The sequence below is a fragment of the Peromyscus maniculatus genome, chromosome 4, assembly GCF_049852395.1.
Source record: "Peromyscus maniculatus bairdii isolate BWxNUB_F1_BW_parent chromosome 4, HU_Pman_BW_mat_3.1, whole genome shotgun sequence".
NCBI lineage: Eukaryota > Metazoa > Chordata > Mammalia > Rodentia > Cricetidae > Peromyscus > Peromyscus maniculatus.
The window spans coordinates 97,470,938-97,540,971 of NC_134855.1; the positions used below are offsets into that span (position 1 = coordinate 97,470,938).

General features: G+C 48.7%; 1 protein-coding gene across 5 annotated transcripts; it reads left to right on the forward strand.

Moving 5' to 3' along the window:
- Positions 1 to 3,596: 3,596 nt before the first annotated feature.
- On the forward strand, positions 3,597 to 23,519 carry Tyro3 (TYRO3 protein tyrosine kinase). Of its 5 annotated transcripts, none has more exons than XM_076570394.1 (19): positions 3,597 to 3,662; positions 5,807 to 5,990; positions 6,357 to 6,457; positions 7,437 to 7,607; positions 9,023 to 9,109; positions 9,847 to 9,962; positions 12,842 to 13,019; positions 13,842 to 13,987; positions 14,415 to 14,559; positions 14,898 to 15,027; positions 15,124 to 15,224; positions 15,600 to 15,695; positions 15,998 to 16,078; positions 16,703 to 16,795; positions 17,165 to 17,286; positions 17,680 to 17,789; positions 17,953 to 18,112; positions 18,286 to 18,422; positions 22,079 to 23,519. In XM_076570394.1, the coding sequence occupies exons 2-19, from the start codon at positions 5,818 to 5,820 to the stop codon at positions 22,470 to 22,472; spliced, it is 2,541 nt and encodes an 846-aa protein (XP_076426509.1). In that variant the 5' UTR covers positions 3,597 to 3,662; positions 5,807 to 5,817; the 3' UTR covers positions 22,473 to 23,519. The 5 variants fall into 5 exon arrangements, with proteins under 5 accessions (XP_076426509.1, XP_076426512.1, XP_076426508.1 ...); XM_076570397.1 differs by lacking the exon at positions 3,597 to 3,662 and adding an exon at positions 3,987 to 4,142; XM_076570393.1 differs by lacking the exon at positions 3,597 to 3,662 and adding an exon at positions 4,511 to 4,649.
- Positions 23,520 to 70,034: the final 46,515 nt, after the last annotated feature.

A 70,034-nucleotide genomic window follows, 5' to 3' on the forward strand; every position in this document is an offset into this window, starting at 1 on the left:
GCTCTGATGGCCACACAGGCTGTGCCACCAAGAGCCCCCCCCTCATATTATATACATATACACACTAATATTTTTTAAAGGACTAATAAGACACACAGTTGAACATGCAATTCTTCCAGAATCTCAAGGGCTCCCCTCCACAGTTGAAATTGTTTTCAAAACATTTATTTTTATTTCTTGTATGTATAAGTGTTTGCCTGTATGTATGTGCATGAACTACACACATACTTGGTGCCCAAGCAGGCGAGAAGAAGGTGTCTCCAGGGGGTTATGAGCTACGAAGTGGGTGCTGGGAACCAATCGGGGGCCTCCACAAGTACTCTTAACCACAGAGTCATCTCTCCTCTTTTCTTCCAGTCTGGACCCATCTGCCCTTTTAGAAAACCTAAGCTTACCTTTTTTCTTCTTATTTCTAAATCTGTTTTTGGGAGAAAACCCATCATTTGAGACTTCTCCTGTGATTCTTAGGGAAAGCGTAGTCTCCTCTGGGGAATACCTTTCTGCTTCATCTTCTATGGGGCAAGGAGTGGCATGATCTCCTGTTTAGCATTCGGTAGGCATAGCAACAGTTTCCAGCACCCTTGGAATTCAACTATAGGCATTATTTTTCCTATTAATCCCCAAAGCAAACAATGTTTGCCTGGGAAGAGATAAAGACCATAGTCTGTGGTCTTCCTCATTCCTTGAGTGGGACCTGCCAACACTCTTGAGCCAGTGGTTAGGAAAGAACTGGTCATTGGGTACAAGTCAAGGAGACTGTCATACCCCACATCTCACCTTCCTTTCTTTTCTTTTTTTCTTTTTCTTTTCTTTTCTTTTCTTTTTTTTTTTTTTTTTTTTTTTTTTTTTTTTTTTTTTTTTTTTTTTTTTTGCTTTTCAAGACAGGGTTTCTCTGTGTAGCCCTGTGCCTTTCCTGGAAATCACTCTGTAGCCCAGGCTGGCCTCAAACTCACAGAGATCCACCTGTCTCTGCCTCCCGAGTGCTGGGATTAAAGGCCTGCACCACCGCCGCCAGGTTGGTTCCTTTTCCCTGTGGGGAGAGAGGCCTCAAGTCTGAAGAAGCTGAAGTGGCTGCTTCCTGGGACCCTGGAAATTGGCATCAAGTGTCCTGCTCCTGTGGGCAGTGGTTTGTGTATGAGTGTTGCCTCCACATATGTATGTGCATCATGTGTGTGCCAGGTGCCAGAGGAAGTCAGAAGAGGATGTCGGATCCCCTGGAACTAGACTTACAGATGGTTGTGAGCCATCACGTGGGATCTGGGAATCAAACGAGGGGGTCTGCTGCTAGAGGAACACGTGCGCTGACCACCGAGGCACTTCTCTGCTCCAAATTTTTACCATTTAGCGGAGTAAGGAGATGCTGTGGTCCAACTTCAACCTGTCCACAATGTGAGGCTGCCACTGCCCCTTCCTCTCTTCCATGCTATTCCTTTACCCATGCAATAGCATGTTCCTCCCCTGAGACAGACAGAGCTGGCTCTGGTTCTGTCCTGAGGACAGGAACTCCAGGGACAGCTGCTTCTGTTAGGTCAAATACATTTCCTGTTGATTTGATTAGTTTCCCTCCAAGCAATGCATTTACAGGGGGAAGGGAACTTTTGCAGGCATATATTTGCCCAGGCAGCCTTCATCCTCCAGTTACACACACACACACACACACACACACACACACACACACACACACACGAACACACTTTCTCCCCATCCACCCACAAAGCGTCAGTCACATTTAGAATTTGCACAAATGCACACCCTCCCTCATACATCACAATGCACACCCTCTCACCCACCTACACATCTCTTCCACAAAATTCACACCTGCTCACATACCCCTAGAAGCACATTCCTATGCTATGCTGGGGTGGGGAGGATGGGGGGCAGGCTGAGTGGGTTGTGAGAACTCAGGAACTAGCCACCCTTGTGTAGGAGATGAAAAAGCAGACCAGAATCCCACAGGTTTCTCCCTGCCACTTTGGCCCTGTAAGCAGAAATACCAAGAGCCAGGAGGGACCTTGGAGTGAAATTAGGGAAAAAGCACAGAGCCAGGGCTTCCTGACCTTCAGGGAAAGTGTGCTCCTTGGCATGATTGTAATGTCTCAGGCTTGAAGCTAGGATGAAAAATTTTTGTAAGTAGAGAATAAAGCCACATCCATGACTTGCAGAAGGGTCCAGTTTGGCTGTTAATGAAGTGTAAACCCTTGGGCTAGAATTCTGTATCAGGTCTTGGAATGAAGTAGAGCTGAGTTTGCCTCTAGGTTAACATCCTCCGGGAAGATTCTTTCCAATGTCAGCTGAAATAAAGAGAGTCCCTCTTCCTGGAGAAGTCCCCTCTTGAGAAGAGAGGGGTAACCGTGCAGAAGGTGTCAGCAGCCCAGCCATTCTGGCTTCCACTCCAACTTCCAAAGCAATGGATTCTGGAAAAGAGCAGGTTTGTGTGGGCTTTCTTTTCTCTTCTTTTCTGCTTCAGGAAAGGGTCCTGGAGCCATCTAAGAGTTTCCAAGAAAATTGGCCTAGAGCTCAGCGGGAGTCGGGCCCCTGCTCTCCAATTGTTGACGTATCTTCTTGTGCTGCCGCCTGGGGGCGCCCCCAGCTGGGTCTGAGGCCGCCGCCAGCCCTGCTGTTATCATTAAGATAATTAATAAACAAGCAAGGATGGGGCCAAGTGGAGGAAGAGGGAGGCTCCTGCTGCTCAGAAGGAGAATTCCCTGGAAAGATCTAGCGAGAGTGCCGCATGGGACGTCTCACTGGTTAATTCCTTCTCCCCATCCCGGGACCTCTGCAAAGGGCCTTGTGTGTTGGCCTCCAGGGGGCAAGCAGAGATGAGGACAAGTAGGCAGGTGTGAATTGGAACCAGCTCTGCGTCTTCCCGACGGGATGACTGTGGGCAGGGCCACCTCCAGTGATTACTAGTGGTGGAGCAGGCAATTATTCACTCCTTTAATAAGGATCTGCCTATTTTTCTATGGGTGTCTACTGTGTGCAAGGTGGTCTATCAATAATAGCAGATGTTTCACTGGCTAGTATGAAGACAACGCCCGTGTTCACACTACGTCCCAGAAAGTGGGAGGTAGAAAGAGGAAGCGAGTACGAAGAATGATAGCCCCCAAATACACGGTGTTTTGGCTTTTGGCCTGTGTAGGGTAGCAGTGGGAATGGAGAGTTGACAATTCCTAAACAGATCTTGGAAAACTCTAGCCCTACAACAAATTGGAACACACCCTAGGAAGGTGGGTAGGAGAAAAAGAAAATGGTCTTTCTGATAGGAGAATACTTGGCGATAAAAGGTAGGCTACGGAGAACGAATAAAGAAAAAAAATTGGGAGAAAAGCTCAACCCTTTGGAACAGGGATGCTAGCAGATCTTGGTGGGGAGCGGTCACAGCCGTCCTGGGGGCACATGAGGGGTTCGGTGTCTAGTAGGTGCTTTATGTTCTGAGAGGGCTGTGCCGGATTCTGAGGTCAGGGTCTAGAACAGTGTTGGGGTGTGGCAGGGGCTTCCAGCCGTGGCTCTGAGGAGAGGATCCGGGGCGCCACGCTGGAGACTGAAAGTATTTGGGGGAAAGGAGGGGCGTGGCCGGCCGGGTGCCTGTCCAGGGAGCCCGGCAGGTCCTCCGCGGCGGCCGTGGAGTGGCCGGGGCGCGGGTCCCGCTGCGCCGGCTGGAGGTGGGCGGGGAGGTCGGGTGGCCGCGGCCGAGGTTAGCGCCGGGCTCTCGCCACCGGGGCTGCAGGGGGAGGAGGGGGGAGGAAGGCGGGGGGGGGCGGCACGAGCTCCGCGGAGGGCGGGCCGGGAGGAGGCGGCGGCTCGCAGAAGAACATGAATCAGCGGCGGCGGCGGCGGCTGCTGTGCAAGGAGCGCGGTGGCCCAGCCGCGGCCCCGGGGACTCCTCGCTGCTGACGGCGGTGGCCGCGGCTCGCGGCGGCCGCGGGTCCGGGACGCCCCGACCGAGCGCCGCCCCCCGCCCCTCCCGCGGGCCTCCCGCCCCTCCTCCTCCGCCGCCCTCCTCTCGGCGCTCGCGGGCCGGGCCCGGCATGGTGCGGCGTCGCCGCCGATGGCGCTGAGGCGGAGCATGGGGCGGCCGGGGCTCCCGCCGCTGCTGCTGGCGGGGCTGGCCTCTCTGCTGCTCCCCGAGTCGGCGGCCGCAGGTAGGGGTGGCCCGGGAGGCGGCGGGAAACGGGGGGCTGCTGAGCGGCACGGCTGAGCGGCGCAGCCCAGGGACGGCAGCGGGGGAGACCCGGGCCTGGGCCGGCCAGAGGTTGGGGTCGGTGGCCGGGGCTGGAAGGCCGAGGCTGGGGCGCAGCGGGTGTCGGCTGCCAGACCTCCGGCCGCAGCACCCCCCCCCCGCCCCCAACTTTCTCGCGCCCGGGGCTGGCTCGGTGCAAGGGAAGAGAGTGGGGGGTGTGGGCAGCCGGGGGTGCTTAGGACTGTATTTTCCCGCCTCTATCTTCCTAGTTGTTCGCTCCCTTTTCCCCAGTCCCGAGGACCCATTCTGCCTTCCGCACACCCCCGAAGGTCCCACTCGGAAACTACAGGGTCCGGGTTTGAGCACCCAGGGCTGTGAAGGTGCCGGATTCTAGAATACCTCTGGCCGTACTCGAGTTCCTGTGGCCCTTGGCGCTCCCGGAAACCCGAAGAGCTTGGGCTGGATGAAGGTTACTGGTCCTTGTGAAGATTAGCTTTTCGTGGCCACATAGCCACTGAGACATTTCCCCGAGGCAGGAGGGCAGCACCTTGGTTCGCAAGTTCACGCTGCACACATCTGGAACTACTGGGTGTAGAAGGGGTGTGAGGCTATTTCTCCTCGTTCCGTGTGGGTGAACGGAGTAGGGTAGAGAGGCGCAGGGCAGCAGCCATCCACCTGGCATTTCTTAAAACTGAGTTCCTTGCTATATCAGTCTCTCAAGGAGGGGAATAGGAAGAGAGAGGGTGGGAAGGATTTACGGGCTTCGAGGGGCGTATCTGGTGCTCAGAGAGCCCAGGAATTTACCTAGGGTTACACAGTAGAGCGCTGGAAGAAACAGGTCCGGATTTCATTTATGCAGATACTTCACCTGCCCATCAGTTTAAAAATATTTCAGGAGGGTGTGTGTAGGTGTGTGTGGGTGTGTGTGTGTCCCCACCCTTGCCTGAGGAGGGTAGGATTCCAGTAGGTGGTCCTTGTTATGCCCCAGTAGCTCGGGGGTCTCAGGCTCCTGCTTAGGGCCCCACCCCTCCCTTCTGCCTCCCCTTTTCCTAGCACCCGCCCCTGCACACATTCAGGTATTAATAGAGCAGGCGGCTGCCAGGAAGGCTGCCATGTGTTTGATCTGACGTGGTTTTGTAGCCATATGTTCCCCACTTCAGGGGAGCACTCCCTCCTCCCCTCCCTCAGCCGCCCTTCGTTTGGCAGGGTGGGGTGCAGGGGTGCTGGCAGCAGCTCGGGCCTTGACTGACACCCCGGGCGGGCAGAGAGCTGGCAGCCTGTTGCACTGGTTGGGTAGAGGCGTCATTCCCAGGGCAGTACCGGCTCCGGGAGATGACAAGTCTGCACTGTTCCAGCTCAGTTTGCCTTCTGGTGATTGGGGAAGAGGCCCTCAGTGCTGAAAGAACTAACTGGGCAGTGACAGAAAACTGGAGGTCTTGTCGTACCCCTTCTCCCAGCCTGGGTTCAGGCCGCCTTCCTTCTCACAGAAGCCTGTCTCTGCTCGTTGGCACCGGCGGAGAATGAGCCTTCTAGCATAGAGACTGCTTTCCAGAAGAGAATGGGGGATGTTCCCAGAGACGTGGGCCGTCTCAGTCGGACTGACGCCTGGTCTTTCCCTTCCCACAGGCCTGAAGCTCATGGGAGCCCCAGCGAAGATGACAGTGTCTCAGGGGCAGCCAGTCAAGATGAACTGCAGTGTGGAGGGGATGGAGGACCCCGACATACACTGGATGAAGGACGGGGCTGTGGTCCAGAATGCAAGCCAGGTGTCCCTCTCGATAAGCGAGCAGTACTGGATTGGCTTCCTCAGGTGCAGGACTGTGGTGTGGGATGACAGCCGGGGACACACACAGCCTGTGTCCATTTCGGGGCCTGGGAGCTGAGGCTGTGCTGGTGTCTAGAGGTCTGTGGTTTTTAAATTTGGCAAACTCTGGAACTTTCTAGAAACTGGCCACGCTAAGCCCATTAAGTTTGCCCAGCAGAGCTGCTGCCCCTCTTTTTTTTTTTTTTTTTTTTTATGTCAGGGTCTCATGTGGCACTGGATGGCTCACTGAGCTCACTCTCTGTGTATAGACAAGTCTAGCCTCAAACTCACAGTCCACTTGCCTCAGCCTCTAGGGTGCTGGGATTACTTCCCTTGACTCTGAGAAGTAACCCTGATCTCCTGTCTCCACAGCCTGAAGTCAGTGGAGCGGTCTGATGCCGGCCTGTACTGGTGCCAGGTGAAGGATGGGGAAGAAACCAAGACCTCTCAGTCAGTATGGCTCACCGTGGAAGGTGAGGAGGCTGGAGCTAGAACTGTACCTTTACAGAAGAGAACTCAGGGCAAGCTGGACTGCCTTACTGTCTCCTGTGACCTAGGCTCTAGGCCAGTGGTCCTCAACCTTCCTAACACTTCGACCCTTTAATACAGTTCCTCATGTTGTGGTGACCCCCCCAACCATAAAATTGTTTCCATTGCTACTGTGAAGGTCTAGACATACACGGGTACAGCAGCTACTTCGTAACTGTAATTTTGCTATGGATATTAATCATAATGTAAATATTTTTGAAGCCAGACGGTTGCCAAAGGGGTCCTGACCCACATGTTGAGAACCTTACTCCAGGCTCATCCAGACACCAGGGACCATACCTGCTGGAGTCTGGATGTCTAAGGACCAAGGAGGCCACTAGGCCTCACAATCCCTGACGTCCAGTCTGTTTCAGCCTTCTGAGCCACAAACTGTCAAGCATTCATCAGAAGCTGGACCTTGTTCTGCCAAGAGGACCTACCGGGAGGGGGAGGGGGAGGGGGTGGGGGAGGGGAAGGAGGCTCCACAGCTGCTGGAGCTCGGAGCTGTTCAGCCCTGGAGAACAAAGTGACTAAGGAAGTAACAAAGGGCCCTGAACGGGAGCCGGGAGCCAGCCGGGGCCTGCCAGCAGAACTCTGCTAAAGCTCCCACCCACTCCCCCTCCCGGGGTGCACCTCCCCCCACCTCCCCACCCCAGCCTCTGAAGGGCTGTCAGAGCGGGTCTGGAAGGGACTGTGGGGGCTGGCAGCGGAATCTGCCGTGCCTAAGCGGGCAGCGGAAAAGGGAGAGGATGGAAACCAAGCCCACGCTGCCCCCTCCCCACACCTGATGCCCGCTTGCGGCCGACCTCAGGGTCCTGTGGTGCTGGCCATACGGAGTACTTCAAATGGGAATGAACTTGTGATTTGAGCGGCAGGAAGCTGAGAGATGCAGGGCTAACCCCCCCTCCTTTTTTTCCTCCCTAGGTGTGCCATTCTTCACGGTGGAACCCAAAGATGTGGCGGTGCCACCCAATGCCCCCTTTCAACTGTCTTGTGAGGCCGTGGGTCCTCCGGAACCTGTGACCATTTTCTGGTGGAGAGGACCCACTAAGGTTGGGGGCCCTGCCCCCTCTCCCTCTGTTTTAAACGTGACAGGTGAGCAGCCCCAGGGGCGGGCTGTGAGCGGGGAGAGAGCTGGAGGGACCACTGTCGACTTGGGATCTGCATAAATCGGAGTTTGCTGCTTGGGCGTCCAGAGCCAACGCCAGTGTCGGGGTACGCCAGTGTCAGGGTGCGTGAGCCATGCCATTGCTGAGCTCATTAGTCAGGTGTGCTGTGCCGGCTAGGGGGGCTGATTAGGTGTGATCCTGCTGTGTGTGCTTAAAGAGGGTGCTGGGGCCTCCTTCCCTCACCCACGGCAGCCTGGTCCTTGCACAGCTGGCCCCGAGAGAGGAATTGTGTGAGATCAGGGGTACCCATCCTCCCCCCTCCCCAGGGAAGGAGCCAGAAACCAGCCCACGCAGAGCTAGGGAGGAGTGTCTGGCAAACTGGAAGAAGACTCAGGCTATAGAAAGGGGAATGGGGGAGGGTAAAGGGAAGAGGGAGGCCAGCGTAAAAATACAGGGCCTCCTCACTTGATGGTCCTTTCTAGAAAAATTACCCGTCTGTTCATATCCCATATACAGTTATCCCCGAAGCAGTCACACCTGCACACTCTCCCAGACCCTCAAGATATATCCTGGGCATATACATCGCATGTTTGTGAGACTTGCCAGTCTGTGAAACTAAGTGTACTTTTCCCAGTTAAGGCTTGAACTGTGCAAAACAGATGAGTCTGAGCATGAAAGGGAAGTCCCCAGGAACCTGAATCTTGATGGAGGGACTAGGGACCTGCTGGTGCCAGGGCAGGACCTGTTCAGAGCAGAGGAGGCTGGGTTCGCAGCTTCCAGCTCTCCTCCAGATGTGCGTGGTTAGGCGCCTCAGGCAGCCAGCCCTGTGATAATAAGCACTCAGTGGATCGCCTGAACTACTGCACACACCACACTGTGCTGGGCACAGAGGGGGCAGGAGGAAAACAAAAGGATAGAAGCCACCTTTCCAGCCTCCAGAGAACTGAGGACGCTTGGGTAGACAGGACACATGCAGGAGGAGCTAAGACTCTCCGAATGTGACAGCGACGGGCAGAGAACAAACAAAAGGCTCTGGTATGCACAATCAAGGAGTTGCCAGAGAAGGGAGGTGCCCTGTGCTGTTTGTGGGAGATGAGATTGAGGTGGGAGGCACGGTTATATCATTTCTCTGAGCTCTCGCCGTGTACTGTGCACTTTAAAATCAATTACCTGATTCTTAACATTCTCCCATTCGGCAGATGGGGAGACAGAGTACCATCCAAGCCTTTTAGACTGCAAAGCCCTTGTTCCGCACTACCATACCCCACTGTCCAACCCCTTCCCTTGGCTGGAGGGACTGCTAAGATGTTCTGGGGAGAACCTGGATTGAAGACCCTTCTTCCTAAACTCACTCAGTGGGGGTTGCTGCTTGGGGGACTGACTAAGGTTTTTTGGCCCCAGGAGTGACCCAGCGCACAGAGTTTTCTTGTGAAGCTCACAACATAAAAGGCTTGGCCACTTCCAGACCAGCTATTGTTCGCCTTCAAGGTAGGGGGACACAGGCTGGGATGGGGGGGTGGGGTGGGGTGGGGAGGACAGGGGCAGTCTCAGCCAGCTGTCTAGCAGTAGAACTGGCTGGCTAGCCAGCTTGCGTCCGCTCTGCAGGAATCTCCAGGTGAGGGGTAATTGGCGCAGCTCCCATGCCTAGTGGGAGCACCTGAGACCCTGCTACAGCAGAGACAAGAATAGAATCCTGACGTCACAGCAGATTTCCCATCACGAAGCAGAGTCCCTGGGAGGGAGGGAAGGATGGAGCCAGCAGGAGGTGGTCAAGGCTTTTATTCAACCTTGTTTCTGTCTCGGGTGTGGAGGGAAAGGGGGTGGGGGCAGCAGCCTCGCCGATGGCAAAGGGGACCCAGGTGTTGGTGCAGAGGGGGAGGAGAGAGGGAGGAGAGGAGCCAGTATGCAAAGGTTCTCATCTGGAGAAGCCGGGCAGTTGCCTGTTTCACCTTTTTGTCGCCCCAGAACACCCCTCCCCCGCCTTGTTCTTTGGTCAGTGTCCTTGATTCCGGTAGGCAGCTTCTGCCCCCAGCCTAGGCCCTCTCCCAGGTGTGAATAATAGTGCTCTCCTGGAAGCTGGTTTATGCACCCCTGTGCCTCGGACATGCTGAGGAGCCATCTTTAGGGGGTGCTCCATGCCCTGGGACAAATCCAAGGCTTGACTGCTGGTCTTCTTCCCTCCCGAATCTTTTTCCTGGGCGCTGACATGAAGTCTCTATCCACAGCTCCCCCTGCAGCCCCCTTCAACGTCACAATGACAACGATCTCCAGCCGCAATGCTAGTGTGGCCTGGGTGCCAGGTGCTGACGGTTTAGCCCTCCTCCATTCCTGTACCGTGCAGGTAGGCTGAGATGACCACACAGGCTCTCGCTGACGGCTCGTTTTGGCCGCACTGTGTGACAGCGCTGTCACACTTCTAGGCTTGTCTGGGACTCTGGGTCTGAAGCACTATTCAGATGCTGCTGCTTGGTAGGAAGAACCCAGGCTATTTATTGTCTCTCTGTCCTTTACTTTTGTAACAGAGGGGCTCAAAGCTTGGGCCTTCTTTATGCTAGAAAGCAGGTCCACAGCAGACTTGGGTATCTGGAAGATTCTTTTCTTCTTTTTTGTTGTTGGGTTTTTTTTTTCTTCATTCCTTTGTTTTTTGTTTTTGGACACAGGGTTTCTCTGTGTAACAGCTTTGGCTGTCTTGGAACTAGCTCTGTAGACTAGGCTGGTCCCAAACTCGAGATCTGCTTCTTGCCCACTACCGCCCAGCTGGAAGATTATTCTTTCTTTCAATTTATTCCTCCCTTTCAGTGCTAGGGATCACACCTGGGCTTCTCACATACTAGGCAAGCCCTATACCACCAAGCTCTAAGAGTTTTTCTTTTAACATATCTGATAGTCTTCCCTCTCACGTCCTGCTACTGCCCCGAAAGAGAACAAGAGGACCAGAAGGGGTCCTGAACCCTGCTGACTAGAAAAGGTGGGCAGGGTTGATACCACAACTAAGAGCCAGGGCAGGCTTGCTTGCTTTTGTATTTACTCAAAGGGGATTTATTATTTTTATTATTTATTATTATTGTTTGTTTATTTTTCCTGTGCTGGGGACAAACCCAGGGCCTTGTACAGGCTAGGCAAACACTCTGTGACTATGTGTTCCCTGTCCTTTAGTGAGAACCTTTGAAACTCTTCTAATTATGTCTCCAAGCCAGGATGGGCTCTCCCCTGGCTTCACCCTGGCCACAGCCCTTTGTCCCTGGGCAGAGTCTGCAGGGCCAAGGGAGCAATCTTATCTGGGTCATCCTTACTGCCATATAACACTCTATACATTCAGAATGTCCTGCCCTGGCTGCCCTGGGACTGAGTCCAGGGTGTGTGTAGGCTTCTCCTCTGGCCCATCCTTCCAAAGGTAGACCTTTGCTTGTGATGTGTGTGTCTAATGGTAGCCACTGGGAGGAGGTGGGTGGGAGCAGCCAGCATTGTCCATAACCATGCGTTGGAAGGCCCTCATGGTGTAGACTCATTTCTGAGGTCCAACTCTTCCAGTGCTACCATACTCAGGGATTTGGAGAATTATAACCGGGAACCCAACCTTCCAGGTGGTTTTGAAGATTTGTTTATCAAGACGGCAACATAGAACCAGGCATGGTGTTACACACCTGTAATCCTAGCTCTTGGGAGGTACAGTCAGGAGTTCAAGGACCAGCCTGGGCTATGTAAGACCTGGTCCCTGCCCCCCCCCCCAAAGGTAGTGGGGAGTGGGGGAATGCCGGGAGATGTAGCTCGGTTGGTAGAGGAAGTCCTGCACCCCCTCCCTAGCACCACCTAAACTAAATCAGGCATTATGCCACCCTGTACTCCTGATCCCAGCACTCGGGAGGTTCAAGGATATTCTCTTTTTATTTTTTGTTGTTTGTTTTGGTTTGGTTTTTCAATACAGGGTTTCTCTGTGTAACGGCTCCCGCTGTCCTGGATCTCGCTCTGTAGACCAGGGGCCTGGAACTCACAGAGATCCACCTGCCTCTGCCTCCTGAGTGCTGGGATCACAGGCATGCACCACCACTGCCCGCCTCAAGGGTATTCTTGGCTACAGAATGAATTCGGGGCTGGCTTCAGCTACTTGAGGCCTTCTCGGAGGAAGGGGAGGGAGGGAGAGAGAGAATATGACAATGAAAAAAAACGGCTAGGGATGTGGTACAATAAACGGCACTTGTTTACATACATGAGGGCCTGCATTTGATCCCCAACACTTCTAAATAAATAAGTAAACGGATGGATTGGGTGATTTTTTTTTTAATGTTTAAGGATTTAACCATGTTGTACATGAATTGTGTATATGTGTGAAGGAATGCCAGGATTGACTCAGGGCTGATGTGTGCTAAGTGACTACTTGGCTATTGAGCTGTATCCCTAGGCACACACATAGGCCTTTGTTTGTATTCTTGTCCTGGGCCTCCAAAATGTAAAATGAGAAGCTAGTTCAAGGAGCCCTCTGCTCCCCATTTTTTTTTTTTTTTTACCTTGAAAAGCGCTGAGCTTTGGGGTGAGTAAGTAAAGATGGCAGGTGCTTTGAAACAGTTAAACACTAAGTACAAATAGGTGGGCAGCCGGGCATTGGTGGCGCACATCTTTAATCCCAGCACTCAGGAGGCAGAGCCAGGCAGATCTCTGTGAGTTCGAGGCCAGCCTGGTCTACAGAGTGAGTTCCGGGAAAGGCGCAAAGCTACACAGAGAAACCCTGTCTCGAAAAACCAAAAAAAAAAAAAAAAAAAAGAAAGAAAGAAAGAAAGAAAGAAAGTAACCTCACTAGCCTAGCGTAGTGGTGCACGCCTTTAATCTCTGAGGTCGAGGCTAGCCTGGTCTACAGAGTGAGTTCCAGAACAACCAGAGCTCCCGTGGTGAGACCCTGTCTCACAAACAACACCAAAAGGGACGCTTGTCCTGACTCCCAGTCCTCCTCGCTGGGTATCGGACTCGGGGCCTCGCCCGTGAACAACAGTCTACTACAGTGCCTGTACTCAGTCTCAGAATAAGTAGGGCTCCTCAAGGAACAGCTTCTGTGAAATAAAGAGGTTGAACCTGGTTTGGTCTTTTGGTGGAGACGAGCTGGAGCAGGTGTTTGCTGGCAGACAGAGGAGACATTTGTTCAAGCTCCCATGCCATACCTACCCTGTCTTCCATCTCACCTCGGGGACCTTACCTCTGTCATCAGTTTCTGTTTTGCTTTTTCTGAAGGTGGCACTGGCCCCAGGAGACTGGGAGGTTCTGGCTGTCGTGGTCCCTGTACCACCCTTTACCTGCCTGCTTCGGGACTTGGCCCCCGCCACCAACTACAGCCTTAGGGTGCGCTGTGCCAACGCCCTGGGGCCCTCCCCCTACGCCGACTGGGTGCCCTTTCAGACAAAGGGCCTAGGTAAGGAATGCAGCCAGAGGGGTGAGACTGGAGAGGGAGGGAAGGCTTCCTTCAGTCAGCACTTATTGAGCACCTACTGCATGCTACTGCATACCACTTTGTATCTAGTTCTTGTGGGAGGAACCGATAGATAAGCAAACTGGAAACCATGGGACAGTATGGTCAGAGAACTCGAGGGGGGGGGGGCAAGCAGAATCCTCTAAAGAGGGCTAGAATACAGCTCCGTGGTGGATCCCTTGACCTAGCATTCAGGAGGGCCTAGATTCAATCCCTAGTATCTCTTAAAAAAAAAAAAAAAAGTCCCCTTGAGATGGCCAGCCTTCATCTATAAAGCTCAGACTGGAGAACCACAGAATTTAGTTAAAAAAGAAAACTCGTGTTTTAAGTGTGTTTATGGTTTTGTTCATTCATAAGAACCCTGGGCTGTGGGTTGGAAAGGCCTGGGGGACAGAGGCCTGAGTGCGGTCTGCAGGATGAGAAGGAGGCATGTGAACATTTTATGGGAAAGTGAAGCAAGTCAAGGAACACTGCCTTGGAATTTGCTTGTAGTTCTCTGTTAAAAGAGGCTGGGGGGGGGGGGGGTGGGCAAGCCGTACCAGGGTGAGGAAGAGCCGAAGAGCCGTGCTGGCTGTAGATGTGGGGGCTGGGCCGCTTCTGTCCTGCCCAGGCTACCCTCTCCCCGGCCCAGGGGGATGTTAGCAGCTGCAGCCTGGAGGCAAGCCTTTTCCTCACGCTCTGCTTTCCGAGTTGTTTAGCTCTTGGTTTGTGTGGGATAAGGATGGTGGGAAAGGTAGGGATCCTAACAACTTTCTTTGGGTGCAGCGCCAACCAGAGCTCCCCAGAATCTCCATGCCATTCGTACCGACTCAGGCCTTATCCTGGAATGGGAAGAAGTGATCCCTGAGGACCCTGGGGAAGGCCCCCTGGGACCTTACAAGCTGTCCTGGGTCCAAGAAAACAGAACCCAGGTAAGGGGAGACAGCCCCTCGGCTTGCCTTGCTGTGCTGGAGGGGGAGCACCCTCCACCTTCTGGAAAGGCAAGCTCCCTGTCTCATTGGTTTGTCTCTGGCACTGGGATGGCCCGGTGGCCACTTTGTATGCCAAGCAGGAAGCCTGTGCCTGCCCCTACAAATGGGGTGGGGGTCTGGAGCACAGATAAAGCTTTGTCCCCAGCCCAGGCTCCGATTCTCTCATCCTTCTCTAGGGATGAGGCTTGTTTGTGTTCCAGGGCAGGGCGGGAACGTGGTGACTCTCAGGAGGTTGTGTTCTACGGCCCCTATCACTCACTGGCTCCTAAGGGTCCCGGATTCCTAGCTGAACTTTTTTCTGCCCTCCTTACCCCAGCTGGAGGCTTCCCCAGACTCAGTGTGGGGGTGGGACTTTTCCTGGCTGCAGGATGAGCTGATGGTGGAAGGGACCAGGGCCAATCTGACCGGCTGGGATCCCCAGAAGGACCTGATTTTGCGTGTGTGTGTCTCCAATGCAGTTGGCTATGGGCCCTGGAGTCAGCCACTGGTAGTGTCTTCTCATGACCATGCAGGTACGGCGTGCCGGTGGGGTAGGGATCGAGGCTTTCTAAGAGGAGGCAGGTGGCAACCTCCACTCCCCACCCCCCCAATTAAAGAGCCCAGCAGTTGAGCCTGGGGTTGGTATTTCTAGCTTGGTTGTCCTCCCTTTACTTGGTCACACTGCAGGTCACCACAGCCAGGGCCTGTCCCAACTCAGGTAGAAACTCTTGGATCTTTCTCTGGGATCTTTTTCACCTCTTGACTTAGGAAAGTCTTTTGTCAAGGCTGTGTGAGGTGGCCATCCTGGGGAAGTTCTAAAAGGACACTCTGGTGTCATCCTGGCTCGTGACGTTGCGTTTCCTTCCCACAGGAAGGCAGGGCCCTCCCCACAGCCGCACATCCTGGGTGCCTGCGGTCCTCGGGGTGCTCACCGCCCTGATCACTGCTGCTGCCTTGGCCCTCATCCTGCTTCGGAAGAGACGGAAGGAGACACGGTTCGGGTAGGAGGTGTAAGGAGGTGGGGCCGTGGAGAGTGAATGAAGTAGGTGGTACCACACGGCCTTGTGATTGACCTGAAGTTCTGGATTTCTCTTTAGGCAAGCCTTTGACAGCGTCATGGCCCGAGGGGAGCCAGCTGTGCACTTCCGGGCCGCTCGGTCTTTCAATCGAGAAAGGCCTGAACGCATTGAGGCCACACGTGAGTGGTGGAGCATCGTAGACGAGAGAAGGCAGGCTGTCTCGTGACCCCTGCCTTTTACCAACTCATAATCCAGCTAAAGCATCCGAACCCTGACAAGTCCCAGAGTAACAGCAAAGACACCAAATTCCCTGGTGGAGCTTATCACCACAATGGGGGGATCCAGGCTCAGTGCCGAGGACAGGGAGCTGGGTGGAGATGGCAGACTGGAGTTGGGGATCCAGGCTCAGTGCCGAGGACAGGGAGTGGGGTGGAGATGGCAGACTGGAGTTGGGGATCCAGGCTCTGTGCCGAGGACAGGGAGCGGGGTGGAGATGGCAGGCTGGAGTGTGGGTTTGACTACAGTCCTGCTCCTTTCTCACCTCCTCCCCGCAGTGGATAGCCTGGGCATCAGCGATGAATTAAAGGACAAGCTGGAGGACGTCCTTATCCCAGAGCAGCAGTTCACCCTCGGCCGGATGTTGGGCAAAGGTGTGGGGGATCTGTGGGGGCTGAAATGAGTCTGCCCTCTCTGAATGTGTCGTTCCTGTCACTTCCAGGGTGTAGGGTGTGTGGATTTAGGTCAGCTCCTATAAACAAGATAGACCTGATAGATGCCTGATTTGGGGGGTATTCCGTGGAATGGTGGCTAGAGGCAGGAAGACGAGGAGCCATTTCCCAAAACAGCCTCCTTTAAGAGCCTTAGGTGATGATTTGATGACCATGGAGTGTCCCCTGAAAGGGAGGGAGTAGGGAGCCTGAGGGGTCTCACCCTCCACTGGTTTCCTGCCTAGGAGAGTTTGGGTCAGTGCGGGAAGCCCAGCTGAAGCAGGAAGACGGCTCCTTCGTGAAAGTGGCTGTGAAGATGCTGAAAGGTGAGCTGGACCGTGGGATTTGTTGCCTGCTGGGGAGGAGGGGTAAAGGGAGCAGCAGAGCCTAGAGCAGGCTCCACTCCAGCAGCAGGGATGCTGACTGCAGCATGTGAATAATTCAGAAGCATAAGCCCACACAAAGACGCGTGCCCTCGCCTTGCTCTCCGCCACCGTCAGCGGTGACAGTCCTCACGGTTCACTCCTGGGTGATGACAGCGGTGCTTGGTGGAGCTCAGGGGCTGTCCAAACCCAGGGGGACGGCCAGTCATCTCTGCACTGGAGACGCAGAGGCAGGGGATCGTTAGAAGTTTGAGGCCAGCCTGGGCTACGTAGTGAGTTCCAAGCCAGCGTGAACTGTGAAATGAGACCTAAAAGAAAAGCCTAAAAACTCAGGCCTAGAGCGGTACTTCAGCACTTGTGAGGGGTAAGGCAGAGGCTCACAAGTTTGAATCCAGGCTGGACTGTCTCAAGCAAATGAGAAGAAAAGTGAACAGGAAAACATTAGCAGGCGGAGAAAATGCTGGAAAGCCCCTGTGAAGCCCGGGGCTTCTGAGGAACCGGTCTTGGGAGTCTTGGGAAGATGTGGAGTGAATCTTGTTTCCCTTCCTCCCCCTTCCTTTCTCCCAGCTGACATCATTGCCTCAAGCGACATAGAAGAGTTCCTCAGAGAAGCAGCTTGCATGAAGGAGTTTGACCATCCACACGTGGCCAAGCTTGTTGGTGAGCCCAAATGGGGGAGGCAGATATAGAATAGGGCTAAAAATACGCTCCACCAGCTCGAGAGGGCAGCCTGGAGGAGAGCAGTTTGGATACCCAGTGAGCAAGCAGGTAGTGAGTGAGTGAGGTCCTGTCTGAAATCTGGCTGTGAGGAGCTTAGCTCAGAACTGCTCGTGTGGGCGGAGGAGGGACAGAGACATGTACGGGAGCCAGGAGCAGCAGGCGGAGCCCTTCATGGGCACCCAGGCGGGAGCCAAAGTGCAGTGGTAAATGACGGCGATGACGATGGAAGCCAGCAGGTAGGGCCTGAGGCAGCATCCCGCTGTCCTTCTGCCTTCTGCGCCCAGTTCTTGACTCTCCCTTGTCCCCCAGGGGTGAGCCTCCGGAGCAGGGCTAAAGGCCGCCTCCCCATCCCCATGGTCATCCTGCCTTTCATGAAGCATGGAGACTTGCATGCCTTTCTGCTCGCCTCCCGAATTGGGGAGAACCCGTTGGTGAGTGCCTCAGGTGGGGGTGGCCGGGAGGCAATGGGTGGGAGAGTGATGCCTGGAAAAGGGACAGAAGAACCCGGGCTAGAAGAGGCTTGGTGGGCAGGACTCAGGGCGCCATCAGGAGAGAAAGGGTCAGAGCCCGATAGTGTTTAAACTGGCTTCCTTTTCCCTCTTGAAGCCCTGCTGGGAATTTTAGATCAGGTAAAAACCTTTTTAGGAGGAAGACATTTGGTTCTCTAGCTCTTTCTCAGGCTTGCCAAAGTTTCCTTGGAAGGCCCTTGGTTCCCTTTCCAGTGATTCTTAAGACAGTCTTTAGAGTTTCTGGCCAGGGAACTTCATTCATTGCCCCCGAGGGATGGGAAGGTCCAACCTGAGCTTGCCCTGTCTGCCTACCAGAACCTGCCCCTCCAGACTCTGGTCCGGTTCATGGTGGACATTGCCTGTGGCATGGAGTACCTGAGCTCCCGGAACTTCATCCACCGAGACCTGGCAGCTCGGAATTGCATGTAGGAATTCTGGTGGCCTGGTGGGTGTGAGAGAGCCAGTACCTCCTGCGCCTGCTGCTGTCACCCCCTGCCTTGGATGGAACCTCCTATGCATGGGGATAGCCTGGCTGTAGTAAGACTGTGAACATGGAGGACACTGACTGTCTCTCAACACCCCTCGCAGGCTGGCAGAGGACATGACGGTGTGTGTGGCTGACTTTGGACTCTCCCGAAAAATCTACAGTGGGGACTATTATCGTCAGGGTTGCGCCTCCAAATTACCCGTCAAGTGGCTGGCCCTGGAGAGCTTGGCTGACAACCTGTATACTGTGCACAGCGATGTGGTGAGCAGGGTGGATTAGTGTGTGGGTGGATCTGCAGGATCCAAAAAGGGCCAGCAAAGCTCTGCTCTCTGAGCTTCGATTACCGAGTTACGAGACCCCAGAATCCTAAAATCTGGCTCTGCTTAACTCAGGAAACCTGGTAACATTCTCTTCCAACCCCAATTCTATACCAGTGGGCCTTCGGGGTGACCATGTGGGAGATCATGACTCGTGGGCAGACGCCATATGCTGGCATCGAAAATGCTGAGATTTACAACTACCTCATCGGCGGGAACCGCCTGAAACAGCCTCCGGAGTGTATGGAGGAAGTGTAAGTATCCTGGGTAGGGTTATAGAAGGAGCTTCGACTCCTGGCTGCTATCCCGGGACGAGCTCAGAACTTCCACTGGACTTTTGTTAGTCCTGCTTTTGGTCCTTGTCGTTAAGAATGAAGATTGACCTATTCCATATTTACCCTCAAGCTCTCTGTTTTCCCTTCTCCCTTTCTTACCCCCCCCCCTTTTTTTTTTCTGGGAGGGGGAGTGTTGAGACAGTTTCCCTAAGCAGCTTAGGTTGGCCTCAAACTCTGAGTTCACTTTGCCACAGTCTCCAGAATGCTGGAATCTACAGCCATGAAACATCATGCCCGGCTCCTACCCCGTATTTCTTGCTCCAGGCTTTTCCTATCACTTTTGTTACCAGTTTCTAGGGGGAATCAGGAACCATAAACGGCACAGAAGAGTTGAGCTCAGTGCAGGGCTCCTTTGCCTTCTTGGGAACCCAGCTAGTCTGGAAGCCTGGCTCTAGCATTGGGCCCCTTCACACAGGGCTGTACCCCGGGAAAAACAAGCAACCCCCCAACTGTCTTTTCTTGGCTAGGACAAGGTGGGGCCTGGGCTTCTTTCTTGGTTCTGGCCTCCCCTTGAAGGAGAGGACCTGAGATCCTGGGAAGGAGGAAACTGACTCCTCTCTTTGCTGTAAAGCCCAAAGCACTATGGAGCAGGGCGGGACTCCCACTGTAGTGTAAACAAACCCTTGTGACAGGGTGATGTAATTGTCACTGACCTTAGCTGGGCCCATTAGGTATTCTCCCAGGCAATCTTTCTCTAACCCTATAAGGAAGAGGCTTATCATCTCCATTTTGTGGATGAGGAAATAGGATTAAAGAGGCTGAGTAACATGGCCAAGGTCACACAGCTATTATGTGATTTAAGTTGGTACTTGAACCTGGATCCTTGTGGTTTTAGAGTTCATGCTCTCAACCATGAAATCAACTGTGTTGGTCTGTTCTAGTATTACTCTGTGACGCCAGTCAAGCCGGAGTGGTTCTGGAGAGTGAATACATACATGTTCCCTTGTTCCATGTAGCTTTCGAATTAGACCTCCAGAGTGCCCCAGCCATGAGCAGCTGGAGGAAAGGGAGCTGAATGGTGGTATTCTCCTCTCAGGCAGTGGATTTGAAGTGCCTGGGGCCTGGCATCAAAAGAACAATTTAAAAATCATTTATTACCAGGTGTGGTGGCACACACCTTTAATTCCAGCGCTCAGGAGGCAGAGGCAGGTGGCTCTCTGTTAGTTCGAGGCCAGCCTGGTCTACAAATTCATTTCCACGACAGCTAGGGCTGTTAGACAGAGAAAAAACCCTGACTAGGGGAAAAACAAAACAAAATATTTATTTATTTATTTGGTGATGGGAATTGAACTCAGTTACACTCCAGCTCAAGTTACATCCCAGCCCCTCACTCATACTTTGGATGGAAGTCCGAGTGCAGGAACCAGCCCTGCCCACCTATTCCTTAAGCAGAGCTTGGGCGTTGTTGAGATTGAAAGCTCACGTCTCCCCATGGCTGCACCCAGCCTCAGCCCTCTTCTAGAGCTGCAGAAGCCGAGCTCGGGGAAGCAGTAGAGACAGACCCTGGCTCAGCCTTCTCCCAGACTGTAGCTGCTGCTGTCAATGAAGGGTGGGCGGACACTGGCCTCCCACCAGGCAGCCTGGAGGAAAGGTGCCAGTTGGCTTCTAGCCGCCTTGAGAATATGTCCTCGTCTGGCCATATACCCGTAGTCTGGACCGTTCCCACAGCCTGCCTGGGGTCTGGCATGATTCTTCCTGCCACTGGGGCCTCTATTAGGAGGGCCTTTTTTGTGAGACAATACTTGGGGCTTTTGTCATGAACAAGAGTCAGGCACTGCTGATTGCATTTTGTCTCAGACTTTCCCCATGAGGGAAGGAGTGTGGTGTGTGTGTGTGTGTGTGTGTGTGTGTGTGTGTGTGTGTGTGTGTGTCCGTGTCCTTAGAAACAGTGAAAGCTATAAGAGAATCTAAGGCTAGTGAAATTAAGTGTGGGGTGTGGTGTTCCTGGCAGAGGAAGAGGGCTGGAAGCTTTTCTGAAAATGTAAGCGTACATGAGTGGGTTCTGCCTCGTGTGGACTTGGGACAAAGAGGGGCATGTACATGTCTACCTCTTAAAAAGGTGACCCTGAGTCCTGGGTTTGGGGTATGGTAGCTCAGCACTAGACTACTTGCTTAGTATGCACGGGGCCCTGGATTCTGCGGCTCCACAGAACAAAAACCAAGGGAGACAATCCTGACTCCAGGCTTCTGTGTAAGACAGAGTACTTGTACTTAGTCTCCCTCCTGGGACAGCGCAGAAGTTTGAAGCCTCTGTGGCTTCAAATCATAGATCAGTGACTTTGGGGAATTCATCTGAGATGGTCTCACTTATCCTAGACCAGACTCAAACCAGCGCTGTAGAAGCGTACTTTGAACTTCAGACCCCCCTGCCTCCACCTCCCAAGTGCTAGAGTTACAGGAGTATAGCAGTTAGGAGGTACTAGAGATCAAACCCAGGCCCTTGTGTATACCAGGCAAGCGTCCTACCAACTGGACTGCATTCCTAGCCCAGTTTTTAATTTTTTGAAGCAGGACTTTGCTTTGCACCTTTGGCTGGCCTCATACTCAAAATGTATCTTGAGCCCACTTCAAACTGGTAGCGATCCTCCTGCCTCTACCTCCTGTTTGCTGGGGTTACAGATGTGCTTAACCACTCCTGCCTACTCTGTTACCAGCTACCTATGTGACTTTATTAAGGATTTTTTTGTTTTGTTTTTTCAAGACATAATTTCTTTGTGTAGCCCTGGCTGTCCTGGAACTCGCTTTGTAGACCAGGCTGACCTGGAACTCACAGAGATCCCACCTGCCTCTGCCTCCCAAGTGCTGGGATTAAAGGCATGTACCAGGATTTTTTTTTAATTATTTATTTTTATTTTATGTGCATTGATGCTTTGCCTGCATGTATGTCTGTGTGAGGGTATCAGGCAATTGTGAGCTGGGAATTGAACCCAGGACCTCTGAAAGAGCAGTCAGTGCTCTTAACCCCTGAGCCATCCCTCCAACCCCAGTGCTAGGTTTTTTTTAAAGGTTTATTTTTGTTATTTTTTAATTGTGTGGATGTGTGTGAGTATATATGGATGTGAGTGCTGGTACCTGTGGAGGCCAGAGATATCAGAGCCCGCTAGAGCTGGAGTTAGAAGGTGCTTTTAAGCTGCCTGACATGGGTTCTGGGAACTGATCTTGGGCCCCCTGCAAAAGTAGTACTCCCTCTTAACTGCTGAGCATCTCTCCAGTCAAGGTTCCTCATCTCCCCACGCTTCAATTTCCATATTTTCAAAATAGGAACTGTTGAATACAGGGCTAGGAGATGGCTCAGCAGGTAAAGGTGCTTGCTGCCACACCTGGACAACCCGAGTTTGATCCCAGGGACCCACTCACTCGGTGAAAGGAAAAAGCCAATCCCTGAAACTTGTCCTTTGACCATACATGTGTGCTGTGATGCATGCCTGTGAGTTCATGAGCATGTGCACATTTATGCACACACACAATACACGTAATCTTAACCTGATGCATAGTAAGCCTTCCACACTAGTGTTGAAGAATTGTTTCCCATCTCAGTGTGGCCACTACCTCTCCTCATCTTCTTTCTACCTCAGGTATGATCTCATGTACCAGTGCTGGAGTGCCGACCCAAAGCAGCGCCCAAGCTTCACATGCCTGCGAATGGAGCTGGAGAACATTCTGGGCCAACTCTCTGTGTTGTCCACCAGCCAGGACCCCTTGTACATTAACATTGAGAGAGCTGAGCAGCCTGCTGAGAGAGGCAGCCCGGAGCGGCCCTGTGGAGAGCAGCCTAGCGGCGAGGCAGGGGACGGCAGTGGCGCGGGGGCAGTAGGTGGCATCCCCAGTGACTGTCGGTACATCTTCAGCCCTGGAGGGCTGGCCGAGTCACCTGGGCAGCCGGAGCAGCAGCCGGAAAGCCCTCTCGGCGAGACCCAGCGGCTGCTGCTGCTGCAGCAGCAAGGGTTACTTCCTCACAGTAGCTGTTAACCTGCGGGCAGAGGACAGCTGGGGCCATCCGCCTGCCTCTGCTGGCCACTCTGCTGGCTGGCCAAGCCCAGCCTGATCACAGCCCAGGCAGCAAGGTGTGGAGGCTCCTGTGGTAGCCCTCCCAAGCTGTGCTGGTACCTGGACTGACTAAATCGCCCAATCCCAGTTCTTCCTGCAGCCACTCTGGCTGGCCTGGCATCCGTTCAGGCCTTGGCTGAGAGGAGGTGAGCTTGGAGCTGGTTGCCTGAATGCGGGCAGCTGGCAGGAGGGGTGTGTGTGGCTATGTTTCCATGGGTACCATGGGTGTGGATGGCATGAGGGGAGGGTAGCAACAGCCCTGTGGGCCCCTACCCTCCTGGCTCAGCTGCTCCTACTTCTAGTGCATGCTTGGAGCTGCCCGCAGCCTGGAGGCGCATCAGTGCCCACCACACTTGGGTTTAAATGCCAGGTTTGCCCCTTCGAGTCACAAAGAGATGTCCTTGTATTGTTCACTTTTAGGTGACAGGAAGGGAGTGGTACACTTGGGTCCCAAAGCCCTTGGCAGGAGATGGTGGGATATTCTCAGGTCTGAATCCTCATCACCTTCCTGATTCCCCACCCTGCCAAGGCCTGGAGCTGGCTGGGCGCCTCTGAGGCATGCGGGAGGATTTTCTGAGTCTGGGAGATGGAGGGGTGCTGGGGGGCTTGCCCAGAAGTGAGTGGAACAGTTCAGGACCCCTCCAAGCTTCCACAGTCTGTCTGAGCATGCTGCCAAGTCCCCAGATGTCCCCAAAACTAACAGAGGCAGTTTTGCCCAAGCCTAGCCCTTCCACACGGTGACCCTTAGGTCCACCCTCCTCTAAATGGACATCCTCTTTTGTCCCAAGTCTCCAGAGAGAGAATCAGCCTGGTGGCTGATTGATGTGGGTGAGAGAAGTTCCTGGACCCAGGGCTGGGGTCTCGGCTCCAGGAACCTCCTGGAGTGCATGGGGTAGGCCCTTGCTGTTAGGGACATTTCTAAGCTATTGAGTTGCTGTTTCAAAACAAATAAAATTGAAAACTAAAGAATCAATGCTTTATTTATTTTTAAAGTTATTACTAATACTTTTTTGTTTTTGTTTTGGGTTTGGGTTTTTGTTGAGACAGGGTCTTACTAGGTATCCCTAACTAGCCTGGAACTCTTGATTAAATTCCTGTGCTACCATTCCCAACCCAAGGCTTTGTCTTCTAAGTGTTTACATTTTCCCCCCTTCCAGTTCAGGAAACAATGAAGCATCTCTGCACAGAGAAAAGTCTGGAAAGATATGCCAAAGTGTAGACAGCTGTTATCTTTACATGATATGACTAAGAAAGCCTTTTCTTCCTGTTTCCTAAATTTTCTGAGTTAAACACAATATGCTTCTCATTAGCAGGTTAGACCCAGTAACTCTCTCCATGTTAAAGATAGTACATTGTCTTTGTAGACACTAGGAAGATGCAAAATGTCGTTAGTCCCACCACCCAAGAGTAATAACCCCTACTGGGCTCTGGAAAATGCAAACATTTTGACATCCAAGTTGGAACAGAGAGGCTGTTCTCTCCACCCTGCCAAACATTTCCTTAGGTCCTCCTTCTTCGCTCCTGTCAGGAACCTGGGAATCAGTGGTCAAAGAAAGGTGAGCCTCTTGAGGATTAGAAATACCAGAAACAGAGTTGCTTCTCAGTATTCCACCTGCAACCTAGTTTCAGGTCCTGGCATTGTGCAATAGGAGCCTTCCTCTGCTGGGGCGGAGAGGAGTTGGGAGAGGCAAAGCCACAGCTCTGCTGGCTGAGGGCAATGGAATGAGGTAGATCCCTTCCCGGAGCAAGTATCCTGAAAAACCTGTTGCTGGTTCCTCAGGTCTGGTTCCCACATAGCTTATGAAACCTGAAATCAATTCCATACAAGTAGCTTTTGAAACCTGAATTCAATTCCATACAAGTAGCTTTTTAAATACCTCATGCCTTGATCATTTTTAATGGGGTGGTGATTAACTGTGAGATAACATTGGGAATTGGCCAGAAGACCCTTTCCTCAAGCAATTGTCTGCAGGGAACCTGCGGCTAGGTTCATCCAATATGGTGTTCTAGAAGTAGGAGTTTAACCTCCATCCTCTAGGACAGGGGAGACAGGCGGAGGATACTCCAGGAGTAGAAGACACTGGAAGGTTAGCGGAGTGGTAACTCCTTCCCAGCACTCCCGGGAGCACCTTTAAACTGGTAGATTTTGGGTTTTTTTCTAATTTTTAAAAGTTTGTTACAAACCAGTCAGTGGCACATGCCTTTAATCCCAGCACTTGGGAAGGCAGAGGCAGGCGGATCTCTGTGAGTTCAAGGCCAACTTGGTCTTGAGTTCCAGGACAGACAGGGCTATGTAGAGAAACCCTGTCTTAGGGGGGGAAAGGTTTGTTACTATGTTCTGTTTTAATATTTAGAATGTGTGTGTGTGTGTGTGTGTGTGTGTGTGCGCGCGCGCGCACTCATGCCATGATGCATGTGAGTAGGTCAGAGGACAACATATAGAAGTTGGCTCTTTCTCCATGTGGGCCCCAGGGATCAAACCCAGCTCACCAGGTTTGGTGGCAGGTGCATTTAGCCACTGAGCTCACTGGGCCTTAATACTATTTGTTATTACACTCTGTGTGTATGTGTGTGGGGGCAGTTCTCTTCCACCATATGTATCCCAGGAAGAAAAATCTATTTTAACTACTCAGCCACACCTTCCAGCCTTATTTATTATTTATTTATTTCTGTTTGTTTTATTTGAGACAGAATCTCTTTATGTAGCCTTGGCTGACCTAGAACTCCCTATGTAGACCAGACTGACCTTGAACTTACAGAGTTCTACCTGCCTGTGCCTCCTGAGTGCTGGGATTAAAGGCATGTGTCCACAATACTGGGTATTTATATTTTAAAATTATTTATTTGTTTGTTTGTTTTCTGGAGCAGGGTTTCTCTGTGTAACAGCTCTGGCTGTCCTAGAACTCGCTCTGTAGACCAGGCTGGCCTCAAACTCAGAGATCCACCTTCCTCTGCCTCCTGAGTGCTGGGACTAAAGGTGTGTACCACTGTCTGACGATTTTCTTTTTCTTAATCTCTTTTGAATGTTTTGTTTTGTTTTGAGACAGCATCTCCTTATGATTCTGCACTGAGCCTGGGACTCACTATGTAGTCCAGGCTGGTCTTGAACTTGCTGTGACACTCCAAGGTTGCTCCGATTACAGGCATATCCCACTGTACTAGACAACAGTGGAATTACTGTTGTGGTTCTGGGGAATCCACCCCAGGGCCTCACTCACACGAGGTGAGCATCCTACCGCTAAGCAGCATCTCCTGCCCCACACGGAGCCTTTAAAGCCCCATTTATTGAAGCACGAGGCAGAAGTACAGCAGCCACGACTGCAGAGTCCTCGAGTTTCTACAGATCCCAACAGTGAGCTGTCAGATCAGAAACGGGGGTGGGGTGGGGGGGGGGTGGGGGGGGGTGGGGGGGGTGTCTACCTTCTTGGTTTCTTTTTCTCTTTTACTTTCTTCCTTTTGTTTTTGAAACAGGGTCTCACTGTGTTGGTCTAACCTGGAACTCAGTCTGTGGACCAGGCTGGCCTCAAACTCACAGAGATCCACTTGCCTTTGTTTTTCTAATGCTGGGATTAAAGGCGTGTGCCACCACAAATGGCTCTTTCTTCCTTGCTTTTTAAAAGTCTCCTTTCAGGGTGGAGAGATGGCTCAGTGGTTAAGAGGCCTGGCTGCTCTTCTGGAGGACCTGGGTTCAGTGGGTTCAATTCCCAGCATCCACATGGCAGCTCACAGCTGTCTGTAACTCCAGTTCCAAGGGATCTGATACCCTCACACAGACATGCAGGCAAAGCACCAATGCATATAAAATAAAAATAAATAAGTCATTTTAAAAAGTTAAAAAAACCTTTCTTTTCTTCACAAGCTCCCACTATGTATCTCAGGCTGCTCTCAAACTTGAAGTCCTCCCATATGCTGGGATTACAGGGGTGCAGGATCTCCCCGGCTTCAGTCTGTGTTTCTAACATGCTCGCCACTCATTTCATTTCATTGTGAAAGACCACAATGAAGACTAATAATTAATAATTCCAAAATGTGAAGTGAGATTTTAAAAAGTCTTTATATAATTACAATATACAATCACTTAACAATGTAACAAATGGAAAAGATGGAAACACAATTGAATCTCTGTATTAAAATTTTAATTAAATTTTTTATTATTTTCTTTCTTATTATAATATTTTAACATTTATTATTTGCATAATGGCAGAAGACTAAATCTGATTCCCAGCACACACACAGGCAGTCCACAGAGCTTGTAACCCCAGCTCCAGGGAGATCTTATGCCTCTGGCCTCTTAGGGCAACTGCACTTATATGCACAAACCCACAGACACACAAATACAATAAAAAAGATATATATAGGGGCTGGCGAGATGGCTCCGCTGTTAAGAGTACCGGCTGCTCTTGCAGAAGACCCGGGTTCAATTCATAGCACCCACATGGCAGCTCACAACCAGTTCCAGAGGATCCGTGATCCTCTTCTGGCTTCTGCAGGCACCAGGCATGCATGTGGTACACAGACATACATGTATACCCATAAAATTAAGTCAAAGTGTCAGGAGCCCCCATAGTGACCCTGGGCCTGTCCCCCGAGCCTGCTGAGCCTGGGAACCTCTGACTGCCAGGGCTGGGAGGCCGAGTTGGAGCCCATTCAGGAGCTGGGTCACACGCGGGGTCACATGTGGCTTCTCTTCTCCCGGGCCTTGGCAGGGAAAGGCTCTGCCGGGTTGGAGGGGACACCATCGCCTTTGTCCTCGGTGTGGCAGCCCTCCAGCTGCGAGTGGAGCAGGCGCCCAGGCGACAGAGCAGAGCGCTGCGGGCATCAGGAGGGGTAACTAACGGGCACCCAACAGGAGTGCCGCATTTCCAAGTCACCTCAGTCAAGCTTTTGAACCTGCTCCTGAAGACGGCTCCTTGGTCGAAGCTGTCTGAGTAAGTGCCGACCTGATGGAGAGGAATACAAAAGAGCCTGCGCTCCAGTTCTTACGCCCAAAGGCTCACGCTCACTGAAACGGCACTTGCAGGCAGCGACTCCGGAGGACTGGGGCTCAGTACTAGTTAGGTGGCTGGTTAAGGTCATCCTTAGCCACATAGCAAGTTCAAGGTCAGTCTGGGCTCCTTGAGACCCTATCTCAAAACACATCAACCAACCAACCCCAAATAAGATGGGCCCTAGTGGCGCAGGATTATAATACCGGCTACTCATTTAGCAGCAGGAAATCCAAGCAAGGCCTTTCTGGTCTAAAAAGTCAGTTCAAGGTCAGCCTGGGATCTATGCTGTCTCAAAATAGGAAATAAAGTTTAAAAAGAGAGAGAGGGGGAGTCACTGCCAGCCACCGCCATGACAAGCAGCATGTGAAGAGGCTGGTAAGCCACGAGCCACGTGGCCAGGTATAGATTTATAGAAATGGGTTAATTTAAGAAATAAGAACAGTTAGCAAGAAGCCTGCCACGGCCATACAGTTTGTAAGCAAGAGATAGAGAGAAAACAACGCAGTGAGTTCAAGCAACTCTTCAGTTTCTCAGGCAGCAAGGACTACAAGCATAGACTACAGCACCCAGTCCAGTACCCCAGCACCCACAGCACCCAGCCCAACACCCACAGCACCCACCCCACCCACCCCAACACCCACAGCACCCACAGCACCCACCCCAACACCCACAGCACCCACAGCACCCACCCCAACACCCACAGCACCCACAGCACCCACAGCACCCACCCCAACACCCACAGCACCCACAGCACCCACACCACCCACCCCAACACCCACAGCACCCACAGCACCCACAGCACCCACCCCAACACCCACAGCACCCACAGCACCCACCCAACACCCACAGCACCCACCCCAACACCCACACCACCCACCCCAACACCCACAGCACCCACCCCAACACCCACAGCACCCACCCCAGCACCCACAGCACCCACCCCACCCACCCCAACACCCACAGCACCCACAGCACCCACACCACCCACCCCAACACCCACAGCACCCACCCCAACACCCTAGCTCAGGTCTCATACAGACTCAAGCTGGCCTTAGAGCAGAATCGCTTCCCTTACTAGACACCACCGAGCTCTCAGAGTGCTTGGGCTAGGGATGTTTTCCCAGCAGCGACTGAGAGCCCCTGCCGCTCCATCTTCTCAGTCCAAGTTAATACTTCTAACAGTCTGACGGGTGTGAATGACATCCGTAATTACTGGTGATTTGAGTAGTCAGATGCTTATGGGAAACTGAGCATGGCTTTGATTGTCTACAGCTTTTGCTCATTTTTTTTTTTTCTTTTTTTCTGGAGCTGAGGACTGAACCCAGGGCCTTGCGCTTGCTAGGCAAGCACTCTACCACTGAGCTAAATCCCCAACCCTCATTTTTTTGTATTGACCTCAGGAATTCATTAAACATTTGAGCCAGTTGTATCTCAGTTTTACAAGGACAACACTTCTGGTTGTGACTTGTGTTTTTCTTTGCTTTCTCTTCGTCTCTATTTTTTGGTTCTGTGTTTGAGACATGCTACCCCAGGTTGTTCTTACTTTGTATCCCAGGTTGCTCTGGGACTCACCGTGTAGCACATGGGTGATCCCCCACCTAAGCCTGCCAAGTGCTGGGATTACAGGCATGAACCATCACACCAGGCTATCTTGTCCCCGCCTCCTTTAGGCAAGACATTGTGTATCCCACCCAGGCTGGCCTCAGACTTCAATCCTCCTACCTCTACCCGTTATTACCAGTTGATAGCATTACAGGTATAAGGCATCATATCAGGTTTCCGTGCTTAGATGCTCAAACCCAAGGATCTGCACATGCTAAGCAAGTGACCTACCAACTGAGCTTCACCCTTTGCTCCTATGCAGTCTTTTTTAATTCAGAAGTTTTCAATTACAATGTAACCAAACATATTTATAGATATACTTGTACAGGGTCTCATGTAGTCCAGGCTAGTATTGAACTTGCTATGTAGCCAAAGATGACCTTTGAACTGCTTTTTGAAAAAAAAAAATGAAAGTCTTATTAAAAAAAAAACTTTTTATTTTATGTATAGAAGTGTTTGCCTATGCCGGGTGGTGGTGGCACATGCCTTAAATCCCAGCACTCGGGAGGCAGAGCCAGGTGGATCTCTGTGAGTTCGAGGTCAGCCTGGTCTACAGAGTGAGATCCAGGACAGGCACCAAACTACACAGAGAAACCCTGTCTCAAAAAACCATAAAGACGTGTTTGCCTACAAGTATGTTAAGTGCATCATGTGCATGCCTGGTGGCGGTGGCTGCAGAGGCCAGAAGAGGGCATCAGATCCCTGGGTACTGAAGTTGCAGATGGTTGTGAGCTGCCATGTGGGTGCTGGAATTGAACACAGGTCCTCTAGAATAACAACCAGTGCTCTTAACTGCTGAGCTATCTCTCCAGCCCACATGTGAGGTCAGAATACAACCTTTTTTTGTTGTTGTTTTGTTTTGTTTTTTGAGACAGGGTTTCTCTGTGTAGCTTTGTGCTTTTCCTGGAGAAGGCTCACAGAGATCTATCTGCCTGCCTCTGCCTCTGCCTCTTGAGTGCTGGGATTAAGGGCATGCACCACCACCACCTGGCCAGAATACAACCTTTTAAGAGTCAGTTTCTCTCCTACTATGTGGGACCCAGAGACTCAACTCAGAACTCAGGTATCAGGATTGATGGCAGGTGCTTCCACCAGCTTCGCCATCTTGCTTGCCTCCCCAGACTAGCAAGTCAAAGTCAAAGTCTTTATCTTAGATTATATTTGGGCATGGTATAAGTCAGTTCCATTATCTGGTAAGTGGTTCACACGTGTAATCTCGGCACTTGGGTGGCTGAGGCAGGAGAACTGTTGTGAGTTATGGGCTAGCCTAGACTACAGAGTGAGACCCTGCTTCAAACCCAAACAAACAAACCCTGGACATGTCACCATTTCTCCTTTGTTTATGTTTCCTTATTGCAACACTATTTTCTGGCCAGACAAGGCCACTTTCATAAAAGTAAAAAATTATAGAGACTAGGGTTGGTAGTGGAGCCGTTGGCTTATACTCACATGCCTTTGAGTTCAATCTATAGAACCAAACATGCTGGAGCATTTGGGCCCATGATTGTAATCCCAGCATGGGGAAGACAGAAACAGACAGGTCCCTGGAGCTTGCTAGCCATCACTCTAGTGCAATTGATAAATTTGGGTCAATGAGAGACCTGTCTCGAAGGAAGTGGGCAGAGTTCCTGGTCTTCATACACATGCAAATGTCAGCATTTTTTATAGGTATGTGAATACACACACACACACACACACACATACACACACACACACACACACACACACACACACACATGTGCATATAAAAGAAAATGACTAACAGCCAGGTGGTGGTGTTGTACACCTTTAATCCCAGCACTCAGGAGGTAGAGGCAGGCGAATCTCTGAGTTCAAAGCCAGCCTCGTCTACAGAGCAAGTTCCAAGCTGGCCAGGGCTACACAGAGAAACCCTGTGTGGTGGCTTGAAAGAAAATGGCCCCCAAAGGGAGTGGCATTATTAGGAGGTGTGGCCTTGTTGGAATAGGTGTGGTCTTGTAGGAGAAAGTATGTCACTGTGGAGGCAGGCTTTGAGGTCTCGTATATGCTCAAGCCATGCCCAGTGAAACAGTATGCTACCGGTTGCCCACATATTAACATGTAGCAGCTACCTCTCTAGCACCATGTCTGCCTGCACGCTGCCATGTCCCACCATGATAATAGACTGGACCTCTGAACTGTAAGCCACCCCAATTAAATGTTTTCTTTGTAAGAGTTGCTAAGGTCATGGTGTCTCTTCATAGCAGTAGAAATCCTAACTAGATACCCTGACTTGAAAAACAAAAACAAGCACACACAAAATTATAAACAAACCATTAACTACAGGCTGGGTGTAGGTGAGTATACAGAGTTGGAGAGAGCCCCACAGGGGAGCAGTGGTGAACAGGACCCAAACAGAACCTTTCCTGACATTAGATAGTTGTGCTGGTCAAGGCTAATCCTAGGCTTCAGAGGAGGATTTAGTAAACTCTCCAGAAGGCATTCTGTCAGCAAGACCGCTGTGAGGTCTGGTTGCCTGAGATGTCCTGTCTGTATAGCATTCTGATGCCAGCCATTTATAAACACCAAAGAGTGCACATAGAAAAGCATGGGGCTCCTTGAGGCCTAGCACCTGAGGCAGGAGCCTATCTATCAGCTCCGAGAACACTGTGAGGAACAGGTCTATTTTTTCTAACCCTCCCTCTTCTGCCCTACAAGAGACATCACCTGAGTATCCAGCTGCTCTCTACCACCTGTCCCTTCAACACTGCCCCCAGCCTGGGGAAGGGGTTAGTGTATAGGCCAGGGGAGACTGCAGGAGAAGGTCTCCATCTACGTGGCTATGGGACAGCCCTCATCCCTGCTCTGTAAAGATTTTCCAGTGTGACTCTTTGCGGGGTGGGAGTACCAACACCCCTGTAGGTGACCCCTCAATAAACTCACTGGTTCTCCAGGATGAACTTCGATGGAATCATGCCTTGGCTTGTAACTAGGCCCTTAGGAGAAGGAGCAGACATTGTTTATGTCTCCCCCATCCCCACCCCCACCCCTGAAAGCACAGCCTTGAATTCCTGATCCTCTGCCTCTTGCTTTCATCAACACTAGATTTACAGATATGCACCACCACAAAACGGGCTCCGTTTTTATAATATTCTGTTTTTAAAAAATAAATTTGATGACTTTATTTTTTAATGATTATTTATTTATTTTATGTGCCTTGATGTTTTGCCTGCATGTATGTCTGTGTGTAGGTGCCGGATCCCCTGGAACTGGAGTCAGAGACAATTGTGAGCTGCCATGTGGGTGCTGGGAATTGAACCGGGGTCCTCTGGAAGAGCAGCCAGTGCTCTTAACTGCTGAGCCATCTCTCCAGTTCCTGTAATATTCTTTTTATTTATTTATTTATTTATTTATTTATTTATTTATTTATTTATTTATTTATTTATTTATTTATTTACTTTTTGTTACTTTGTTACACATGTTATTCATTACATATGAACGTTTGCCTTGCATGTGTGTGTCTGGTACCTGAGAAGCCCAGAGAAGGGCATTGGGTCCCCTAGAACTGGAGTTACTGACAGTTGCAAGCCACCATGTGGGTGCTGGGACATAGCCCAGGCCCTCTGAAAGAGCATCCGGCTCTCTGAACTGCCGAGGCATCTCTCCAGCCCCTCTTTGAGTGTTTTGAACATGCTACTCTAGGAGACTCTAGTTCTAAATCACTTTTCCCTCATATGCTTATGCCCCTTCAACTTGGAGTCTCAAGTTCTATACTTGTATTCTCACAGTGACTTACAAAACACAGCCTCACCCTTTCTGGGATCTGCCTCTTCTCTTACCGCCCCTTACTTTTATTTCATTATTTACTTAGGTACTTGCCTTGGGGGTGGGGTGCAGTTGAGACAGGGTCTCATGTTTTGGAGACTGGCTTTGAACTTCTGACCCTCTGGCCTGCACCTCTCAAGGTCCGTGATTACAGCTTGTGCCGCACACATGCCTCTCCTTTTATCTGGGCCTTCTTCCTGTTTGTCCCTCTGCCTGGGACTTTATTCCTGGCACCGTCTCCACTTTGCAGGGTTTCTTGGAAGGAGTTCACAATTCTGAGGGTTTAGAATGCCCAGTCTGTTCCTCATCATGAGATCCTTAAAAAACAAAAACCCAAAATGTCTTTGGGGGCTGGGTTTCCAGGGTCCTGAGTTGGGGGTGGGGATAAGAGAGGTTAGCGGAAAACAGAAAGACTGACTCTTTCGGAGGAAATGGGCCGGCAATCAGAGGGAGGAAGACAGAGAGCAGCGAGGGAGAACAAAGTATAATGGTGGATATGTATGAAAACGTCACAATGAAACCCACTATTTCAAATGCTAATTTTAAAAATTGTTTATTTTCATTTTATATGCATTGGTGTTTTGCCCACATGAATGTCTGTGTGAGGCTGTTGGATTCCCTGGAACTGCAGTTACAGACAGTTGTGAGCTGTCTTGTGGGTGCTGGGAATTGAACCTGAGTCCTTTGGAAGAACAGTCAGTGCTCTCAGCTGCTGAGCCGTCTCTCCAGCCCCTAAATGCTAATTTTTTAAAAGTTAAGAAAAAATAAAAAAAGGCTGGGCAGTGGTGGCACACACCTTTAATCTCAGCACATGGGAGGCAGAAGCAGGTAGATCTCTGAGTTCAAGGCCAGCCTGGCCTACAGAGCGAGTCCCAAGACAGGCTCCAAAGCTACACAGAGAAACCCTATCTTGAAAAAAAAACAAAAAAGGAGGAGGAGGAGGAGGAGGAGGAGGAGGAGGAGGAGGAGGAGGAGGAGGAGGAGAAGAAGAAGAAGAAGAAGAAGAAGAAGGATGGAACTCACCATTCACCTTGTACCCACCTCGTAAGACCCCAGAGCAAGGCCACCACAGAGCCGATATCCGACGCAAAACACAAAGGTGTTTATTGATAACAAGCAAGCCCAAGCTTGGTCTGTGTCCCACATTCTGACACAGCAGGTAGAGGAGGACGACCCTGAGCTCTCAGAACGAGGGGTTTTTAAAGGGAAAAACCACAAGTAGGGTGGTACAAGCCTTGGCGTCACAGGATTGGGTGAGGGTGTGAAACCTTTGAATTTACTGGTTGGGGGTTACAGTTATCATTTGTGGGCAGGCCTGGAGAAGTCCCAGGCTCTGTCCTTGAGCTGCCATGGAGGCTGGCTGGCCTAGCACGTACTGACTGTGGGGGCTGATTCAGTGGCCCAGGCTCTGTCCTTGAGCTGCCATGGGGGCTGGCTGGCCTTGCACATTTACATTGACCCAGGAGCGTAGCTCCAAGTTGGTGAGGGATCCCAGACAATAAACAATTGTCTGAACCTTGAGCAGTCAGAGTACGTGCAGAAAGGGAGCTACTGCAAGGACTATATCTTTTGTTCATGGCCCTCCCAGAAACTGCTTGCTCAGTCTCAGGAAACTGAAATTGAGGCCTGATCCTGAGAGAAGACTGAGCAGCCTGCTATGGCGTCTGCTTGGTCCTTTCAACCTGTTTCCCAAATGCTCTTGTCCTCGTGTTGGGACTGTAGGTGAGTCTAGCACCACCCCGGGCACCGTGAGATCTTTATTTTTTATTACGTCTGTAGTGTAAGGATGCCATGTCAGGGCATAAAGGAGATCAGGGGACAGAGTCAGATGCCAGGGTCAGAGGACCGCCTTCAGCTATCAGCTCCTTCCTTCTGCCGTGTGGTTCCCAGGGACGGAACTCAGGTCAGCATTCTGGGCAGCGAGCCCCTCCATCCACTGGGCCATCTTACCTTGCTGGGCCAACCACCAGCTCTTATGGAACCTCTCTGAAGTGCTGTTGCAGTCATGAGACCTCAGGATCCCTTCCTGGCTTCTGCTGAATGTTAGTGATTGAGGACAGGGGCTCTTGCTACTTTCAAGGTGGTCTGAGAACAAAGCTCCTTCCCTTCATCAGCCTAACACAGATCCCAGTCCCACCCAATCCTGGCAGCTGAAGGAGTAAATCCTCACATGCTGAGATTGTGGATTGTTTGTTCTGTTTTGTTTTGTTTTGTTTGTTTTGTTCTGTTTTGTTTTGTTTTGTTGAGACAGGGTTTCTCTGCATAACCCTGGCCATCCTGGATCTTACTCTGTAGACCAGGCTGGCCTCCAACTCACAGAGCTCTGCCTGCCTCTGCCTCCTGAGTGCTGAGATTAGAGGAGTGTGCCTCCACCGCCCGGCTGAGACTGTGGATTTTATTGACTGCCTTACCCCATGCTTGTGGAGATGTTACCCATAGCTGAGTCTGATAGCCATTTACACTTTGCTGTTATGGTTTTTCTTCATTTATTTTGTTACTTACGTTTACTTAGAAGTAATGGGGATTAGACCTCGAACTCCAAGTGTCCTAGGAAAGGTCTCTATCCCTTGAACTATATCCCCAGCTCCTTTGCACTTTTTGTTTCGAGACAAGGCTTCTCTGTAAGTTGCTAGGAAGGCCTTGAACTTCCGATCTTCCTGCCTCAGTCTCCAGAGTAGCTGGGATTAAAGGCCTTGCTCACTACTAATTATGACAGAGGTTATTAGCATTGGAGTTTTTTCTATGCGTGGTGCTAGGCTTTGAACCTTGGGTATGTTAAGTCACATGTGCCTGTGTGTGCTGAGGTCATGGAACAAGCTCTTCAGGCGCTTGCCCTCCACCTTTGAGACAGTGGACCTTGTTGGCCTGGAATGTTGTGAGGTCAGCTAGACTGCTATCTCTGCCTCCTGTCTAGCCATTACCGGACTGCAAGTACATTCCACCACACTAGGATTTTTACGTGGATTCTTAGGCTCGGACTCAGCTGTCCTTGCTTGCACAGCAAGTGCTTTTCCAACTAAGTTCTCTCTATTGCCCCCCCCCCTTTTGAGACAGGGTCTCTCTGTATATTTCTAGCTGTCTGGAATTTGCTGTGTAAACCAGTCTGGCCTTGAACTCACAGCTACCTGCCTCCGCCTCCCAAGTGCTGGGATCAAAGGTGTGCACCACCATGCCTAGGTCTCAGCCCTTGTTTTTGAGACAGAGTCTCATAGAAGTCTCTGCTTGCTGTGTAACCAGGAGAGGATGACTTTGAACTCCTGAGTGCCAGGACTACAGGTGTGTGCAGTGGTAAGGCTCAAACCCAGGGCTTCACAAGAGCTAGGCAAGCAAGCACTCACCCCCCTGAGCTGGCTCTTCGATTCCAAAGCTTTCCTTTTTAGACTAAATAATCGCCCCCCTGGGCAGCTGTCAGGCGGTCTTCTTCCTCCAGGTTTATTTTGTAGTGAAGAATGTCACCCCAGTACTTGAGCCCTGAGTGTGGCTTTAGCTCCCCTTGCCTGGAGGGCTTTCTGCCCTCTTGCCCGTCTTTACAAGGACTTGTAGCCTGGAGCTCCAGCTCTGTCCAGGACTTTGTGTTTCCATTTAGTCGAAGGTCCCGGAGATGACAATCTTGTTTCTGAACTCAACGCTATCATTTTGGTGTGTTCTTTTTGTTTTATCTACAGTTGCCGTGCTAGAGTGGGGTGCGGGGGAGAGCGCGCGTCGCGTGAAGAGTGACTTTCAGTCACTTGAGTCAGTGTCCCAGTGAGCATCCGGGAAGGCACAGCGAACTGACGAGCGCTGTGAGAGCAAAACCCAGGAAGGTCTGGTCTCGCATCTGGAAGGGATGAGAGTCTGAGGAGAGAAGGTGGCCCTTTAAAAGCCACCGCTTTTCTAGGATCAAATGCTTGCCCAGAAGCAGTTGAGACCTGAGTGGTCCCCGGGGAGAAAGTAAGAACGTCCTGCTGAGGGGCTGGGGAAGCCTCTCTGATGGAGTGGCCTTGAAACAGATTTTATAGACGAGGTGAGAATGGACTTTGCAGTGGAGACAGCCCCTTGAACGGGGCTGGGGGAGGTGTGAAGAGGAGATAGTGAAGGACCAGATGGCTAGAGGTTAGTGTACAGGCAGTGGGTTCCTCTTGGACCTAATTCCGATCTTGGCCCCGCCATTCCAGGGGTGTGAACCTGCACACTTTGTTTTGTCTCTTTGAGCCCCGGTTTCATTTACAAAGAGAAGCACTGAATCTTCAGTTTCATAGGTTGTGAGGATAATTGTGGGTATGCAATGAAACATGTAACATCACAGCAGACTCTCAGTGAATGGCAACCAGAACCAGGGAGTAACTCAGTCAGTAGAGCACTTACCTCACAAACATGAGGTCCTAAATTCTATCCCCAGATCCCAGATAAAATGCCAGGCGTGATGATGCACATTTATAATCCTGGGGCTCGGCCATGTAATCGGTAAGCTAATGAGAGACTGCCTTAGAGGTATATGACTTGCCTGAGAATGATATCCAGGGCTGTCCTCTGACCTCCACATGCATGTGCACACATGTGTACCCAAAGATAAACCTGCCTTGTATGCACGTACACACACATGAAAGCAAATAGGGTCTGAGAGATGATTAAGAACTTTTGATGGTGAACACCTTTAATCCCAGCACTTGGGAGGCAGAGGCAGGCAGATCACTGAGTTCCAAGCTAGCCTGGTCTACAGAGTGAGTTCCAGGACAGCCAGAGAGAGAGAGAGAAAGAGGGAGAGGGAGAGAGAGAGAGAAGAAAGAAAGGAAGAAAACATTTGATGCTTTTCCAGAGGACCCAGATTCAATTCCTAGCATCTACATGGTGGCTCACAACTGGCTGTAACTCCAGTTCCAGGAGATCCGGAGTCCTCTTCTGGCCTCTGCAGATACAGGCATGAACATGGTGCACAGACATATATGCAGACAAGATATCCATACACATAAAATAAAATAAATGTATTTTTTCCTTCTTTTTTTTTACTTCTCACTTTTTAGACTCTGCTTCTTTCTCTCACCCAAGATTCTCTTCCCACCATGAAAAAAATAAATGTATTTTAAAAAACAAACAAGCAATGATAGTTAGTAACTACTACTATGATTATAGAGGGCCTTGATTGTCAAGTGCCAACCTTTTAAAAGCTTCTTGAGGTACAATTTACACACACTAACAACCTAGGCCATTTTAACTGCCACCTCCTGGTCCTGTTTCTTCCCTCTGGCAAGCTCTTGGAAAATCACCAAGACTATGAGAGCCTTTGTAGTAGGCAGAATAGTGACCCCTGGAAGATCTGTTTCCTGTGTGTGTGTGTGTGTGTGTGTGTGTGTGTGTGTGTGTGTGTGTGTGTGTCTATGATGGTAATGGTAAAGAGTGTGTGCTTACCATGCACAGTTTCCTGGATTCAGTCACCATCACCGCAAAGCAAACCTTAGGAACTTGTTCCTGTGGTTATGTTAGGCTCCATCAAAAAGGGGAAGTGGAGCTGCAGCTGGAATTAAGGGTACAAATCTGGTGACCCCGTTTGCAATGGGGAGATTATCCTCTACTAGCTGGTAGGCCTGCTGGAATGCCAGAGACCTCATGAGGAGGGCGAAGCAAAAAAGGGACACCGGGGAGATGGCCCTGGACATCCTTCACATTTCTGAACATGACTTGAGAGACAGAAGGGCCTGAGCCAGGGGGTATGGGGAGCCTCTAGAAATAAGGTTTATAGGAAAGATTAGTTTGGGTTCGCCTCTTACACTGGATTAAGGGAGAAAATCAAAATGGAATCACTCACAGCAGTTCTCTGCTTCCAAACTGAAACTAAATTCTTTAGTTTTTGCAATGTAGCTGGGAATGCCTCCACCTCCAAATTTTTGTGGTGCTGGAGATCAAAACCAGGGCTTTGAGCATGTTAGGCGTATACTCCACCAGTTGAGCTACACTTTCAGCCCTGTTTTTTGTTTGTTTTATTAATCCCACACATTCAGGGAGAAAGACAATGACCCAAATCATGGCCAAATTGGAGCAAGCTCTTTATTCAGGTATACATGAATACAGGTTGTCTCCTGTGTACAGGGTTCAAGAGGTCAGCATTGGACATGGGGACATTAAGGGTTTTTATAGCTCAGGGGTAGGGGGTTTCCAAATGGGAGATTTGGCAGGCAAATAGGTGAGATTACAGAAGCAGAACATAAGCATGACAAGTTGGTTATAACAACCTCCTGAAACAAAGACATGGTTGCAGGGCAGTCATAACAAGGTAGCCATAACAACTTCTGAAACAAAGGTAAGACAGAACCATTTGCAGTTAAGGCTCTAGGTGGGGCAGAGCCCAGTTTTTGAGAAACAGAGATTTAATTATAAACAGGAATGAAATTAGTTTGTTTGTTTTACTATAAGATGGCTTTTAAGTCTAAAATGGAGACAGGCTGGTTTATCAGTTTCTTTTGAGTCATGTTTTGCCTTGTAGTCCAGACTGACTTTAGGCAATCTTCCTGTTTCAGCCTTTGGAATGCTGGGATTACAGGTAGCATGATCAAGACTGGCTGAAACTAAACTCTCTGTCAGACCTGTCAAGACCAAAAACAGCCTAATTTCCCAAATGGCTGGTTTCAAACAGCGTGAATGCTTAAAAAGTCATCCTCTAATATCAATTCAAGACAAACTTGGGACAGATGAGACCTTGTCTCTTCAGCGACAAATATCCCTCAGGGCTGGAGAGACAAGTCAGTCGTTAAGAGTGCTCCTTGTTCTTGCAGGGGACCTGAGTTGGGTCCCAGCACCCAAGTGGGGCTGCTCACACCCACCTGTAACTCCAGATTCTAGCGACCTAAGGCCCTCTCCTAGCCTGAGTGACCATCTGCATCCATGTGCACATATCTACACACACATATATGTGACTCAAAAATAAATATTTTCTTCTGTTCTTTTGAGATTATAATATAACCCATCATTTTCTGCCTTCCCTTCCCTCCCCAAACCCTCCCATACATCCCTCCTTGCTCTCTTTCAAATTTATGGACATTTTGTTGTTTTGAGAGAGGGTTTCTCTGTGTAGCCCTGGCTGCCCTGGAGCTTGCTTTGTGGACCAGGTTGGCCTTGAACTCAGAGAACTGCCTGCCTCTGCCTCCTGAGTGCTGGGATCAAAAGCATTTGACACCACCATCTGGCTCTCTTTTTTCATTGTTATTGTGTGTGTGTGTGTGTGTGTGTGTGTGTGTGTGTGTGTGTGTGTTCCTAAATATGAATACAACCTGCTTAGGCCGTATAATGGTACTTGTATGTATGTTTTCAGGGCCAACCATTTGATATTGATAACCAGTTGCTGTGCTCTTCTCCGGGGAAGACTGTTCCTCCCACTCTCAGCATTTCTTAGTTGATTGTCGTTATTTGTGTAGGGTCGCCGCCTAGTGAGCTTTCTCTGTCCATGTCTGCCTGTCTATTGGTGTCACCCTCCTTCAACTTATGCTTAGGCAGTCATTTGGTGAGACTTTATGGGTGTAGCTTCTGCTATTCCTAAGAGACACCATCTCACAGCAAACTCCTTGTTCCTCTGGCTCTTATAATCTTTCTGATACCTCTACCATGATGAACTCTGAGCCTTGGGTACAGGAGTTGCATTGTAGAGGTATTAGTTGGGATCGGGCTCCACAGTTCTGCATTCTGATTGGCTGTGGTTTTCTATAGTGGTCTCCATCTTTTGCAAAGGATGTTTCCTTGATGAGAGATGAGGACTGCACTTATCTGTGAGTATAAGGACAAATATTTAGAATGTAGTTAGGGATTATACTGGTTTAATAAAGTGGCAATTCACTGGGCCAAGAAGGCACATGTTGTTAATCCCAGCACTCAGGAGGCAGAGGCAGGTGGATCTCTGTGAGTTCGAGGCCAGTTTGGTCTACACAGGTAGTTCCAGGGCTACACAAAGAATCCCTGTATCAGGAAACAAAACAAAGAAACAAACAAAAGAGCTGTTGGTTATCACCAAGGTCCTGCGCCACTCCCGTACCTTGCACCTTTAGGATTATCATGCTATGCTGGCCATTGTAGTGGTTCATATGCATCATGGCTGGGTAGGACTCTCAGTTGCTTCCCTCTTTTGGAAGCTTTCACGGCACTTTCTGGTACCATGAAAGCTAGTGTTCAGGGAGGAAGCCCTCAAGACAGTTCCAGCCAAGGGAGCTCTGGGCCTGTATCTGAAATGCATGGCGTCTTTAGCAATAGGAACTTATCTTCTACCTCTGGGGGGCAACTAAAGGCAATAGCAATAGCCTATAATGTTTTGCCAGTCTTTGGGCAACCAACAAGTCAAAAGAGGGCTTCTCATGCTTGATGTTGGGGTTTTGTTAGATGGTCTATGGCTCTTTGGGGGAGCATTGTCAGCCCAGATGGGAACATTTCATTTAAACGATATATGTATATTTATACACTTAATACTTAATTGTATTATAAGTATTTTTGGTAGATAGTTAATATTATAAATTCTTATGGCTTTTCAGACATCCTTACTGTTCTTTTATCCTCTGCCTTCCATGTTTACTTCTCCCTAATTAGAGCCCCCATAATAAATCTTTAAAAAAAAAATCTCATAAAACAATCAACTGCCTTCTCCCAACAAACTCTACAACCCACAAAGCAAGGGCTGGAGAGGTGGCTCAGTGATCAAGAACACTGGCTGCTCTTCCAGAGGACCAGGTTTGGATTCCACAGGGTGATTCATCACCCTCTGAAACTCCAGTTCCAAGGAATCTGACGCCCTCTTCTGGCCTCCCTGGGCACCAAATCTGCATGTGGTGCACCAATATACATGCAGGCAAAATATCCATACACATGAAATAAATTATAAAAAAAAATCCCCCAAATGTCTAAACTTAACTTCGAGTGGGCTGGTGAGATGGCTCAATGGGTAGAGATGCTGTGGCCAAGTCCAAGGACACAAGTTCAATCCCCAGGACAGGGTGGAAGGAAAGAATCCACTCTAGGAAATTACCCTCTCACCTCCACATGTGCAGTGTGCTATGAGTGAGCACATCACACTCTTGGAAGCTGTCCTCTCACCTCCACATGCACACTGTGGCACACTCATACACACACACACACACACACACACACACACACACACACACACACACACCCCACACCACCACCACACCACAAAATAAATAAATGGAAAGCAAGGCATGGTGGCACATGCTTTTAATCCCAGCACTCAAGAGGCAGAAGCAGGCGGATATCTGTGAGTCTAGACCCGTCTAGTCTCCAAAGGGAGAGTTCCAGGTCAGCCAAGGCTACACAATGAAGCCCAGTCTCAAAAATAAACAAATGAGGAGCCAGGTGGTGGTGGCACGTGCCTTTAATCCAGCACTCAGGCCACAGAGATAGGCAGATCTCTCAGTTGGAGGCCAGGCCAGCCTGGTCTACAGACTGAGTTCCAGGACACCCAGGGCAACACAGAGAAACCCTGTCTTGAAATGACAACAACCAAACAAATAAACCTAATGAATGGAATTTAACTTGCTGTAATTCCCCCTCTCTTTTATGTGTATGAGTATTTTGCTTGTATGTGTATCTATAGACCACATGTATGCCTGGTCAGAAAAGGCATTGGGTCACCTGGAACTGGAGTTATGGATGGCTGTGAGCTTCTGTGTGAGTCCTGGGAATTGAACCCAGGTCTTCTTCAAGAACACCAAGTGCTCTTACCTTCTGAGCCTTGATTTTTTTGTTTCGTTTGAGACAGGGTTTTGTGGTGAGATATTTGTAATCTAAGAAATAAAGCTTGCCTGAGGATCAGAGGACAGAGCCAGCCATTAGATTAAGTGTAGAGGTCAGGCAGTGGTGGCACACACCTTTAATCCTAACTCGGGAGGCAAAGATCCATCTGGATCTCTTGTGAGTTCAAGGCCACACTGGACTACATGAGATTGACTCAGTCTAGGAGAGAAACAGAGCCAGGCAGTGGTGGCACACACCTTTAACCTTAGTATTCGGGGAAACACGCACACCATTAATCCCAGCACTAGAAAGGTTGAGGTAGGAAGTGAAATGGCTGGGCGGAGAAAGGCATATAAGGCGTGAGGAGACAGGAACTAGAGCCCTTTCGGCTGAGGACTCAGAGGCATTCAGTCAGAGGATTCGTGGGGTTGGGGAGGTGAGAAGTGGCCGTGGCTTGTTCCTTTGTCTCTCTGATCCTTCAGCATTTACCCCAATACCTGGCTCCGGGTTTTTATTAAGACCATGGGATTCATGAAACAGGGTTTCTCTGTAGCTTTGGAGCCTGTTCTGAAAAATCACTTTGTAGACCAGGCTGGCCTTGAACTCACAGAGATCCGCCTGTGTCTGCCTCCCGTGTGCTGGGATTAACGGCATGTGCCACCACCACCTGGCCCTTGTTTTGTTTATGAGACAAAATGTGTAACTGTAGCTCATGCTGCTCTTAACTTCTAAGGCCAATGAGCAAATGCAAGGCTCCACCCACAGAACACTTTAATGCCCATAACTGCCGAGATTACAACTCGTAGGGAAAGGCGTCCTGGTAGTCAGGAGCCAAGGAAAGTCACATGCACAACAAACTTCATGCAAGAGATTTATCGGGGAAAACCACAGAAGGGTGGCGGTGGCTGCCTTGGCTAGGGCTGGAGGCAGCAAGAACTGAGAGAAGGAGGCAGGCTTCGGGGGCAGGGCTCTCTAGGGTGGCCTGGGATTGGTGGCATTTTGTGGCCTGATCTTGGGCTTTTTACTTTACCTTGGAGCTTGGCTACTTGCGACTTGAGGGGCTGGGTGGGGCAGTTATGGGCATTAAAGTGTTCTGTGGGTGGAGCCTTTCGATTAGAAGTCCTCAGGGGTGGGGCCTGGCCCCCCTCCTGCCTAGAGAGTCTTATAGCAGAAATAGGAATAGAAATGCTTAATTTAAACTGGGCAGTGGTGGCGCACGCCTTTAATCCCAGCACTTGGGAGTCAGAGCCAGGTAGGTCTCTGTGGAGTCGAGGCCAGCCTGATCTACAGAGTGAGTTCCAGGACAGCCAGAGCTACACAAAGAAACCCTGTCTCCAAAAACAAACAAACAAAAAGAAATGCTTAATTCAGAGCGCAGGCAATCAGAGAACAAAGCAGATTAATCTTGGAAAAAAAAAAAAAGGTTTATTTGGGGCGGAAGAGATGGCTCACCAGTTAAGAGCACTAGCTGCTCTTTCAGAAGACTTGTGTTCAATTTCTAGAACCCATATGGTAGCTCACAACAGTCTGTGATTCTAGTGCCAAGGGATCCAGTGCCCTCTTCTGGCATCTTTGGGCATCAGGCATTCACATAAACACACATGCATTCAAAACATCCAAACACATGAAATAAAATTAAAAATTAACATTTAAGTATTTATTTATTTATTTATTTATTTATTTATTTATTTATTTATTTATTTATTTATTTATTTATTTTGGTTTTTCCAGACAGGGTTTCTCTGTGTAGCTTTGCGCCTTTCCTGGATCTCGCTCTGTAGACCAGGCTGGCCTTGAATTCACAAAGATCAGCCTGCCTCTGCCTCCCGAATGCTGGGATTAAAGGTGTGGGTCACCATCGCCTGGCTATTTTATTTTTAATTATGTGTATGTATGGAGGTATGTACACGTGAATGCAGATGTCCACTTAGGCCAGAGGTATCAGATCTCCTGGAGATGGAGTTATAGGAGCTTGTCAGTTGCCCAATGTAGATGCTGGGAACAGAACTCCGGTCTTCTGCAAGAGCAGTGTATGTTCTTATCTACTAAGCAGTCTCTCTAGCCCCTTATTTTATTGATTTTTGTGTTGTTGTTTTTTCAAGACAGGGTTTTTCTGTGAAATAGTCCTGGCTGTCCTGGAACTCACTCTGTAGACCAGGCTGGCCTTGAACTCCCTGAGATCTGCCTGCCTCTGCCTCCCGAGTGCTGAGATTAAAGCGTGTGCCACCACAGTCTGGCCCTTATTTTTTGTATGAGTATGTGTATCTGTGTGTGGCTATGTACATATGAATGCTGATGCCGGTGGAGGCGAGAAGAGGGTATCAGTTACAGGTTGATCAATGCAGGTGGCTGAGAACCAAACCTGGATACTCTGCAGGAAGGAGCAGCCATTGCTCTTAACAGGTGAGCCATCTCTCCAGGCTTCAATTAACATCTTAAAGAAACAAAAATCAACCAACCAATCAAACAAACAAACAAAAACTCTGCCATCCGTCACGTTCCCAGATAGTAGATTATACATAGAGGAGACAGGTAGAAAAAGAGAGGCAGTCAGCATCTCCGAGCTCCATCTTGGCCTCTGGTCAGAGGGTCTGCCACATCTGTGGCAGATTTATCATGTGCATGCCTCGCTTGTCACCAGTCCCTCATTCTCTCAATATCAGGACTCAGGGATTTCTTGGAACCCTGACTACAGTTAGTTTTGGCTGGTATCAACCTGCCACTTCTCCAGGGACACGAGTATGTCTTTGTGACAGAGAATATAAAAGTGCCTCTATTTTTCCCTTCTATCCCCTGTCAGTTTTACTAAGTACTTCCATCTGACCTCAGACTTGGAACTTGAGATCTTCCTGCCTCAGCCTCCCATCTACTGGGCTAATAGGTGTATACCGCCACACTCGGTTTACATTGATTCAAAGTGGACTTTGCCCAGCACTTGAGAAGCAGAGGCAAGTGGATCTTTGTGAGTTCAAGATTAGCTTGGTTTATATAGCAAGACCCTGGCTCAAAAAAAAAAAAAAAAAAGAAAGAAAGAAAAAAGAAAAGAAGAAAAGAAAAAGAAAAGAAAAGCTGACTTTGAACTTGTGATCTTCCTGCCTCTTCTTCCCAAGTGCTGGAATTCGTGGCCTGCTCCCTCAAGCCTCGCGAGAGCTGTTGGTTAAGAAGGGAAGGTAGCTCCAATGGTAAAGAGCTGGTCTTGCAAGTATGAGGACCTGATTTTTATTCCTAGAGTTCACATAAAAACACCTGGTGATAAACACTTGTAATCTCAGTGCCAGGGAGACAGAGACAGGCTTGCTAGCTAGCCAGCCTAGTTTATTTGGCAAGTTGTAGGTGAGAGACCATGTCTCAAGTTAAAAAATAAAAATAAAAAAGATAGACCATGCTTGAGAAATGACACCCAATATTATCCTCCAGCCTCCATGTGCGCTTGTATGCATGTATATGTGCACACACACACACATACACACACACTCACACACACACACTCATACACACTCACATATAAATCTTTGTCCTTTTCTTCATCTTTGTTTGTTTGTTTGTTTCTTTTCTTTTTTCTTTTTTTTTTGGTTTTTTCGAGACAGGGTTTCTCTGTGTAGCTTTGCGCCTTTCCTGGAACTCACTTGGTAGCCCAGGCTGGCCTCGAACTCACAGAGATCCTCCTGGCTCTGCCTCCCGAATGCTGGGATTAAAGGCATGCACCACCACCACCCGGCTGTTTGTTTATTTTTTGAGATAGGCTTTCTCTGTGCTGCCCGGACTGGCTGGCTGTCTGGAACTCAGCGGTCTGAGATCCTCCTTTTTCTGCTTCCCAGCACTTGGGATTAAATGTGTGTGCCACCACCATGCTCAGCTTTGACCTTTCAAACATCTTTTGTTTTTATTTTTAGCTCCCTGTATTCTGTGTGTATGTGGTGTATGTGTATACAGCGTATGTGCATGTGTGCATATGTATAAACAGCATGCGTGTACTCCCTGAGGCAAGAGGTAGTTGTTGAGAGTTCTTGTCTATTACTCTTTGCCTTATTTCTTTGAGGCAGAGCCTCTCCTCCCTAAACCCAGAGCTGATATTTCTTGGCTAGGCTGTCAGCCAATAAACTCCAGGCATCCTCCTGTCTCCATTGCCAACAACTCTGGAATTACAGGTGTGGGCCGGATTGTGCCTGGCGTGGTACATGGGTACAAGGAACTAACTCAGGATCTCGTGGTTGCACACAGTGCTTGTGACTGCTGAGTCAGCTCTCCAGCCCTATAGCTCTCATCTTATGACTGTGTTCAATTTGTTGGCCGTTCATGGACAGAGCATTCTCCAAAGCCTCAGATAAACCCATATCAGCTATGAGTTTCTTGTTTCTTAGCTTTCCTGTGTTACCTTTAGTTATGTGAAGAGCACGCCTCTTTTGCTAGCTTCTCCCTGGATGCTGGAGAGTCCCTTCATCTCCTTGGTACCCACGTTGTTTATACTTTGCTTTGGACAGGGTTCGGAGTATGTCGTGCTGTACCTTATCTGAGTTTTTCTTCTGTAAATGGATCATGCTATGCAGCCTGGACTGCCTTTGAACTCAAGGTCCTTCTGCCGTATCCTGCTGAGTTACAGGGTAGTGCTGTAACATCAGGCTAGTCCCAGGATTCCTGACCCATAGATTAAGCCAGATCTTCAGCCATGGTTCATGACTCAGTAGTTAAAAGCACCAATGTGCAGCCACGATGACCTGAGTTAGGTTCCCTGCACCCATGTACCTTTCCCCTTTGTTGAAATTATCAGGGTTTTCTTTGCTTTTTTCGTGTTTTCTCTGGCTGGAAACACCGTATCTATAGCCCTGCATCCAGTGACTACTAGTCATGCTTAAAAAAAAAAAAAAAAAAGAACCAGGAATAGTACTACATGCCAGGCCGTTAATCCTGGCACTCAGGAGGCAGAGGCAGGCAGATCTCTGTGAGTTCGAGGCCAGCCTGGTCTACAGAGTGTATTCCAGGACAGACAGGGCAACACAGAGAAACCCTGTCCTGAAAAAACCAAATAAAGTAAGTAAGTAAAACTCTGGGAGATGGTAGAAGAGGGAGGCCCTTTCCTGGGCAGAGGATCTAAATGTCCTGTTTGCTCTGATTCTTAGACATTCTCCCTCCTGTGATCTCTAACCTAATGCTCAGAGGCCATTCTTTGGCAAAGAAGTCAAACTTCTCTGCAGAATTGTAGTTCTAGCCCAGCCTACATCTTCTTTTCTCTACAAGTTCCTACTATCCACGGCGCAGCCACTTGTGTGTGGGGTGTGTGTGTGTGTGTGGTAGTTGTTTTTCACGTTTATTTCCTTTGTGTGTGTTTGTATGTGGGTGCTGGTGTACCACGGTGCACACGGAGGACTCGGTGGACAACTCTGTGGAGTCAGTCAGTTACCTCATTCTACCTTGTGGGTTCCAGGGATCAAACTCAGGTTGCCAGGCTTGGTGGTAAACACCCCTACCCACCGAGCCTTCATCTTGCCACCCTTGTTTTGGATTTTTGAGGCAGGGTAGCCTCAGATAGCCCAGGCTGAGATTGACCTTGAGCTCTTGGTGTTCCTGCCTCTACTTCCCAAATTCTGGGAAGTATCACAGGGCTGTACTGCCACACCAGGCTAACAGTTTTGCCCACGTCTTAAGCATATGACTTGCCTCAGAAATCCTAGATGCTTCTTTCTGTGCTTACTCTAAGTTGGACAAGAAACTATCATTTAGATTCTCTTCCTTTAGCTTGGAGACATTCTTTGCTGCAACCCTGAGGCTGATGAGTACTTGGCTCAGGGATGGCTCATGACCTATTTAGTGCTGCAGTACCTTTCCTTAGCTGTGATGCCTTTTCCTCAGAGTAGGGTAAGAATGGGAAAATGGGCACCAGGAAGTCACACTGTCACCTGTATACCATCGCATACATACATATCCATCTATCTATCCATCTGTCTATCCATCTGTCTAGCTATCTGTCTATCCATCTGTCTATCTATCTATCTATCTATCTATCTATCTATCTATCTATCTATCTATCTATCTATCTATCTATCTATCTACCTATCTACCTATCGTGTGTGTGTGTGTGTGTGTGTGTGTGTGTGTGTGTGTGTGTAGGTCAAAAGACAGCTTTTCAGGAGCTGGTTCTATCCGTCCACCTTTACATTGGTTCTGGGGATTCCACTCAAGTTACCATATCTGTGTCACGCACCTTTACCCACCGAGCCATCTTGTTGGCCCTGTATTTTCATTTTTGAGACAGGGCCTCATGTAGCCCAGGCTGGCCTCAAACTTGCTAAATAGAATCAGGAGCTCAAGGATGACCTGCACACTGAATACAGTTGAATCTCCTGTCCCCCTACTAGTCAGAATGTGGCCTCAAGGGCTAGGGATCCTCTTCTCTGGAGTGCTGGGATTATAAGTGTGCTACAGTATGCCTTGATTTATCTTTTAGAATATTTCCAAGCAAGCACTAAACCAGAATGTGATCAGTTCTTATCAGCAGAAAGGGCACAGTTTTCCACAAGGAGATGTATCCCTGAACTAGGCTCAGTATAATATTTTGGTACTGTGCAGGAGTAGAAATGAACAGATGGTGTGCATGACTGGGGATGGGGCAGATCCCTGAACCACATTCTTCCTTTTGGCAAGAAGCTTCCGGGCTGTCCATCTCTCGGCATCCAGAAGTAGTCTGTATCTCCTAGTCTTCAGAACCAGAACTGATGTCCTTTCACTGGTATTATCCTGGGACTGGACCCGGCATCTTAAAATGACTCCTTCATGAAGCCACCTTGGACCACTGTACATTGAGGCCACATTCTACCCATCAGGGGGCTCACAGATTCAATTAAATTTCAGAGTACATAAACAGCAAGTCAGTGTTTCTAGGGGCTTGAAATCAATTCTGTCTTAGCATCCCTGGGCCAGAGACTTTTTTCTAGGACCATCTGGACTCCTTGGAGTCACTGCCAATAGGACAGCAGGGAAACTCCAGACCGGTCCGTGTTGACCAGCCTCAGGATCCCAGTGTGGTTTCCTGCGATGTCTCCCACTCCCTGGGTCAGCCACCAGCCGTAGCCTGTTCCATCGCTTCCCAGAATCCTTAAATGGAGCTGTTTGGTTCCTCCAGGAGTACAGGAAGAAAACAGCGAGGAGGAGTGAGGAGAGAAAGCCTGATGCAGCAAAGGGAAAGGAAGTGAGTGATGCTGAGGAGGAGGAAATGGCAAACAGCAGCCACCCAGGCACCACCAGCAGCAGGAATGTGAGGGTGGGAAGGAGGCAGAAAGGTGGGCTTCTGCACCACTGAACATTCACCCGAGTTCTCGGTTAACACTTTACAGTGACCAACCAAATATGCATGAGAAAATAAGCTAGCAAACTTGCAGCTTCAATTAGTGATGCGGCCTAGTGTTTGCAAGTTCTCCATCTCCAGGGAGAGCTTCAGTTGCCTTCCCAAGCCTCCCTTGTCTCTGCAACATGGTCCACTGTCCGAACTGGGAGGTTAGTAGAATTCAATGGCCCTTCTTTCCTCCTCCTCCCAACACCAGCAGAGGATCCCAGTCATCATTGTGGTTGAGAGTCAACAGTTTCCTTGAGGGCAGTTCAGTGTATTGCTTTCTCTCTTGGGCCTTCCGCCCTTCCATTCTACTGTGCCTTCTTTTGACCTAGTTGACTCTGGATAGGTCAATAACTTTTCCGAATCGTTTTCATCTGCCGCAGGGAGGGGGGAGGAGCATTTTTCTAGGCTTTCACTAGATCACTGCAAATATGAAGTGAGCTTTTATTTATAAAGGGCTTTTGAAAGATGGGAGTGGTAGGTGGTTCATGTCTGTAACCCCAGCATTTGGAAGACCAAGGCAGGAGGATTGATATAAATTGGAGGCTATCTTAGGCTACAGAGGGAGTTTCAAACCGGCCTAGCCTAGTAGGCTTAATAGCAAGACCTGTCCCTAAAACCAAAACAACAGAAAAGAGTTCTGTGTGAATATTCCTTGTGAAAGTGGTAGCCTAGGATTGAATTGCTTGCCACAAGACACAAACATTCCACTCCTTAGCATGACTGTCAGAACAGGTGCTATTACTATGTATGGTGGTTTGAATGAGACTGGCCCCATAGGCTCACATATATGAATGCTTGATTCCTAGTTGGTGGAACTGTTAGGGAAGGATTAGGAGGTATGGTCTTGTTGGAGGAGGTGTCTCTGGGGAGCTCACTGGCATTGAGCTTTCAAATGCCCACACCACAGGGCAGCAGTGGCTTTAACCCCAGCACCCAGGAGGCAGAGGCAGGCAGATTTCTGTGAGTTTGAGGCCAGACTGGTCTACAGATCAAGTATCAGGACAGCCAGGACTATACAGAATAACCTTGTCTCAAAAAACAAAACAACAACAAAAAAATCACATGTCCATGACACTCCTAGTTAGCTCTCTCTGCCTTGTGCTTGTGGATCAAGATGTGAGCTCTCAGCTACTGCTCTAATGCCGTGCCTGCCTGCCTGCCTGCCTGCCTGCCTGCCTGCCTTCCTGCCTTTCTGCCTCCCTGCCTTCCTGCCTTTCTGCCTCCCTGCCTCCCTGCCTGCCTGCCTGCCTGCCTGCCTGCCTGCCTGCCGTGGTCTCTGCCTTGACGGTCATGGACTCACCCTCTAAAACTTTGAGAACAAGTATTCAAATATATGAACCTATGAGAGCTAGTCTAACTGATTTTTGGTAGAAATCTAAGGAGCCGCTGGGCGTGGTGGTGCATATCTTTAATCCCAGCACTCAGGAGACAGAGCCAGGCGGATCTCTGTGAGTTTGAGGCCAGTCTGGTCCACAGAGCAAGATCCAGGACAGGCACCAAAACTACACAGAGAAACCCTGTCTCAAAAAAAGCCAAAAAAAGAAAGAAAGAAAGAAGGAAAGAAAGAAGGAAGGAAGGAAGGAAGGAAGGAAGGAAGGAAGGAAGGAAAGAAGGAAGGAAGGAAGGAAGAAAAATCTAAGGAGCCAAGTCTACACAGGCCAACAGTGATGAAAGGGATATGAAATTCTGTCTAAAACTCAAGAGGTGATGATCTGGATTTAGTCTGGATTTAGACTTGTAGAACTCTAAAGTGTCTTCAGAATACAGGTGAACCTTCAGGATTATAGAGAACCTTCTTGAAAAGAATTGCAGACAGCTTGAGGTCATGTTCACTCTGCGGTCCACTTGCTTGTGTGGTTATATGGTGTCTGCCTGTGACTAGAAACAGTGATAGGGTGACAGGGAGCACCTTGCTTTGTTAGGACAGACTGTGTAATGACGTTGAGACGCCCCAGAGCTTGGGGCTGCAGAGCTTCCAATGCAATGCCTTTCACAGTTTAAATTGACTTAAATTTTTCTTTATTTAAAGATTTTACTACATTTGAATTTTTTATATGTTTATTTGTTTGTTTTGGTTTTTTTGAGATAGGGTTTCTCTGTGTAGCTTTGTGCCTTTCCTGGAACTCACTTGGTAGCCCAGGCTGGCCTCGAACTCACAGGGATCCACCTGGCTCTGCCTCCCGAGTGCTGGGATTAAAGGCGTGCGCCACCACCGCCTGGCCAGATTTTTTTTATATGTTTATTTATTGTGTATGGACATGCATGTGAGATCAGAGTGTGTGAAGGTCAGAGGACAACCTGCAAGAATTGGATTTCTCCTTTCACATGTGTCCCAGGAATCAAACTCAAGTTGTCAGGGTTGGCAGCAAGAACATTTAGCCACAGCCGGGCGGTTGTGGCGCACACCTTTAATTCCAGCACTCAGGAGGCAGAGGCAGGCGGATCTCTGTGAGTTCGAGGCCAGCCTGGTCTCCAAAGCAAGTTCTAGGAAAGGTGCAAAGCTACACAGAGAAACCCTGTCTCAAAAACAAAAACAAAACAAAATAAAACAAAACAAAAAACTAAGAACATTTAGCCACTAAGCCAACTCTGTGGCCCTAACATCACTTCTTCAGTATCAGGCATTCTTGAGATCTTACCGGCCTTTGTTCAGCTCCATGAGAGAAACTGCAGACTTCTCTTTCGAGAAGAGGACCTGGCGTTACCCGTTGTCGCTCCTCTGAAAGTCTGTTGCAGAGAAGGAAGAGTTTAACAGGATGCAACCGTCAGTCCGGATGGACTTCTGTGGGCTCCTCAGTCTGTGGGGAACCAGGCTTCCCTCCACACCCACCTGGAGGACTCAGGGCATGCCTGCCGGAGTAGTGCTCCAGCTCCTAGATTTACGGGCGGTTGTAAAATGCTCCCCACTTCCCTCCTTGATCCGAGCATCACTGAGGTTAGTGTGAGGATCAAGTTCCTCTCCCAGGGTGGAGAAGAGAAGAGGGAGAAGGAGGCAACGTATGGAACACACAAAAGAAAATGACTTCTGCAGCACATGGTGCCTGTGCCACCAGGAGAGGTGGCGACAGCCTCCTCCCGTTTCAGGAACAGCTCCCAGAGTTGTCTGTAGGCGGATTCACATGACACATCCTTAAACTGACGCCATTCTGTGCTGTTTGCTCCTTGTTCACATCTCAACAACAATGGATTGTTACATGTCTAAGTTTGATTCTGGACTGGTGGTTTAGATGAACATCCAGGCTGCCCAGCATGGTATCCGAGCCAGGACTTATCCTTTCGAGTCATGAAACCTCACCAGTCCCGCTGTATATGTACAAATAAACTGGAATACCTTGAGAGAGTTATTGCTAAGTTGCTTGTTCATCACCATATTTTAATGTGAAAAATGTTAACATGTATTACTGGAGGAAGTTATAGTGATGATGCAAATTTGCCTGTAAACTATTCTGAATGCAATTTTTCTTTTCAGTTTTTTGTTTTTTTGATTGATGCGTCTATATGAGGAGCATTTTTGACTCTTTAGTGTGGCTGCTTTTCCGTTCTCACTCCTCTAGGAATCTTTGCCAACATACCACTGACATTTGAGAAAGAGAATAGAGCAATTTGGCTTCTTACTTGTAAAGCCTTCTGTTCCTTAGTGACGTAAATAATTATGGAATATTTCAAGAGTCTTCTTTAGACGATTTGGGTTTCTTTGTTTGTTTTTGAGACAGGGTCTTGCTTTGTAGCCCAGGCTGGCCTGGAAATCGAGGTAGCCTGACTCAGCCTCTAAGGCGCTGGTATTACAGGTGTGTGCCAACACACGAAGGTTGGATCTGGTTTGGGAAAGATAAGTTTGCTGCCTATGGGCCGGGCTACAAGAACAACCTGGGAGAGAAACCCTTTCTTTTTCTCTCATTATTTTATGTGTAAGGCTGTTTTGCCTGGGTATCTGTGAACCGCTTGTGCACAGCGCCTATGGGAGCCAGAGGAGGGCATCCGATCCCCCGGAACTGCAGCTACAGAGATGATTGTGAGCTTCCATGTGGGTGCTGGGACTCAAGACCCCCCTTTCTCAGGAAGAGCAGCTGGTGTTCCTAACTGCTGAGCCATCTCTCCAACCCTGCTCTGTTCCTTTTCAACTCACTTTATTTAAATTAACTAATTTTTTTTTAAACTGGCCCTCACTGTGTATTGTATTACTATTTTTTTCTTAGAAACTATTCTTTTTGCTTTTTACAAGTGGAGAACCATTTCCTTCTCTCCTTTCCTTCCTCTCATGTGAGTGTGTGTATGTGTGTGTGTGTGTATGTATGTATGTGTGTGTGTATGTGTGGTGTGTGTGTGTATATGTGTGTGGTGTGTGTGTATGTGTGGTGTGTGTGTATATGTGTGTGGTGTGTGTGTGTATGTGTGTATATGTGTGTGGTGTGTGCGTATGTGTGGTGTGTGTGTATATGTGTGTGGTGTGTGTGTGTATGTGTGTATATGTGTGTGGTGTGTGTGTATGTATGTGTATGTGTGGTGTGTGTATGTGTGTGTGTGGTGTGTATGTGTGTGTGTCAGGGGTGGGGGGTGCATGCCTGTGCCCACACACATGGAGGCCAGATGTTGAAGTCCAATGTCTTCTTCTAACAATCTCTACCTTTCTTCCTGAGACAGGGCTCTGTCACTGAACCCGGAGGAGCTTGCCTTTTCTGCTAGACTGCCTGGCAGCAAGTCCTAGGGACTTGCTTGTCTCTGTGCCACCATTACTGAGGTTACAGGTGTGTGTTTTGACTAGGGTCCTGGGGATCCAAACTCAGGTTCTTTATCCACCGAGCCACCTCCCCAGCTCTGAGGTTGAGATCCAGCTCTATTTATTAATTTGTTTATTTGCAACTAAGTTTCATGTAGCCCAGGCTAGGCTTGAACTCCATATGTGGCCTAGGATCAACTTAAACTCCTCATCACCCTGTCTGCACCTCCCAAGTCCTTCCGATTATAGGCATGCTCTACCATGCCTGGCTAAGACTCAGTTCTAAGGTCATTATAAACAAGCACCTGAGGCCCAGTGTGGTGGCTCGGTGCCTTTAATCCCAGCACTTAAGAGGCAGAGACTGATCTTGAACTCCCCCGCCTGGTCTTCATAGTAAGTTCCAGGACAGCCAGAGCCAGTGAGACCCTGTCTCACAAGGAAAGAAAGCAAAATTTAAATAGCTCAGGTTGGCGCCACGATGTTTGTTACATGTTAGGTTTCTTCCTATGACTGGGAAGACATGGGTGAAGCTGGACTGGAACTCCCTTCTCCAGATTCTTCACCTAAGAGGAAGCCTTCCGCCTGGCTTGTCACGACTCGAACACTCTGAGGAAAGATCCTATTCTGGAGTCTCCGTGGTCCATCTGCGCCTCGCTCTCGTTCCTCTCATCTCCCCGGAAAACTGTCTTCTGAGTCGTTTGGCTTCCGTGTGGTCCCCTGGTTCCTTTGCTCTGGGCCTCCTCTCTCCCTCCCAGACGCCTGTTTGGAAAAGGCCTCTGTGTGACATGACCTCACATCTTTCAGCTACTGTCCCATTTTCCTTCCCTTTCTCGCCCAGCACTGTGCGCTTCCGTGGATTCGTGACTCACTCTTGGATTACTCCTCCGCCATCTGGCTCTTCCCCAACCCCCACTCCCAGGGGCTTGTGGTCATCTATCTCCAGCTCTGCAGGGTTCTTTCCTTTTTCTTTTTCTTTTTCCTGCCCTCCCCCCCCCCCCCCCCCCCGAGATAAGGTCTGCCTGCCTCCGGCCTTGAAAGCTACACCTGGCTTTTTTTCTTTTATTTTTGGATGAGTGCTGGGGAATCCAAATTTAGGTGCGCATGTTTAAGAAGCAAGCCCTGCCCGGCGGTGGTGGCGCACGCCTTTAATCCCAGCATTTGGGAGGCAGAGGCAGGCGGATCTCTGTGAGTTCGAGGCCAGCCTGGGCTACCAAGTGAGTTCCAGGAAAGGCGCAAAGCTACACAGAGAAACCCTGTCTCGAAAAACCAAAAGAAAAAAGAAAAAAAAAAAAAAAAAAAAAAAAAAAAGAATCAGGCCCTTTACCCACTGAGCCTTCTCCCAGCCTCCAGCACCCTCTTTTTCAAAAGATTTGTTTTATTTTAAATGATGTATGTGTGTGGTTTTGGAGAGACGGCTCAGCAGTTAAGAGCACTTATTCTTGCAGAGGACCCAGGTTCAGTTCTCAGCACTCACATGGTGGCTCACAGCCATCCCTAACTCCATTTCCAGGGGATCTTCTGACCTCCTCAGATGCCAAGCACTCACATGATTGTACAGACATACAAGTTAGCAAAACACTCATACACATAAAATAAAATCAATGAACCTTTAAAATAAAGCATTGGTTAAGGGAAGACTCGTTTTCCTTCTTAAAAAGAAGCTTTTAGGTGTGTGCACGCGAGTGCAGGTGCCTGCGGAGGCAGGAAGAGGGCGCTGGAGTCCCTGGGGCTGGCGTTTCCGGGAGTTCTGAGCCACCTGATGTGTGACAAAGCTTTTCCTGGGGGAGACACAGCACACACACATCTACACACCCAGACAGGGAACCCACCATGACCAAAGTACAGATGACATCAAAGTCCAACTTGGTGAACCAATGGGTTTTATTGGGGTTATTTAAAGAAATATAGGTAAAGGGTGACTTACAGGAGCAGAAATGAATCAAAGACAGCTGCAGCACCAAGGCCACCCCAGCATGAGTGACAGCCACAAAGCTGGGAACCTGGAGCACACAGGTCAGACAGTGTCCTTTCTCGGTGCCTCGGTCGGTCTCTTTCTCAGTTGAGGCTCCTTTCTCTCATAATTATGGCTTGTGTCAAGTTGACATAAAACAGACCAGTACAAGGAACAGCTTCCCTGCAGGATGGAATGTTTCGGTCTCTGAGGAAACCGTTAACACCATATCTGATGAGGGTTTTGGGAATCCATCTCTGTCCTCTGCAAGTGTAGTATGAGCTCCAGTCCTCCAGCCTTCTAGTCCTCCTTTTAGGAGACAACATCTCACATATCCCAGGCTGGTCCAGAACACCCAATCCTCCCATCTCTGCCTTCTGAATGCTGGAATTACATACGTTTCTCATCATACCTGTCCAAAGGACTGTCTAAGAAGTTGGGGTTTCTACTGCTGTGAAGAGATGCCATGACCACGGCAACCTTTATAAAGAAAAACATTTAGCCGGGCAGTGGTGGTGCACACCTTTGATCCCAGCACTCAGGAAGCAGAGGCAGGCGGATCTCTGTGAGTTTGAGGCCAGCCTGGACTACCAAGTGAGTTCTAGGAAAGGCGCAAAGTTACACAGAGAAACGCTGTCTTGAAAAACCAAAAAAAAAAACAAAAAAAACCCCCAAAAAACAAAAACAACAACAAAACATTTAATTGGGGTGGCTTGCTTACAGTTCAGAGGTTCAGTCCATTATCATCATGGTGGGGAGCATGGCAGTGTGCAGGCAGACATGGTGCTGGTGACATCTTTATCAGAAGGTAAAAGGGAGTGGAGTGTGACACTGGGTGGTATCCTGAGCACATAAGAGCCCTCAAAGCCCTTCTCCACGGTGACACACTTCCTCCAACAAGGCCACACCTCCTAATAGTGCCACTCCCTTTGGGGGCCACTTTCTCTCGCTCCACCACAAGGACTTCTCTTGATTTCTAATGTTTGTGTTTGTTTTTTAAGACACGGTTTCACTATGTAGACCAGGACAACCTGGGGTTCACAGAGATCAGCTCATCTCTGTCTCCTGGGTGTTGGGATGAAATGCCTCTTCCATAACAGCTTTCTGGTTTCTGATCTCTTCACCTGTTTCCTAATGGTCAGTATGGTGGCCTCTCCTCTACTGTAAGAGTTTCTTTGTCTAGTGAACTCCCAGTCTCCATCGCTTTCCTACCACTCTCGGGTGAGGTATGGAGGAACTGTCACTACACTCTAAAGCAGCCGGTGCTTTTAGCCGCTGAGCCCTCTCTCCAGCCTGACATGATGTATTTCTTTATAGCATTTACTATGAACTGTAATTTTTACTTATTTCCAACCTCAGTGTTAGGGATAGAATTTGGCCTTTGTGCATGTTAATCAAGCACTCGACACCCCCTGCCTTACATAGCTAAGACAAAACTTACTGGTTTTCTCCTTCAGACTCCACCATTTGATGATGTATCTGTTCTTTCGGGCCCATGGGCAGTTTCATGGAGACATTTGAATCCTTTACTCTGTCCTATATCCTGGACTCAGTGTTCTTCAGATTCTCAAGTCCTTCTGGTTCTTGTGTTCAGACTTCAGTGTTGTGTTTTTAGTACTCAATAAACTTATACTAGCATTATATAACTTTAGGGGTGTGATTGTTTGGATAAGAATGGCCCCCCATAGGCTCATTATTTGAATTTGTAGTCACCAGGTAGTGGCACTGTCTGAAAGTAGAAGAAGGCTTAGTAGGCGTGGCTTTGTTGGAGGAGGTGTGTCATTGGGATGGGCTTCGAGGTTTCAAAGGCCCTTGCTAGGCCCAGGCTCTCTGTTTCTCTACCTCGAGATGTAGCTCTTGGCTACAGCTCCAACATCTGCCTGCATGCTGCCATGCTCCCCGCCATGATGATCTGGACAAAACCTCTGAACGGCAAGCGAGCGCCCAGTTAAATCCTTTCTTTCATAAGAATAGTGACAAAGACAGACTTTGGTACCAGGAGTTGGGTATTGTTCCGACAGGCCTCACCATGCTGTTTGTTGGAGGAATATGGAAGATTTTGGGACTTTGGACTAAAAAAATTGGTCAAATGCTTTAAGTGGGGCTTAGTGGGCCAACCTATCGGGAACAAGGACAGTAGTGTTGAGAGCAATGTGAGCCCAGCTTAGGAAGTTTCAGATGGGAAGAATATTAGTAAATAGCCCAGACACCACTCTAGGGATATTCTGTCGAAGAATGTGGCTGTTTTCTGCCCTTGTGGTAAAAATTTGCCCGAAGCTAAATTGTGGAGTTTTGGCAGAGGAGACTGCAAGACAGCTTAGTATTGACTGTGTCATGTGGTTTTTAGTGGTCACTCATGCAGATCTACAATAAAAAAGAGCAAACAGAGCAAGAAAATGTGCAAAATGTACGGTTTGAGGGAAAAAGGAGCACCAGGAAGTGTAAAGGAGCTAAGTCCAGTGCTTAGGGAGATAAAAAGTTTAAAGAAAAGCCTGATGCTAAGTGGACTAAAGAGAGTGGCGACCTCAGGGCAAGACCCCACCCAGCTGAGTTTCTTTCTTTCTTTCTTTCTTTCTTTCTTTCTTTCTTTCTTTCTTTCTTTCTTTCTTTCTTTCTTTCTTTCTTCCTTCCTTCCTTCCTTCCTTCCTTCCTTCCTTCCTTTCTTTCTTTCTTTCTTTTTGGTTTTTCAAGACAGGGTTTCATTGTGTAGCTTTGTGCTTTTCCTGGAACTCACTCTGTAGCCCAGGCTGGCCTCATACTTACAAAGGTCCACCTGGCTCTGTCTCCCAAGTGCTGGGACTAAAGGCGTGTGCCACCACCGCCCGGCCCAGCTGAGTTTCTAACTTGTAAAAAGGAATCAGAGAAAAGTTTAAGCAGTGAAGCAAACCATCAACACCAGAAATCTGATGCAAGTGTGACTGAATAAGGGGGCCAAGTTCCAGCCCCAGCAAGCTGCAGAACCTTGTAGCTTCAGCCACATGGTTCTGGCTTTAGGGTCAAGGACACAAGAAAGGGGTTGCAGAATCTCTCTCTCTTCAGCTAAGAAAAGCTGCTGAGGCCAGGAGCGTGTCAAGGATGCACTTGTGTGGAGGCCATGTGTGGAGCTGTGAAGGAGAAGCCTGGATTTCACTGGAGACCCAAAATGTTGGACATGCCAGAGTTGTGGGATACTTGTCAACGAGAGAGTGGCAGAGCAGGCATGGAGCCAGCCCAAGAGAGAGAAGTGTGTTGCAGTCAACGAAGCTGAAGGGAGCTGGAGATCTAAAGAGTGTTTGGACATCAGATGTGGAGATGCAGAGTTTGGAGTTTGCCCAGCTGGTTTTGGGTCAATATTTCTTCACCATGTTCCTTTTCCTCCCTTTGGTAATGGTAATGTATGTTCTGTGACACTGTATGTTGGAAGTATGTGATACACTTCTTGATTTTGATTTTATAGAGGTTTACAGTTAAGAGATTGATTGAGTCTCAGAAGAAACCCTGAACTTGAGACTTTTAAATAGTGTTGAGACTGTGATAGACTATTGGGACTTTTGAAGTTGAACTAAATGTGTGTGGTTTTTTTTTTTTTTTGAATTATGATATAGCTATAAACTTATGGGGGTCAGGGAGTTGAGTGTGGTGGTTTGAATAAGAACGGCCCACATAGGCTCATTATTTGAGTGCTTAGTCATCAGGGAGTGACACTATTTGAAAGGATTAGAAGGATTAGGAAGTACCTTGTTGGAGGAAGTGTGTCACTGTGAGTAGGCTTTGAGATTTCAAAAGCCCACACCAGGCCCAATTTCTCCCTCTGTGTGTCTGTGGATCAGGATGTAGCTCTTTACTATTCTAGTACCTGTCTGTAGGCTACCATGGTCCCTAGTATGATGTAAATAAACTAAACTTCTGAAACTGTAAGCAAGCCCACCCAAATGCTTTCTTTCTTAAGAGTTGCTGTGGTCATGGTGTCTCTTCACAGCAATAGAACAGTGACTGAGACAGGGGGTCAGTGTTTGGATTGAATCCAGGGCCTCGGGCACGCTAGGTAAGCATCACTGGGCTACATCCTCAGGTCCATAACTTGTTTCTGATAATGTGTAGTTTTTACAGATATCTGCAGAGGGGGAACTGGTTACAGCCTTGAGTTTGCAAACCTCCAGAGATGACCAAAGGAATGGAAGAAAGAAAATACGAGAGAAGCAGAGGTCAGAAGACAGTGGGCCCAGATCTAAGACACGCCATATTCCAGGACACAGGTAATAATTACCACAAAGTATCAGGAAAATCCAAAGAGAGCCTGATTAATTCATTGCAACTCACTTTCTGTTTACTGAGAATCTACTCCCCGCCCAGCGCTTGGTAGTGATAGGAAGATGAATCAGAAGTTGTTTCTTTCCTGAAGGAAGTCAGTGAAAAAGAGAAATACGTAAACAAAAACTTACAAAACAATGTGTGGTAAGTATTCTAATAAGAGTATTCACAAAGTGTTCTTGGAGCCAGCTTAGAGGGTGACTAAGGCTCAGCACAGAGGTGGGTAAAGGTGGGCGTTGTGATGATTGAGACTTTAGCAGCCTGAAATGGGTGACATGCTGAGAAGACAGCACAGCCTCTTGGAGCCTGGGCCCTTGTGAAATTGGAAATCATTTTGCTTAGTTTCAGTGGGAAGCTGGGACTGGTGATGTTTTGTAAAGAGTTTATCACACAGTTATGGAGCCTGGTCTTTATTCTCTACCTAATAGTAAGCTGTTATCAAGATTCTTTTCTTTTCTTTTTTTTAACAAAGGATCTATGACTAGCTGCCTAGAGATCCCTGACCCAGCCTAGTTGGTATGACTACCAATAACAGTCATGAAGACCACAATATCTGTGCTGAGAAGGAACAAGAGTCCAACCATGACCCCAGTTCAGACTGATTCTCTTCCTGAGCAAGACATTAAAATGATGCAGGAAGACAAAGAGGAACTTTTAAAACTGGCCAAGCTACCCCAGCTTGCTTCAGAGAAGGGCTTCCCAGAATGGAAGGAGCAAGACTCCAGCAACGTCGTGTTCATTCCTGAAGAATAAGGAGAAAGGGACCACCTGCCTCTCATGAGGAGGGACAAGATCGTAAAGATATATGACAACTGCTATGTCAAACCCGTGATGGAGCTGAAGCCAAATGCTGGGCCTGGAATACACACTGATGTTGCTGATTAGGTCCTACACCCGAGCTGCTTGGCATCTGCTCCATAAATACCAAGAATGCCCAAAAGTACAAAATAAAGTTGTATAAATTCTATACAGCATATACATTTTAAATCTTCAGTTCAGAGTTTTGTTATGGCAAATATTCTCATAACTGTTACCCTGGTCAAAGTATAAACCATTTTCATTCCCTCTGAAAGTTTCCTCATGCCCTTCTAGGGCTGATCTGGCCTCTTTCCCAAGGCTACAACCAGTATCTATTATTATGTTTTGGTAATCTATTGACATATAGAAATCCAAGGTTAGGGATGTGGCTCAATTGGTAGAGCGCTGCCCTAGAATGCATGAAGTCCTGGGTTAGATTCTCAGGGCTGAAAAAAAATCAGACACAGTGGCTCACAACTGTAATCTCAGCAGTTGGGAAGCAAAAGCAGGAGGATCAGATGGTGTTGCTAACTCCTGTGCGTGTGTGTGAACACACACACACACACATACACACACACACACACACACACACACACACACACACACACACACACAAAACCTACAGCTGATACAGTGCCATTTCTGCTGGCTGTTTTTGTTTTACTTACTTATTTATTTATTTATTTATTTATTTATTTATTTATTTATTATTTATTTATTTTGAGATAAATTCCTGTTATGTAGCTCCAACTTCCAATCTGTCTGCCTCAGCCTTTCAAGTATCACAGGTTTTTGCCACCATGCTTAGCAATTTCTAGTGGATTCTTTTGGTCAGTGCCATCACAGACTTAGTAAAAATTTAAAGGGTTAGTGGGATAAAGCTGTAGATGAAAGGTAAAGTGGTGTGGGGGGGGACAGGGAATGGGGGCATGCATTCGTGGAGAACAGATGTTGATAACGGGTGTCTTTTTCTTTTTAAGAGACAAGGTCTCACTAAGTAGGCCCAGCTGGACTAAAACTCACTATGTAGACTTAGCTGGCCTTGAACTCACAGAGATCCACCTGCCTCCCAAGCGCTCAGACTAAAGGCCTGCATTGCCATGCCTGGCCCTCCATCTTTTTTTTTTTTTTTTAATATTTTAATGAACTGGAGAGAGACAGCCCAATAGTCTTTTTTCCCTTGGAAATGGGACAGTTGTGAGCTGCCGTGTGGGTGCTGGGAATTGAACCCGGTCTACCAGAAGAGCAGCCACTGCTCCCAAACACTGAGCCATCTCTCCAGCCCATGGCCCTCCATCTTAATTTTTGAGACAAGCTCTCCTACTGAGCCTTGTGCTTACTGGTTTTGGCTAGACTAGCTGGTTATCTAGCCCCTGGGATCTGCATGTTTGGCACTGGGGTTATGGAAACATGAGTTTCTATACTTTCACATGAGTGCTGAGGATTATAATTCAGGTCCTTATGAATCAGGTAAGCATAGGAGATAATTTAGTTTGGGATCCTATCTGGTTTTGGTTATATATAACCTCCCTTTTGTAGTAATGCACTTGACAACCTAGGTCCCTGACCTTAGTATGCACACATGCTCCCCTCCACATAACTCACCTAACAACCCCGGAACCCTCTAGAACCCTCATGTCCATTGGGCTACACATATGCAATCTCTGAACAATAGTGTAAATTCCTCTGCCCCAGTAACAATCAAACTTAGATAGTTCTATCAATGTGTATTCCCATGTGCCTGATATGAAGACTAGAAAGGCTGATCCAGCCTGAAACTGCTTTGGGGTTCATGCCCTAAGGCAAAACTGTGTCTTTATTTTATTTTATTTTATTTTATTTTATTTTATTTTATTTTATTTTATGAGGCAGGGTCTCTTTACACAGCATTGGCTGTCCTGGAACTCAGTATGTAGACCAGGCTGACCTTGAACTCATGGAAGCCTAACTGCCTCTGCTTTCCAAATTCCAGGATTAAAGATGTGTGGCACCATGCTTGGTGATTTTATGAATTTTTAATTATGTGTATGTCTCTCTGTGTTAGGGGAACATGAACGTGAACGCAGATGCTTGTGGAGGACAGAGTATTGGTTACTTGTGCTGTGTCTCCCCAAGCAAGGCTTTGTCACACAATCGTTTAGTGTCTGGCTGGCCTTGGTTCATGTTTGTTTGCTTGCTTGTTTGAGTCAGGATGTTATACATCCTAGTCTGGCCTTGAATTGCTATGTAATTGAAGGAGACTCTGAACTTCTGAAACTTCTACCTCTACCTTTTGAGTACTGGGTACATGTGCTACTGTGCCCAGCTGATAGAGTGTTGGAGATCAAACCCAGGGCATAGTTCATGCTAAGTACGTATTGTAACAACTAGGACATATCCCCAGGTCCCTCCTTTTAAACTACGTATTTATTTTTAATTATGTGTGTGTGGAGTTGGTACGTGCATGTGAGTGTGGCTGCTCTCTGAGCCCGGAAATGTCTGATTCTCTTTGAGCTGAAGTTAACGGCCATGTGAGCAGCCCAACATTGGTGCTCTAAACTGAACTTAGGTCTTTGAGAGGGCAGTCAACATTATTAACTGCTGAACTGTCTCTCCGGCCCCCTAGCCCTTTAAAAAACTTAAAAAGAAAAAGATTTATTTCATAATTGGGCAGTGGTGGTGCACGCCTTTAATCCCAGTACTTGGAAGACAGAGGCAGGCAGATCTCTGTGCGTTAAAGGCCAGTCTGGTCTACAGAGTGAGTTCCAGGACTACACAGAGAAACTCTGTCTCGAAAAACTAAAAAAAAAGCAAAAACAAACAAACAAACAAAAAACGGAATTAATGTGTGTGTGTGTGTGTGTGTGTGTGTGTGTGTGTGTGTGTGTCCCCGCGCGCGCCCCGCACAAACATGAATCCACCATGGCACCTGTATGGGAACCGGAGGGCAACTTTTTAGAGTCTGTTCTCTCCTTCCAAAGTGGTTTTATTGGCTGAGCCATCTTGCTGGCCTCACAGCACTCTTTAATTAAATGTTTGAGACAGGGTCTCACTAGGTGACCCTGACTGGCCTGGAATTCACTCTGTAGACCAGCTGGCTTCAAACTCACTATGTAGATCGGGCTACCCTGGAGCTTTTGGGGATCCTCCTGCCATGGCCTCCCTATTCACTTAAAAAAGTTTTTTTTTTTTGTTTGTTTGTTTTTTTTCTTTCTAACTTTACTTATCTGAGTGCATGTGGTGAGTGTGTGAACATGCATGCAGGAACATGCCACATGTCACAGAGTACTCATTAAGTATGTAGGTTCTCTCCTTCCACCATGCGTGTTCTAGGATCAAACTCAGGTCATCAGGCTCCTTTACCTGTTGTTTTTAACAAAATCTTAACCATTCGACTTTAGCAATTAAAGACTGGGGAGACAGATGGCTGGGGGAAAGCCTGCTAGCTCAGAGAGGCAGAGAAAGCACTCAGATGACCCTCCTCAGCCTACTTCCAGAAGCCTCTCCCCTTCTCCTGTGCTGTCTCAAACACCTCTCCTCAAACTGAATGTCCCTCCTCCCTTCTACTTCCTGTGCGTCTTTCTATCCGTCCTCCTGACTCCCTTTACTCTACGGTTTTTCCTAATAATCCTATGTTCACTTCCTGTTAACTGGTTGCTTCCTCTGCCTCTTGACCTATGGTTGACTTGATTTAATCCTGTTTACAATATTCAAGCAGAAAGCTCTTGGATTAAAGGTGTGTGCTAGAGCTGAGCCACACCACAACTAGAAACAATTTTTCCAGTAAATAACGAAATCTCACGGTTCATAGTGTGATCAAATATCCTGCGACATTACCACTGAGCCATCTCACCAGCCTGTGTTGTTGATGATGATAATCCAGCAAAATGGATCAGTAGGTCCTCTCCCATCCTTCCCCTGCCTTCCCTCCTCTCTCCTCTGATCCCAGTACTCAGGAGGCTGAGACAGGAGGATCATAAATTCCAGATCAGTATGTAGCCAGCTTTTGTCTAAACTAAAAGGAGAGGAAGAAGAGGAAGTGGCTAAACTATATTAAGAATGCTACCATGGAGCCGGGCGTCGGTGGCGCACGCCTTTAATCCCAGCACTTGGGAGGCAGAGCCAGGTGGATCTCTGTGAGTTCGAGGCCAGCCTGGGCTACCAAGTGAGCTCCAGGAAAGGCGCAAAGCTACACAGAGAAACCCTGTCTCGAAAAACCAAAAAAAAAAAAAAAAAAAGAATGCTACCATGGGGCTGGAGAGATGGCTCAGCGGTTAAGAGCACTGGCTGTTTTTGCTAGAGGACCTGAGTTCAATTCCCAGCAGCCACATGGTGGCTCCCAACCATCTGTAATGAGATCTGGTGCCCTCTTCTGGCATGCAGGCAGAACACTGTATACATAACAAATAAATCTTTAAAAAAAAAAAAAATGCTAGCCTAGAAAGAGGGCTGAACTAATAACTCAAGTTTTTCTTTTTTAAACTTTTTACAAAGTGTAGAATTAATTTAATGTTACATTTTTTAGATTGATTAATTTTATGTGTAGTGTGAGTATGTCTGCACCACACGCATACATGGTGTGCTTGGACTCCAGAAGAAGGTTCAGATCCTCTGGAACTGGAGTTATGGATGACTGTGAGCCATGTGGGTGCTGGGAACTGAACCCGGTCTGCTGTAAGAGCAGCCAGTGCTCTTAACGGCTGAGCCAACACACCAGTCCCTTTAAATCTCCGAGGCAGCAGGGGAAGTTTACTTGAGAACTAGGTTAGGGCAGAGGACATTTTCCAGAAGATTGAGGTTGAAACAGACAGTTTGGTGTCTTTTTTGTTGTTTTCAGTGCTAGGGATCAGCCTAGGGCTTACCCATTCACCCACCGTCGGTGGACACCCTGCAGCCGAGCTGTGCTCCAGTTTCTACTTAGTGTTTGGATGTGGACCAGAGGTCAGACTCTCTTCGTGATGGTCTGTTCCTTTGGAATGGAGAGTGAAACCCCGAGAACGAGAAAGGGGACATGAGGAAACAGGTAGACTTACTGATGGCAGCAGCCCGTTCCAGCAGAGTCTGTAGACCTGGAGTTTATAGGAAATCACCCAACTGTTTTCCCAAGGCAGTCTCCACTTTTAGAAGCCGAGAGTTTCAGTCGTCCCAAGTCCTCCTCAGCACTTGTCAGTCTTTTTTAATTTTAGACATTCTGGAGGATGTGAAGTGGTATTTCATTGTGGTTTTGTTTTTCCCTGACAATTAGTAGCATTATGAAGGCTTTCATGTGATCGCTAGCCATCTGTATGACTTTTAAAAGAGACATCAGTTCAAGTCTTTTGCTTATGTAAAAAATATTGGGGCTAGAAGCGTGGCTCGGTCGGTAGACTGCTCGCCTAGCACACACAAGGTCCTGGGTTGGATCCCAGGCAACCAGATGTGATGGCATATCCAGTGCTGAGGAGAGGTGAGTAGGAGATTGAGAAGTTCATTGTCATCCTTAGCTATGTATTGAATTTCAGAGCAACCCAGACTGCACAAGACTTTATTGTCCCTTCAAAATTAAAGGATGGGACTTGATTTGTTATTATTGAGTCATAGGTTTTTTTAAAAAAATATATATTTTGTTATCCTTTGCTAAATATATGTGTTGTAAATTTGTATTAATGGACCAGAAGATTCATTACTATTTTTATTACTATGATTTTATTTATTTATTTTTGTCTTATAAGATAGGGTTTTACACTATAGCCCAGGCTAGACTCACTAGCCTCAGACTCACAGAAATCCTTAAGTCTCTCAAGTACTGGCCTGTAACACTGTACTCAGCTTTCAATCTTATTGAGATATTAATTATTCATAATTTGATTTATAAACTCAATGAAATTCCAATAATAGCCCTAGTAGTTTCTCATGGAATTAGACAATTCTGCAATTTAAATAAAAATGAAAGCCAGGCTTCCACAGCCCTTGCAGTAGCTCCCTTTCTGCACGTACTCTGACTGCTCAAACTTCAGCCAATTGTTTACTGTTTGTGACCCCTCACTAACTTAGAGCTTCGTGCATGGGGTCAAGGTCAGAGCCTGGGTCACTGGGTCAGCCAACACAGTCAGTACGTGCTAGGCCAGCCACCCTCCATGGCAGCTCAAGGACAAAGCCTGGGACTTGTCCAGGCTTGCCCAAAATGAATAACTATAATCTCCAACAAACCCTGTTGTACCCATTTCACAAACCCCCAGAGACCACCAAGGAGCCGGTTTCCGATGCAAACACATAAGGGTCCTTTTATTCAGGTTCAACCTGGTTCATCCACGGCAGATGGAAGGAAATGTGGTGGCGGCCACGAGCCCAGGTGTAGAGGGTTTTTATAGGGAAAACCACAAGCTGGGAATTGGCAATTTGGGATTGGGTAGAAAGGGCAAGGTGATTTTTTGAAACCATTGGTCTAGACTTTGGGCGCGAAACCACAACCTGCTGAACAGGATTATCTGGACTGCTCAGAAGGATTATCTAGAAGTCTCCAAGGTTCATAAACCAGACAAGATGTCTGCAGGAGGATACTGCTCTGTATCCATTTGAGTTGTCATGGCCCATTCCTGAGCCTGTTCCTGAGCCTGTAAAGTTAAGTCTAGGCCTTCACAACCCTAGCCAATTAAAAGTTACTAACATGATTGCCACTCGCATAAACCAATCCTGAGTCTGTTCCTATGTAGTCTGTAGACCCCAAGAGCCCCCCTTGCTTTAAAAACCCTGCCCCATTGCTACTCGGGGTCTCTCCTGCCCTGCTCCTGCGTCAGACGGAGAGTCTCTAGTTAACTCGTAACAATACAAAGACTCTTTGCTTTTGCATCGTATTCGGTCTCTTGGTGGTCTTTGGGGGACTCTGAGTACAACAAGGGACCAAATATTCAAATATATGAACCTGGGCCATTTTTGTTCAAACCACCATACCAGAATGGCCTCAAATGAGCCAATTTTTAAAAAAATAATTTATTTTTATTTTATGTTCATTGGTGTTTCACCCGCATGTATGTCTGTGCGAGGGTGTCAGAAGGCCAGGAACTGGAGTTAAAGACAGTTGTGAGCTGCCATGTGGGTGCTGGGAATTGAACCCGGGTCCTCTGGAAGAGCAGTCAGTGCTCTCAACCACTCAGCCATCTTTCCAGCCCCCAGTCAATGTTTTTTATTTTTATTTTTATTTATTTTTATTTTTATTTATTTTTATTTTTATTTTTTTTATAATTCTAGATTTTACTTTCTCACTTTTATTTATAGCAAATATTCCCCAATCTCTTCTGGTCAAAAGTTCTTTGAGACAATTCAATCAGCCTTAGCCAATCGGAGAATAGAGTCATCTGATTCACTCATCCTTCGAATAGCCCCACAGATAGCATAGATTTTTAAACTGGCCATTAAACCGGCCTGTGACCCTGTCAACCTCGGCCATGTTCATCTGGATGGATGCGTGGTCCTTAGCACCAGTAATGCGGTTGCTCGCGGAGCATTTCCGCGGCACGTACAGGTCCACGAATTCGCCGGCGTCGTTCTGCCTGCTCGCTAGGCCAGCGGGAGCGCAGACCAGTCAATGTTTTTAATGGCTTATTTATTTTATGTGTATGTGTGTGCACCCAAGTATATGCGTAGGCCTCACGAGTGGTCAGGTCCCTCCCCTGAGGAGTTCCAACTGCCAGGTTCCACCCACAGAACACTCTGTCCTATTGGCTGGACCCTGCCTCTACCCCACAGAGTAAAAAGCCCAAGCTCTGGACTTGAAATCTCACCAAACCACACCCTGGAAAGCTTCACCCTGAAAAGTTCTACCACCCTCCACAAAAAACACTATCTAAACCCTGCCTTCTGTTCAGTTCCCTGCTGTTTCTCACCTGAGCAGAGACAGCTGAGCTGTTTTTTTCCCTCTCAATAAATCTCTTGTATGAGGTTTGTTGTGCAGTGTGTTGCGGTATTATTAGTTGGATCCTGACTGCCAGGATACCTTTCCATCTGAACTGTAATGCTCATAATACGTGTGTGATTATACGCCTGCAGGTACCTGAGGACAGGAAAGGGCATTGGACCCCCTGGATCTAGAGTTACAGGTGGTTGTGAGCTGCTTGATATGGGTGCTGGGAACCAAACCCAGGTCCATGGCAAGAGTAGCATGTACTCTTACCCTAAAAAAAAGTGTTTCTCAGCCGGGCAATGGTGGTGCACACCTTTAATCCAGCACTTGGGAGACAGAGGCAGGTGGATCTCTGTGAGTTTGAGGCCAGCCTGGTCTACAGAGTGAGTTCCAGGACACCTAGGACTGTTACACAGAGAAAACCTGTGTCAGGGGGGCGGGTGTTTCTCCAGCTCCACTCAGTGTTCT

Bases quoted from the DNA above. Each gene is read 5' to 3' on its own strand.
- Tyro3 (XM_076570397.1), top strand. From the start codon at position 4,049: ATGGCGCTGAGGCGGAGCATGGGGCGGCCGGGGCTCCCGCCGCTGCTG. The intron at 15,225-15,599 runs GTGAGTGGTGGA...TCCTCCCCGCAG, and splicing joins TGAACGCATTGAGGCCACAC to TGGATAGCCTGGGCATCAGC. The intron at 17,790-17,952 runs GTAGGAATTCTG...CACCCCTCGCAG, and splicing joins CTGGCAGCTCGGAATTGCAT to GCTGGCAGAGGACATGACGG.